General features: G+C 39.0%; 7 protein-coding genes across 7 annotated transcripts; 3 read left to right on the forward strand and 4 right to left on the reverse strand.

The window, feature by feature from the left end:
• Positions 1 to 1,242: 1,242 nt before the first annotated feature.
• On the reverse strand, positions 1,243 to 5,673 carry LOC135687516 (potassium voltage-gated channel subfamily A member 7-like). The gene is made up of 2 exons (XM_065204090.2): positions 5,095 to 5,673; positions 1,243 to 3,926 (listed from the first exon to the last, which is right to left on the reverse strand). The coding sequence occupies exon 2, from the start codon at positions 3,316 to 3,318 to the stop codon at positions 1,570 to 1,572; it is 1,749 nt and encodes a 582-aa protein (XP_065060162.2). The 5' UTR covers positions 3,319 to 3,926; positions 5,095 to 5,673; the 3' UTR covers positions 1,243 to 1,569.
• Positions 5,674 to 15,008: 9,335 nt separating this feature from the next.
• On the forward strand, positions 15,009 to 16,004 carry LOC148957893 (uncharacterized). Its single transcript, XM_089114371.1, has one exon. The coding sequence runs from the start codon at positions 15,009 to 15,011 to the stop codon at positions 16,002 to 16,004; it is 996 nt and encodes a 331-aa protein (XP_088970497.1).
• Positions 16,005 to 17,574: 1,570 nt separating this feature from the next.
• LOC148957894 (uncharacterized) lies at positions 17,575 to 20,201 on the reverse strand. Its single transcript, XM_089114567.1, has one exon. The coding sequence runs from the start codon at positions 19,669 to 19,671 to the stop codon at positions 17,950 to 17,952; it is 1,722 nt and encodes a 573-aa protein (XP_088970693.1). The 5' UTR covers positions 19,672 to 20,201; the 3' UTR covers positions 17,575 to 17,949.
• Positions 20,202 to 20,353: 152 nt separating this feature from the next.
• Positions 20,354 to 21,349, forward strand: LOC148957895 (uncharacterized). The gene has a single exon (XM_089114372.1). It carries the CDS (start codon positions 20,354 to 20,356, stop codon positions 21,347 to 21,349), a length of 996 nt encoding a protein of 331 aa, XP_088970498.1.
• A 2,033-nt stretch (positions 21,350 to 23,382) lies between these two features.
• LOC148957896 (uncharacterized) lies at positions 23,383 to 26,361 on the reverse strand. Its single transcript, XM_089114560.1, has one exon. It carries the CDS (start codon positions 25,731 to 25,733, stop codon positions 24,012 to 24,014), a length of 1,722 nt encoding a protein of 573 aa, XP_088970686.1. The 5' UTR covers positions 25,734 to 26,361; the 3' UTR covers positions 23,383 to 24,011.
• A 3,622-nt stretch (positions 26,362 to 29,983) lies between these two features.
• Positions 29,984 to 36,319, reverse strand: LOC135696177 (uncharacterized). The gene is made up of 2 exons (XM_065215471.2): positions 31,523 to 36,319; positions 29,984 to 31,008 (listed from the first exon to the last, which is right to left on the reverse strand). Exons 1-2 carry the CDS (start codon positions 31,911 to 31,913, stop codon positions 30,470 to 30,472), a joined length of 930 nt encoding a protein of 309 aa, XP_065071543.2. The 5' UTR covers positions 31,914 to 36,319; the 3' UTR covers positions 29,984 to 30,469.
• A 5,508-nt stretch (positions 36,320 to 41,827) lies between these two features.
• Positions 41,828 to 43,473, forward strand: LOC135692894 (uncharacterized). Its single transcript, XM_089114373.1, has 2 exons — positions 41,828 to 43,106; positions 43,328 to 43,473. The coding sequence occupies exons 1-2, from the start codon at positions 41,828 to 41,830 to the stop codon at positions 43,471 to 43,473; spliced, it is 1,425 nt and encodes a 474-aa protein (XP_088970499.1).
• The last annotated feature ends 12,267 nt before the right edge of the window (positions 43,474 to 55,740 follow it).

A 55,740-nucleotide genomic window follows, 5' to 3' on the forward strand; every position in this document is an offset into this window, starting at 1 on the left:
GATTCACAACTGGGTATTTATTTTTCATCCTGTTCTTTTAGAACCTGACGTTTTATTCTCTAAAGAGTGTCAGACGAAAAAGCAATTAGTATGCCGTAAAATGTTTACTTTTCTCAAAGACATTTTCATCTTAATTCGGAAAGATTATAAAAGATGTCAATTAGTAACAGTATTGGAATAGATATTTCCTAGCCACTGCTGATTTGAATAAGCTAATTAAGAGAAACTTTTAATATCATCAAAATATTTGTAGATATGTTGTTCTCTCAAAAAAACGACATCAGGAGGATGTCCAACAATAAAACCAGTGCAGTTCACGCACTTGCTGACCATAATACCCAAGCAGCATTCAATAAAGTAAAACAACTTTCTCAAGATGATGCCATTCTACAATCCAACAAAGAAAACAACAACAACCGCGTTCCTTTCACCTTGACCTACCACCCTAACTGTCCTCACAGCATAAAGAACATTATTTATAACAATTTCCATATTCTTATTAATGACACTGAAACAAAGAACATCTTCAATGCACCACCACTACTGCCTTTCCGCAGAGACAGGAATTGAAAGGACTACCTGGTCAGAACACTCACAACATCACTTAAACCAAACATCGCAGCCTGGTACTTACCCCTGCCAACATCACCACTGTCGTACTTGCACGTTAACCAATCGACCACTATCATCAACCATAACCAATCCTTCCACATCAGACCTCACTTCCCCACTTCTTCTTCCTGTGTGATTTACTGCATCATCTGCATCAAATGTAAATCTCTTCACATCGGCGAAACCTTCATCAAATTAAACAACCGTTTTGAAGAACAGTTGAGAAATGTTGCTAACAAAATCCATCTGACAGAAGAACACCACGGCGATGCAGATAGCAACATATCTACACATTTCAACTCATCCAATTATTCTACTGCCGACATATCCATCCTTGGCTTATAGCATGCACCGCAAGACGTTTAATTTTCAGCCTAAAAACTCTTTATCCTAATGGTCTTAATGAATATTTTAATTTCCTTCAATAATTTCTTTTCATATCTATTTCCTACTCTTTTCTTATTTTCCTCCCATTCCATTATTCTATGTTTGTTCAGTTGCATCGCATCTCGCATTCTTTTCTATATATCGGATCTCGCCTTTATTCGTTTGGTAGCACGAAATTCATTTACAGCTGTATCACGCTTACCAGACTCAATCAATAATTTTTTTTTGAGAAAATAATTTTGTAATGTAAAGAAGATGTTGCAACCTGATCAACCTGATTTAAAGACAGTAAAGTTCCCCAAAATATTTGGAAGAAAATTTAGCATTTAGAATCAAAACATTATATTCTGTGCAAATCATTTTTTGCGACGTATATTTCAAGAGATTTTAACTAAAGGAAAATATGTTACAAGTTAGAAAGATACATTTTACAATAGATGGTCACCGAGGATGTATTAATATTTTGGCAAACACAAGAATAGCATCTTTGCCAAGTTTTTCCCTAGCATTTCAAAAGTATTTTAGCAAATTCAAACTCGGTTTTCTGGATAAATGTATCTAAACATCTCGTTAAAACACGTGCTGTAGTGATACTGACTTCCTTGCTGACACTTCAAGATTTCCTTTAGACACATTAAGGGAGAGTTTCCGATGATCCTCTTTTGTTCTAGAGGATTCATTTGATTTCAAAGAACAAAATATCTTACTTCTGCTACCCTGTGACAATTTTGCAGCATCGAATTCATCTTGATGCAATATTGGCTGCTCATAAACCGCTTGTCTTCTACTCCTTCCTGAGGAGGAACTGCTATATATCTTTGGGAAAAGAACATCCTCTTCTTGATAATCAAAGTTCTTTGGCTCATTCTCTTGTATTCCTGCATATTCATTGTAAGAGTGTTCCATCTTTATGGATGAATTTACGTTTCTAGACTGTAAGACACTTTCGGTGAATGGATGTTCGAGAGATTTCTGACTCATTGAAAGTGGGGATTCAGTTGATGAAAGCTTTCTCAGGTAGTCATATTTCACTCTTCTCATTGCATTGTCTTCTTTAATCGTAAAAGACAGCTTTCTGTTTGCTGATGTTGATTCCTTTACACACGTACTAGGAGATCTGCTTATCACAACTGATGCACGAGACTTTCGTACTGACGAAGTTATCGATTTCCGCCTGTGGTTTTTTATATCGTCTGGCTCTTCCTGTTGTACATCTATTTCATTTCCATTTCTTTCCAAAGTTTGGAGAATTGAAATTTCATAAAGCAATGCAAAATAGGATAGATAAACTGGGATGAAAATGTGAAAGAGTATGACAATGCCAACCAAGATTGTGACTGCGCCGACGAGTTTGCCTAGAGATGTACGGGGTACAATATCCCCATAGCCTACGGTTGTCATTGAAATAATACAAAACCAAATTGTGTCCATAAGACTGGTAGAAGATGAGGGACAGACAGTTCTTTCGACCCAATACAAGACAGATCCACAAGCAAGACAGTTAATGAAAAAGAATATTAGTAGAAGAGATATTTGACCTTTGCAGTAAAATAATGATCTTCCTAAAAGCTTCAAACTGTTGCTGTAGCGAGAAATCTTCAGTATTCTAAAGATTTGTACAAATTTTAAAACTCTTATAGCTGCTTTACATTTAACCAGAATACCGGAAGCCATTATTGCGTATGGCACAATGGAAAGTAAATCGACAAATCCAAGAGGTGAGAAAAGAAATCTTACTCTTGAGTGATTGCCGATAAGTCGCAGAATATACTCCAAAGCAAACCAGCAAACATATGTTGTTTCGCAAACAAAAAATAAGCTGTTCCGATAAATTTCTCCATTAGCGAAGATTCCATCTTCATCCTTTTTCCACATGAATATGTCTTCTGTCTCTAGGCAGTATGTTATAGTTGATATGGTAATCATTATCACTGAAATTGCAGCAAATAGTTTGGAAAACAATGATGACTGCGGATAATCGGTCAATAACCGCAAAAAATTCACCAATCCACATCTTCTATTCTGCACTAGAGAGAAATCTGACTGCTCCTTTATTATTCCAAAAAATCGAAGCTCGTTTTGAAATTCGTCTTCATCAAAGCATTCTGGCTTTGCAATTATACCTCCTGATTGGTAGAAGAATAAAATCGTGTCAAATAAATGGTGACTTCTATCAAAAAAGTACTCATTCTTCTCTCTATTCCAATATGGTTTTCGGAGATTTGTGCTGCCAAGCAAAGTGTTTGGAAAACGCGAAAGTGTTTCTTCATAAGTTTCAAAGTGAACCCCTCGTATATTTAATACAATACGTGGACTCATCCTTAGAAGGAAAGCAGTTGACAGTATGCAGCAGAACACGGTAGTACGGTCATGGTTTTAGTAAGAAGCAAATAGTCCATTATTTGCGATGATATTTATACCTCCGTGGCTGCTTGCTATCAATGTTCATGGATTGTCTCACTGTTCTTATTCTTTTGTTTACCACGCATCAAAATTGTTTGGTTGATAACGAATTTTGCAACCACTTTGCCTTAAATTTGTGCGATATGATGCAATGACCTAAGATTCGACAAAGTTATCAAGAATAGCGTCAACGCTGTATAAACGCAATAATTCGCAGTTCCTACCTGCCATTTTCTTCTATCGTGAGTTTTCTTTGAAAATGATATCCTCTAAGCTTCAATGATTTTTACAAGCAGCCTCAAAATCAAGTATTATTCCCGTTAGTATATGTTTATTTCAATAGCTTTCTCTCTTTACGTTTACTTCATCCTTCAAGTTTAAAAAGTTGCGGTGAAATCTCCTGTTGGTCTAAAGCCGTTGTTTTTGTCCGTAAGTCTTGTTAAGTTGGTTTGTGGCTTCTAAAGTATTCACTGCGCAAGCTGTGGTAATCTGCTTTCCTCTTTTTCTCAATGATTTGCTTTGATCTAAGAAAAAAGATTAATCTTCTATTCTTCAGCATCTTGATGATTGCTTTTAAAAGTCCTTCCAAAATGGACGCCATGTCTTTGTTACGTTTTACTAATATTCATTAAAGTTGACTGACAAGAAAAGCAATGAATTGCCTATGCTTAATAATTCAACGTTTTTATTCCAAATACACATTCTTTTGTTCATAGAACAAGGATAGCATTTTGCTGTAGAAAACACACTTCCAGCATCTTCTTGCGTGGAAACTGACGGTTTTTTCAAAGAAATGTGTTCAACAAGACTGCAATTACAAGAGTCTTCCATTCATCGTTGAAATTCTTTTATTTCACTGTAAAGCACAAGGTTGGCTCTTGCGAGATATTTTCTTTGCATAAACGTACTGATTTATCATAAAATTAGCAACGAACTCATACAATTATGTTTGGAAACAAGAATTAGAAATTCGGAAGCTCTTTAGTCATTTTAAACATATAAAGCTGGAAACTTACCAGAGAGGTCCCCATGCTACTCAGGCAGTCACAGAAAGGCCCCAGTTTTACTCATGTTGTCCCAAAAAAACGAAAGGCCTCTATTTTACTCATACTGTTCCAGAATGTTTAAACGTTTTTCATGCTTCCCCGGAAAGACCCCAGTTTACTCGTTATGTCTCAGATATGTCTCAATTTTACTCGTGCTGTCCCAGAAAAGCCCCAGTTTTACTCATGATGTCCCAGATACGTATCAATTTTACTCATGCTGTCCCAGAAAGGCTCAAACTTTACTGGTGCTGTCCCAGAAAGGTCCCAGTTTTACTCATGCTGCCCTAGAAATGTCTCAATTTTTCTCATGCTGTACCAAAAACGTACTAAATTTTCTTATGCTCTTCTAGAAAACACCCAGTGCTATACATGCTGTCCCAGAAAGGTCCCAATTTTGCTCTTACTGTCCCTGAAAGCTTTTAATTTTACTTATCTGTCCCAGAAAAGTCCCAATTTACAAGGTGTGCAACACAGTATCTTTCGTCAAGATGTCGCTTATTATTCGTATTTTTGTTTTTTCATTAGATTGTTAACAGTTCTTATTTGATGCTGAAGGGTTTATGTTCTGTATAATTATTTATTCATTTATATCCTATTCATATTATATCATATAGAAAAATGTGAAATGCGTATAATAAATATTTACCTTAAAAACTGTCCATCTTTCTTGAAGAAACTTTATCTGCTAGTCATCCTCTGCCTTTCATGATATCTACAGAAGATGCTTCCTTAAAATAATTCACTTTGAATGAGTGGCCTATTACATAAGAGCCTGCGAAATTGTTCGGCTTGCTTTTAAAATACTCACCTGATCAATCTGGCTTCTGTTGTATTCGGTAAGTCTCCCAAGAGGGGAGCGAATGGAAACAACGTGTGGTTTAATCAAGTGTAAAATATCAAGAACAATTTCAAAAATGCTACTGCATGTTAGGTAACACAACAGCTTCTGCCAAATGAATATTTGCTCTAGCTGACCTCCAAAGATTGGGCCGAAAAGTCTAAGTTATCAAAAGCAATTCAAAATGATTTTTATGGAAACATGGCGTTAGAATATTGCACTACCTAAGGGTTAATAGATGTATTAAAAGTTTTACAGTTTTCAAAGGTCAAATTTGGTGCAAACATAGTTAGCAGGGCCTAGAAATAAACTTTGAAACATTACGTTGATTTTCCATCGAAAATTACTCTGATAAACGCTCAACATTATCAAATGTTATTATGATAAAATTAGAATTCCTGTGCTTACCAGTTTTTCACAAACGCATCAAGCCGATGTCCAAACGACTTCCTTTGGCAAGGTGGAAAATTGTTTCTGATTGCGAATCAGAGCAGATTATTTTCAATGTTTTGGTTTTCCTAGCTCTACGCCTAACCTGCTAAATTCGTTGAAATGAGTTACAGACTCGAAAAATCATCTATCAAAATCGAGATATTGCAAACAGGTGATATAAAGCTATAATTTGAGACAGTGGGCACCTCTTTTCAGATTTGCGTGATGCCAAGGACATGAGAAGCAAATTTTTTTTGACTGCTTAAAATACATTCTTGCCATGAGAACTGTGTTTGCTTAAATATTTTACGCTTTTTGTCCTAAATTCTTATAGATTTTTCTCACCTGTCACGTGATTAAGTTACTACAGCCATGGTGACTCACAACCTAGGCTTGGATACATATAGCAACGCGTTTCTTATCCCTATCTTCGCCGATTTCGAAACATTATATATCTAGAATCGTTTGCATATGTACCTAAGCAATTTGTTTTCTTTTCCTTGTTATTTTGGGAACAGTTTTGAAAAATTTACCTTGTTCTAACAATCTTTCAGATCAGAAGCTTTGAGTCGTAGAAGGAGTAGCTAGGCTTCAGTTAGATCAATTACAATTGTTAAAGGAGAACAAACACGCAAAAATAACCTTGGCTTATTCCATGCAGAATTTGTCGCTGACTTCAAATCTGGTAAAATGGTTTTTCTTAGATTCACCATTTTTCTCATATTTCCACTTTTATCCGTCAATTACGTCACAGCCAGGACTCGGGAATTTCCCGAAGCGGAAACAAGGTTATTGCCAGGGGTTGTTGAAATTCTAGTAATATCCTAGCTGCAGGTCTGCTAGGACGCTAATATCCACATAAAATTTATTTTCATGCCATGATACCTTCGAACCAGCATGCTTTCAAACATTGGAAGGACCTCTAAGCTTATGAAAAAGGAGTCTACTTTGTTTAAAAACTGATGCCGTTTTTCCAAATGTTTTATTTTCATAACTGCAATAAAATCGCAAAAGGGGGAGGGGGGGGGTGGATCAAGCAAAAACCAAAAGACAAACGAAATCTAGTTGAGACAGCGGTAAAAGCGATCCTGCAACCTGCTTTGGTCAAGAAATTTGAATTTAAGAAAAAACGTTGGTGGATGGGAGCTGCGAGTGTGACTAAAAAATATTTCACTGAACTTGATTATCATAATCCAACATCCCCCACTCAAGTCAAAATTGTTTGCAAAAAAAGATAATGCGTCAGTAAATATTCCTATGACAGCTAAACGGCATTTTCTTCCACTAAGAAATCAAATTTTTTGATTAAGAGCTAAGAGCATATTTCGTAACTCCAGATTTTTCCGAGGGGCAAATTACTCTTCGAAAAGCTCGTACACCTTTGTGAAAGTCCTATTGTTTTATCTGAAAATCCATGGAAATCCTCTTGTTTTAGAAAAAATATCGTACGCTATTTGCGAGAGTGAACTGCCCCTCTGTTTTTTCAACAGCCTTAAAGGTAACTTGTCGTTTCCCGAAAGCTTTCAGGCCCAGCAAAAATGACACAAGGATTATGAGACGGGCTTAGCGAGATCCAGCACTATGGCCAAGATATAAGCAGCTTCGAAACGATAAACTTCTCAACTCAAAAAAGCTGCTGTTTCTTACTACAGTAACATGGTATATGACAATTCAAATAATCCGAATGGAATGTGGAAAATAATAAACAAAGTATTAGACAAACATTCAAATCATAGTCCTCCTTTGTCAATTATCCTTGAAGTTCAACGTGTTGAGAAGCCTGATGAAATTGCAGAGGCCTTTAACAGGCACTTTATCTCCATAGGCCCTAAACTAGCCGAAAATATTGAAACCAAAGATTGCGATGACCCACTGAAGTACCTACCCAACAAGGGACTGCCGGTTGAAACTGGCTGTGAATTTCAAAGGGTTGATCCTGAACTCATTGAAAACGAGATAAATAAGCTCTAAAGCTGTAGGGCATGATAAGATCCCAGTAAAACTAGTGAAAGACGCTGCTGATATTTTATCTAAGCCATTAGCTGTTATTTTCAATTCCTCTCTTGAAATTCCCCTTATTTTTATTTTTATTTTTCATTCACATTCTTCTTTTGAAATCGAACACCTACACCTATAAACGTCCAATCGGGCATATGACCTAGATAGCTCCTTGTAAGTTCTTTTCATATGTCCGACAGCAAACATACCAAACTTTGAACTATCTACTGTTTGTAGTTTTTCTTTTTTGAAAAAATTATTGTTATTTGTGGTTCAAGTATAAAATAGAAATGTAGTAGTTAATTATTGCTGTGAATGAAATGTTTTTGAGTTTTTTTTTTAATTTTTTGAAAGCGGTGTTTTTCCGAACATATGGAAAGTAGCCAGGGTGACATCAGTCTTTAAGACCGGATCGAAAAGTGATTTGAACAACTACCGGCCAATATCCATACTCTCGGTATTCTCCAAGCTAATGGAGAAAGTCGCACATGATCAAATCTCCACCTTTCTGAGGGAAAAAAGCATGCTCTCCAAATGTCAGTGCGCATTTCGAAAGCTGCACAACACGTTGACCTCATTACTCAATGTTACTGACTCATGGTTCTCAAATGGCGATATTAGCATCTTCCTTGATCTAAAGAAGGCATTTGACACTGTGGATCACAAAATTCTGCTCTCTAAGTTATCAAAGTATGGAATAGGAGGAACCCCTCATCAGTGGCTTAAATCATACCTAACTGATAGGATACAATACTGCCAAATCAATGGTTCCAGTTCGCAACAAAAAAAGGTTCAGTGCGGTATTCCCCAGTGCTCGTGCCTTGGGCCCCTTCTTTTCATCCTATACGTAAATGATTTTGAGCGATGCTTAGAGAAAAGTTCAGCAAATATGTATGCAGACGACACTAGCATAACATGCTCTGCAAAAGACATTGAGGAACTGTGCAATGACTTAAAAACTGAGGGTAAGAACATTGCAGAGTGGATGCGGCAAAATAAGCTTAGTCTGAACACCGATAAAACTGAATATATGGTAATTGGTCATAAAAGATAAACGTGGAATCATATAGAGAAAAAATCCAACGAGCCCACGAAGTAAAATATCTCGGAGTCACTATCGATGAAAACCTATCTTGCAACAAGCAGTACAAGAGGCTCAAGTGTAAACTTAAAAGTGGTCTTTCTTCGTTGAAGAAACTTAAAAACATACTCCCAGAGAGATTTTTGAAATAAAGTACGACTTTCAACCCGCCTTTAGTATTTATCGGGCCCCTCCAGCCCAAAAGTCTTATTTCAGAACCAGATGTAATTAGACCTCCTGAAAACGAATATGTTATTATTTTATTCATATCTCTAGCCGTTTTGTAGTTATTAGCGTTTGTAAATTGGTCATTGAGTTGAATTGTTTTTGACCCGTGTTATCGGAGCATAGTGCTCAAATCTTGATTGGCTGAGATCTTGCACTAAAGCACGTGACCTCTCTCGCCGCTGAGCAAATCACAGCCCTGGAAAGTGTCAACAAACTTTTGTTATCGGAGCGCTTCGGATGGACGTCACAAACATTGTCGGCCTCGGTAAGTTCGCGGCAAGTATCATCGGCTGTCCAAAGGGGCAACGAGAACCTAGCGAAATGGCAAACAGGGCCTAGCAGTGGCATGCTTTTATTGACAGGAGGGAGGCCTACTGCAATTTATTCGGGAGGAAAGACCTAAACAAAACCAGTATACCAGATTGATACAATAGATTCATCAGGATAAACAGCTTCATATCAACATGAATTTGTATTTGTATTTGTATTTGTTGCTACCTAGCATCCGAAGGTAGTTTTTAGGACACTGAGAGACTATGCTTATCGAGCAGTGTCCTGGTCCTTCCTCTCGATGTGACCACACCTCGTGATTCCTACGCCTGGAATTACAGAGAGCTGGTGACTCTCCCCACTCTTGGTGAAAGTTTGGTCATGCCAGAGACTCGAACCACGGACCCTTGGGTCTGTAGTCGGCGCCTCTAACAACTGAGCCATCCTCGCACCAATTATTGGAAATAAAACAGGAAATCCAGGACATGGACATAGAAGTATACAAACTTTCAAGACAGGGCTAAAAACCTACCATTAGTCATGATTCAAACAACTCTTTTCAAAAATTATAAATTTGTTCTTATATAAATAGACAAAAAGGGATTTGAGATTGTATCAACATTTCATCCTTTTCAATATACTTGTGTAAATGTAATTTTTGTATTGAATCATTAAGCTATTACAGGGGCCTTGTCAGCTCCTTTAAGCTGTCAGAATTTCAACCTGCTATATTAATGAATAATAAATACATGTTTGTATTTAAATACTTAGCTACATTGAATAATATATTATAAATATATATACAATCAGGCCAGTGAACTAGCTAGCAAATTTGTATTTTAAATTGCATGTGACAAATGTTCTTATAAAAGTATCATGAAACAATAATCTATTGCAAAATTTCTAGAAAATACCTATATGTTGTTACTAGTTTGAAATAATAGCTGTGGATTTGCAAACTTTATATAGATATGACCAAATTATATATAAAATTTTGATAATTTTAAAAATAGTCTCCTTTGTAAAAATTTTAATACCTAAACAGAACAATGTGTCTAGGTCTTTGTGGTAACTCTTGCAGGGAAAAGAGGGGCAAGTTATCACTCCCCGGGGGATAGATGCATGTAAATCTCCAACCTTTATCTAGCATTTTTTGCAAGATCCTTTCTGCTGATCCATAAAAGAGTTTGTTATCTTTTTTGCCTAGAATAATAATGTTGACAGGGATAAATACTAACCTACCAGTGAAATTTACTTTAGTATCACATTGTAACATAAAATGGTCAAAGAAATCATTACCTTGGACACTAGTGGCATTCAGAGTATAGATATTTAAAAGGATCAAAGAGAAATTTGGGGATGAAAGGGCAACCACTGTTGCTATAACAAATAGCATCTAAGGATATTAATTAGGTAATGTGGTGAACTGGACCTTTCTAGTAAATTCTTAATAATGTTTAATAGGTAGAACACGCCAGACAAGTTGACTAATAATAAAATAATTCCAGAACCTTCTAGAGTTAGCCTTACGTAAGATGCTGTAACTTGCTTATTTAAGATTGTATTCCTCCACACGTGATATTGTACGAGTTTATTCTAGAAATTTCTTGTTGAAGAGTATAAAAGGGTAACGTAGCTTGCTGTAGGTATTCAGTTTTTAGTTGAGGATTCGATGGATACATAAACACGACGTATTGTTTATATCTTTGGAGAATAACTATACGGGCCTAAGCTGGAAAACGTACCTTATCATAGCGTTGAAAGAGACGCACTTTTGTGAATCTATTCAGTGTGTCACAGGGAATAAAAATTTATACCAACGCGGCCTTGGATTCCCCACAGTAATACAAAGATAAATTTAAATTATTCAGGCCATGCTTATATGAATCAATTCTAGAATAGCAAAGGTATATTTAACAAATATAAACAATATTCTGCCTTTAAAACATTAGAATAGGATATGACACATCTGTTTCCAAAACCAAGGGTGTAAATTCCATGTGTGAGAAGGAAGAACCGCAGGATAGGCTGTCCGCCGGATTCTGTGAATCTTGCAATGAGATTTTAAAATGAAAGGTATACAGGAACAAAGCAATACGACGACGAGAATCCAATGTCACGAAATAAATTTTCAAAATCAATTAAATTTAAGAGTATACTAATATTTCGCCCCGGCATACAGGGCTTCATCAGAGTAAATGAAACGAACGAGTGAATGGATTTGAAATGTGAGATGGTGGTGCTGGTGTAATATGCGTTTTGGTACCCTATGCAAAAGTGTAACATTGTAACGATGTGATTTCATCGTAGTGCGATATTATGACACGTTATAAATAACAAATTGAACACAATGCTTTTTAAGTTTAAAATTTCACATTTTTCAATCAAAAAAACTTTGGAGTCGCCATTAATGTTTTACTTTCTTGTATAAACTTAACAAGGGAAATCACAGCACTGCTTCTTGTTAGTACCCCTTGTTAGAAATAGTTTGATTGTTCCTTACGTTCTGAATAATATGAACAAGAACATTTGTGTTCCCAGACCGGTTCGCATGCTAAATCCCACCATTCGTTTCGGTTCCCTGTTTTTTAAAAGCTTGGGTACGTTTTTGTTTAAGAAAAATTGCCATGCGTTTGTGTACCGGGACCATTTTGCATGCTAAATTCCACCATTCGTTTTGGTACCCTATTATTTAAGTGCTTTGGTACGTTTTTGTATAAACAAAATTGCCATGCGTTTGTGTGCCCGGACCGAAATGCATAAGGTTACCGAAACGCATATGACACCGGATTGGTGGATGTTGAATGGTGTGAATGCAGCGCAGTGGAGAAAAATTGGGATGATGGAAGTGGGGGAGGGAAAGGTGGTGGGTGATGTAAGGGGATGTGGGTGGTGCTATGGAGATTGATGCAATGAGATGATAATGATGACTATAAACATGAAAAAAAATAGTAATAATAACAATAATTGTGATGGAACTGAGAATAATGGAATGTTGATGATAGTAATGGTGGTGATGATGATTATAATGGTAGGGAAAACATGGTGTGGGTTGTGAGGGCGGCGTGATAGGTGATAAGTTGTTTTGTAAAGTTAACGGTCGGTGGTTCTGTTCATGCCGTTGGGGGTAAGGGTGTTCGCCAGGCCAATGAGATATTGCTCCTTAGCTCGACAAGCACTCTCTCGTTTGTCATTAAGTCTAAGTAGTGGTGTGATGGCAAGGTCGTGGATGGTGTGTGCTGGGCTGCAGAAATGTTCTGCAACACCAGACTTGTCTTCTTTTTTGTTGATAATGTCTCGTCGGTGTTCGTTAAATCTGTCTTTAAGTCGTCTGCTAGTTTGTCCGATGTATTGGCAGTTTTTGTTTCCGTTATGTAGACAGCGTTTGCATTGTAATGCGTATATGACGTTGGTGGAGTTGCAGTCCAGTCGTTGTTTTATGTCGTAGGTTTTGTCAGTGTTAGAAAAATTAAATGTTGTAGTCCCGTCTGTGATATGTTGGCTTGTTAAACAGTTACGTCGCGAGTAGCATTTGTATGAACCTATGGGATCGCTGGGTGTGGCATTTTTAATTTTGGCACGAACCAGTAAATCCCGGAGGTTTTTCGGTCAGCGGTAACTAAGTATGGGTGCGTCGGGAAAGGCTTCTTTACATGTGTTAGAGTTTTGTAGTATGTCAAGGTTTTGTTTGAGTATGGTGGATAGCTGTGGCAAAGCTGGGAGGTTTTTAACAACAAATGGCGTGCGATGATCAGTGCGTGGTTTGGTGGTCTTGAGGCAGTCTTGTCTGGTTTTCTTAGCAGCAGATCCGTCGTAGTCGTAGGGCAAGACTGTATGGAATGGATTGTTTGGTGTGTTTGGGGTGTGCGGAGGTGCTGATGAGATATTGGTGTGTATCCGTGGGTTTAACATAGAGATCTGTAGAGAGGGTATTATCATTATTGATGGAAATAGTGACGTCAAGAAAATGTATGGATTTTTTGGATTGTCTGTGGTGAATTTGATGGTGGGATGGGTGTTGTTGAGTGTATCGATGAAGTCGGTGAGTTTGTCTTGTCCGTGTGTCCAAATCATAAAAATGTCGTCGATGAAACGCCACCACACAAGAGGCTTGTGCCGGGCTTTGTCAAGGGCATTGGTTTCAAGGACTCCCATAAAGATATTGGCGTAGGGTGATGCCATTAGTGATGGCTGATGTTAGTAATGCGGGTTGAGGATGGCCATTAGCTGAGACAATGGGTCTACCAGGGGGGTTGCTGTGGTCTTTGTGGATTTTGGGTAGAATGTAGAATCTGGAGCATGTTGGTTGTTTGGGTGTTAGGTAGGTAAATGTTTCTTCGTTAATGTGATTGTCGTTTTTCATCGGTCGTAAGTAATTGGTCACTTTTCTCGTAACTTTGTTGGTTGTATCTTTGTCTTGTTTTATGTAAAAAGTCTTGTCGCTCAGTTGTCTGTTGCATTCGTTTATGTAAAACTGCGTGTCCATGACTACGACTCCTGACCCTTTGTCGGTGGGTTTGATGACGATGTCAGTGCGTCTGGTGAGGTTTTTCAGTACGTTCTGTTCCGTGTTAGAGAGGTTATCTGTTATTTTAGTCGGCTGTATGTTTTTAATGTAGTCGTCGATTTTGTTGATGAATGTGTCTAAAGCCGGATATAAGCCTCGTGGGGAGTCCAGTTGCTTTTCTTTTTGTATACAGTGGTCGTATTGTTGTCAAAAGAGTTTCCATGTTCTATGTCTTTATTCTTGTCTTTGTCGTTGTTGTGGAAGTAATGTTTTAGTCGTAGTCTGCGTTTGAATTCAGTCAGATCTGCGTTGAGTTCGTTCCAGTCTATGTTTTTTGGGGTGGGGCAAAAGTTGAGTCCTCTTGACAGTAATGTAAGTTCGTCATTGGTAAGGGGGGAAGTCGAGAGATTTAGAACAGTGTTGGTTTCAAGTGGTTGTGTCTTATGATTTGAACGTGTTTTTCTCTTGGCTCGTCTCGTGAATGATGATGATGATGGTGATGATGATGATGATGATGATGATGATGATGATGATGATGATGATGATGATGATGATGATGATGATGATGATGATGATGATGATGATGATGATGATGATGATGACGATGATGATGATGATGATGATGACGATGATGATGATGATGATGATGATGTTGACGATGATGATGATGATGATGATGGTGATGATGACGATGATAATGATGATGATGGTGATGGTGATGGTGATGGTGATGGTGATGATGATGATGATGATGATGATGATGATGATGATGATGATGATGATGATGATGACGATGATGATGATGATGATGATGATGATGACGATGATGATGATGGTGATGATGATAATGATGGTGATGATGGTGATTATGATGGTGATGATGATGATGATGATGATGATGATGATGACGATGATGATGATGGTGATGATGATGATGATGATGATGATGATGATGATGATGGTGATGATGACGATGATGATGATGGTGATGATGATGATGATGATGATGATGATGATGATGGTGATGATGATGATGATGATGATGATGATGATGATGATGATGATGATGATGGTGATGATGATGATGATGATGACCATTTCCCAAAATTCACGTTCCTTGGTTCCTTTTTCACCCTTGGGATTCCTTGGTTCCTATAAGTTTCAGGCAGAAACTCTGTCAGTTTGTTGGGGGAGAGTAAGAGTACGATGGCAGTGAGAGCAAGAGGAGCGAAAGCGAAGTGTTGGACATTTGTCTACAAGTGTTTTCCAGATGATGTTATGGAGAGACTGGAACAGCGAAGCGAAGACTTCGAGTATCTTATAGCGTCGAAGGTGAACAACGAAGGAGAAGCACAATCCCTCCGTGGATATATCATTTTCAAATGTCAAAAAAGAATGAACAGCGTTGAAACAATACTCAATATTGAGGGGAGACCAGAGCGACTGGAAATAGAAATAGCTAGAGGCTCGTCGAGGAAGCACAAGGCTCAGTGCAAGTGTGGGCAAGGATTCTTTGAAATTGGAGAGAACAAATTCAAAGAAAGAGAGAAAAGTCAATTGGAAATGATGAGAGAAAGACGTATGCAAGAAGCCACCGAAGATGCCATGCTGGAAGAATTTGGGGACACCTGGATACATAGTCAGTCCTCAGTTGACAAAAGTATCAAGCGGCAGCAAAATGAGGAATCTAAGGAACGGATTTTGGACAAGTTTCAAAATGCACTTCTACGACCATGGCAAGAAGAGGTTTTGCGTCTGCTTCGCTGCCAGGGGCCACGTAGAATAACGTTCGTTGTTGACGAAACAGGAAATACCGGCAAGACCTTTCTTGCAAAGTACATTCTGGCAACAAAAAGTTCCTTGTATTTCACCTCTACAACATTGAAAGACACTGCTTATGCCTGGAACGGAGAGCGATACATCGTGTTTGATGTCAGCAGGGAAAAATCGGCAAAGATAAACTATTCAACATTAGAGACTATTAAAAATGGCATTGTCTTTAGTAGCAAATATAAGTCGTCAACTAAAATTTTCCCTATTCCAATTATTGTATGTATGATGAACACTAGACCCTACGGTAAAATGATGTCCAATGATAGGTATCACATTGTCGTCTTAGATAAGTCCCCTGACCCCCTTGAACACCACATTTCCTTTAAAATTGAAGACTTTAGGTATGCCCAGGAGCGTCTATCTGAATAAAAAACTTTGAAGTAAAATTGTGAATTTTTGTCGTTCTCTCCTTTACAAGAATCATAAACGCCAGTGGAATGCTTACACGCCAGTAGCTTCAATTCTTAAAGCAAATATTACAATGCAGAGACTAGCCCGAGGAAGATTTGTAACCAGATAATATATTCAACCTTTTAAATTGCTTCAGTGGATAGGTTTCAGACAAAGGTTCGTCTTCCAGCCTTGAAATGAAACGGTCTTATAACCTCATTGTCATTTCATTGATAGATACAAAACCTTTCTTTTGGCTGGGCTTGCATTCATAAGTTTGCAAGGATATCCAAGGCTTCTGACCTCGTTCCCATGTTGATGGGCTGGTGGTCTCGATATCGTTGTAACAACTGTTAATATAGAATGTACATATATCATTGGGCTGGGCTTCCATCCATAAGTTTGCAAGGAAATCCAAGGCTTCTGACCTCGTTCTCATGTTGATGGGCCGGTGTTCTCGATATCGTTGTAACAACTGTTAATATAGAATGTAGATATATCATTGGGCTGGGCTTCTATCCATAAGTTTGCAAGGAAATCCAAGGCTTCTGACCTCGTTCCCATGTTGATGGGCTGGTGGTCTCGATATCGTTGTCACAACTGTTAATATAGAATGTACATATATCATTGGGCTGGGCTTTCATCCATAAGTTTGCAAGGAAATCCAAGGCTTCTGACCTCGTTCTCATGTTGATGGGCCGGTGTTCTCGATATCGTTGTAACAACTGTTAATATAGAATGTAGATCTATCATTGGGCTGGGCTTCCATCCATAAGTTTGCAAGGAAATCCAAGGCTTCTGACCTCGTTCCCATCTTGATGGGCTGGTGGTCTCGATGTCATTATCAAAGGCCACTGCCTTGTCAAACTTTATAAGGAAAAGCCCAGCCCAACATTTTATAATGTATAGTATAGCACATCCATCCGAGATTAGAAGCCAACATCATTGCGAGGACGGAAGACCACTCATTGCCTTGTCAAACTTTATAGGAAAAAGCCCAGCCCAACATTTTATAATGTATAGTATGGCACACCCATCCGAGATTAGAAGCCAACATCATTGCGAGGACGGAAGACCACTCATTGCCTTGTCAAACTTTATAGGAAAAAGCCCAGCCCAACATTTTATAATGTATAGTATAGCACATCCATCCGAGATTAGAAGCCAACATCATTGCGAGGACGGAAGACCACTCATTGCCTTGTTAAACTTTATAGGAAAAAGCCCAGCCCAACATTTTATAATGTATAGTATGGCACATCCATCCGAGATTAGAAGCCAACATCATTGCGAGGACGGAAGACCACTCATTGCCTTGTCAAACTTTATAGGAAAAAGCCCAGCCCAACATTTTATAATGTATAGTATGGAACACCCATCCGAGATTAGAAGCCAACATCATTACGAGGACGGAAGACCACTCATTGCCTTGTTAAACTTTATAGGAAAAAGCCCAGCCCAACATTTTATAATGTATAGTATGGCACACCCATCCGAGATTAGAAGCCAACATCATTACGAGGACGGAAGACCACTCATTGCCTTGTTAAACTTTATAGGAAAAAGCCCAGCCCAACATTTTATAATGTATAGTATGGCACACCCATCCGAGATTAGAAGCCAACATCATTACGAGGACGGAAGACCACTCATTGCCTTGTTAAACTTTATAAGAAAAAGCCCAGCCCAACATTTTATAATGTATAGTATGGCACACCCATCCGAGATTACAAGCAAAGATCACTACGAGATTATAAGGCCAGAACGTCTACAAAACTGTAGGAATAAGAGCTAGTCAAAAATCAACTTATATCATTGTTAGGCGTCTGGCACATGCGTATATACGAATCGAACAGAAAAACAACTTTGTAAAAGAAATATTCAAACATTCTTCTCATCATGTATTATGATTCCTAAACGATTTCTACGACATAACTTTTCCACACAGCTTTTCATACATACAACGAAATTGATTACTTCTAGCGTGTCTTAACAAAGAGTTACGTGCTCTTCCCTCTGCGAAGCACAAGCTCGGGTCCGAAAGTATTTTGCCCCATTTGCCATAACCATGTTTGTTTATTCCCTTTATCAAATTCAAGTCCTCCTTCTCAGTGAATGGTGTTATACGCTTTTGAATTGACGTCATCTGGCAGTCGCTGTCTGTCTTTGCTACAGGTTTGGTACTGCTCTGTGTAATGAAAATGTCCGAGTCCGACTCAGAGTCTTCTGCACCCGTCGAAACATTGACGAGTTTTTTCAAAGAGCTGTCTAGTTGTTCTCCAGTTTCTCCCCTCAGCTTCTTAATGCAGTGATTCCCCTTTTCGGCAACGACTCTCGAACGCTTTTTGCGATAATGAATCCTTGCAACATTTGAAGTATGTTTTTGATCTTGCGAGATCAGCTCTTGTTCTTCAAGGGATAGAACATCAGCACTCTCTGTTTCGATTATTTGTCGGTAACGTGTTGGGTGCACATACTTGCCAATAGCTTCATAGACAAGCAAACACATAGCTTGACTCAGCTTCGTAAATTGGGTTCCATTGCGCGTAAGTAACAGATATTCGCATTTTGGAAGAAACCTCGGCCTAACGTGTCTCACATAGTCGTCCAAAACATGCATGCAGACGTCATCTATGACCATGGAATCAAAGCCATACTTGTCAGCTGTTTTGAATTTCTTCTGGTCGACGTATCCGCCATTTTTTGCTGCACTACGTAGCATGCCAATTGTCAGGAATTGGTATGTCATTGGCCGAGAACCCTTGACACGTAAGAAGAGAAATGTCGTTATAAATCTCGTTGAAAAAGTTAGATCAGACGCTGAAACTTCTGCTGAATGCTCTCGACATTTGGCCACTATTTTCTTGTATCGTCCCATGTGAAACGGTATGACCTTTTGTAAGTCTTTTAGTGATGCCCAATGTCCTTTTCTCTCCAAGGTATCAACATCCAATTCTACAGTCCACTGTACACGCATCTTACGAGCAATACATCTTCTGGCGCGCTTCAAAAATACCTCTGCAACACTAAAGTTTGATAAGATGGAAGCTGACACTCCTTTAAACTTTCTATACTCCATTGTTTCCAACAAAGCATTGATGTAACTAACGCTCCCAGCAAATCCAATAGATTTCTCATCCTCCAAATGTTGTAAAAAAGCTGACAAGCATGCCATTGAAGCCAAATAGTAGTCAATTTTAGGCCCCTCTATCCCTTCGAGCATAAGATCGTCCTGAGAGTACTGAATAAACTTGAGGACACGAGAGCAAATCTGATTTGCGTGTGCCTTCGTGCGAGCACCACCGGTAGAGCTGCACATCCATTTGGCAAACGTTTCACTAAAAATGACGTCATCTGGAATGATATTCGAACTGCCATCCTTTGACTCGTTGGTCTTCTCGTCACATGTGTTTTGTGGCGCAGCTTTATCATCCATAATATCTTTTGGGTATTCGTCAAAATAGAAGAACCAAGGATGCGAATTTGTAACGTGCTTTCTGCAACCTCTTTGACTGCGGAAGCCTTCATGCTCGCAATCACCAATAGGGCACTGAAATATTCCGTGCACGTTAGCTATTAACATCAGCCTTTTCTTCAGCTTTGCAGCTCCTGGGACGTCTTTCCAACGTACTACCATCGAAGACATCTTCTAGTTTTGTGGCCAAGCTGAAAACTTGCAGCGCCTTATATAGGTTGAAACTTCTCAAGAGACATGTGAATTTCGTCTTGCTGTTTTCCGGAGAAACGTGACTAAACTCAAATGAGCAAAAGAAAATCGGCCCAAAAGTACTTAGCGCACGCAGAACGAAGGAACTTGAGAACGTATATTCAAATTTATGTTAGAATGTATAGGAAAAGCGAGCGACCAAAGGTCCGTAATTCCCATAACGGCACGTTAGCAGCATATCCTAAAATTGACGAGACGTTCCTAACACAAAGGAACAAAGGAACAGTTCCCATGGTCCAAAAGACCTATCTTAGTACCTTTGTTCTTTTATGGGGATCTATGGAACATTAACCAAATGCCAGCAATTTTCACATATGAATTTTTAAGATGCTTAAGGGCACTCTTTTCGGGAAAAAAACATCAGATGGTTGCATGAGTATGAGAGACATCTGAAAATAGCATAATGGGACTTGATAGAATTCACTCTTTTGAATAAACTAAAATATAAAACTTCAATGAAGTATCTCCAAATTTGGCTAATACTGATGACCATTTCCCAAAATTCACGTTCCTTGGTTCCTTTTTCACCCTTGGGATTCCTTGGTTCCTATAAGTTTCAGGCAGAAACTCTGTCAGTTTGTTGGGGGAGAGTAAGAGTACGATGGCAGTGAGAGCAAGAGGAGCGAAAGCGAAGTGTTGGACATTTGTCTACAAGTGTTTTCCAGATGATGTTATGGAGAGACTGGAACAGCGAAGCGAAGACTTCGAGTATCTTATAGCGTCGAAGGTGAACAACGAAGGAGAAGCACAATCCCTCCGTGGATATATCATTTTCAAATGTCAAAAAAGAATGAACAGCGTTGAAACAATACTCAATATTGAGGGGAGACCAGAGCGACTGGAAATAGAAATAGCTAGAGGCTCGGCGAGGAAGCACAAGGCTCAGTGCAAGTGTGGGCAAGGATTCTTTGAAATTGGAGAGAACAAATTCAAAGAAAGAGAGAAAAGTCAATTGGAAATGATGAGAGAAAGACGTATGCAAGAAGCCACCGAAGATGCCATGCTGGAAGAATTTGGGGACACCTGGATACATAGTCAGTCCTCAGTTGACAAAAGTATCAAGCGGCAGCAAAATGAGGAATCTAAGGAACGGATTTTGGACAAGTTTCAAAATGCACTTCTACGACCATGGCAAGAAGAGGTTTTGCGTCTGCTTCGCTGCCAGGGGCCACGTAGAATAACGTTCGTTGTTGACGAAACAGGAAATACCGGCAAGACCTTTCTTGCAAAGTACATTCTGGCAACAAAAAGTTCCTTGTATTTCACCTCTACAACATTGAAAGACACTGCTTATGCCTGGAATGGAGAGCGATACATCGTGTTTGATGTCAGCAGGGAAAAATCGGCAAAGATAAACTATTCAACATTAGAGACTATTAAAAATGGCATTGTCTTTAGTAGCAAATATAAGTCGTCAACTAAAATTTTCCCTATTCCAATTATTATATGTATGATGAACACTAGACCCTACGGTAAAATGATGTCCAATGATAGGTATCACATTGTCGTCTTAGATAAGTCCCCTGACCCCCTTGAACACCACATTTCATTTAAAATTGAAGACTTTAGGTATGCCCAGGAGCGTGTATCTGAATAAAAAACTTTGAAGTAAAATTGTGAATTTTTGTCGTTCTCTCCTTTAAAAGAATCATAAACGCCAGTGGAATGCTTACACGCCAGTAGCTTCAATTCTTAAAGCAAATATTACAATGCAGAGACTAGCCCGAGGAAGATTTGTAACCAGATAATATATTCAACCTTTTAAATTGCTTCAGTGGATAGGTTTCAGACAAAGGTTCGTCTTCCAGCCTTGAAATGAAACGGTCTTATAACCTCATTGTCATTTCATTGATAGATACAAAACCTTTCTTTTGGCTGGGCTTGCATTCATAAGTTTGCAAGGATATCCAAGGCTTTTGGCCTCGTTCCCATGTTGATGGGCCGGTGTTCTCGATATCGTTGTAACAACTGTTAATATAGAATGTAGATATATCATTGGGCTGGGCTTCTATCCATAAGTTTGCAAGGAAATCCAAGGCTTCTGACCTCGTTCCCATGTTGATGGGCTGGTGGTCTCGATATCGTTGTAACAACTGTTAATATAGAATGTAGATATATCATTGGGCTGGGCTTCTATCCATAAGTTTGCAAGGAAATCCAAGGCTTCTGACCTCGTTCCCATGTTGATGGGCTGGTGGTCTCGATATCGTTGTAACAACTGTTAATATAGAATGTACATATATCATTGGGCTGGGCTTCCATCCATAAGTTTGCAAGGAAATCCAAGGCTTCTGACCTCGTTCTCATGTTGATGGGCCGGTGTTCTCGATATCGTTGTAACAACTGTTAATATAGAATGTAGATATATCATTGGGCTGGGCTTCTATCCATAAGTTTGCAAGGAAATCCAAGGCTTCTGACCTCGTTCCCATCTTGATGGGCTGGTGGTCTCGATATCGTTGTAACAACTGTTAATATAGAATGTAGATATATCATTGGGCTGGGCTTCCATCCATAAGTTTGCAAGGAAATCCAAGGCTTCTGACCTCGTTCTCATGTTGATGGGCCGGTGTTCTCGATATCGTTGTAACAACTGTTAATATAGAATGTAGATATATCATTGGGCTGGGCTTCTATCCATAAGTTTGCAAGGAAATCCAAGGCTTCTGACCTCGTTCCCATGTTGATGGGCTGGTGGTCTCGATATCGTTGTAACAACTGTTAATATAGAATGTAGATATATCATTGGGCTGGGCTTCCATCCATAAGTTTGCAAGGAAATCCAAGGCTTCTGACCTCGTTCCCATCTTGATGGGCTGGTGGTCTCGATGTCATTATCAAAGGCCACTGCCTTGTCAAACTTTATAAGGAAAAGCCCAGCCCAACATTTTATAATGTATAGTATAGCACACCCATCCGAGAATAGAAGCCAACATCATTGCGAGGACGGAAGACCACTCATTGCCTTGTTAAACTTTATAGGAAAAAACCCAGCCCAACATTTTATAATGTATAGTATGGCACATCCATTCGAGATTAGAAGCCAACATCATTGCGAGGACGGAAGACCACTCACTGCCTTGTTAAACTTTATAGGAAAAAGCCCAGCCCAACATTTTATAATGTATAGTATAGCACATCCATCCGAGATTAGAAGCCAACATCATTGCGAGGACGGAAGACCACTCATTGCCTTGTCAAACTTTATAGGAAAAAACCCAGCCCAACATTTTATAATGTATAGTATGGCACACCCATTCGAGATTAGAAGCCAACATCATCGCGAGGACGGAAGACCACTCACTGCCTTGTTAAACTTTATAGGAAAAAGCCCAGCCCAACATTTTATAATGTATAGTATAGCACATCCATCCGAGATTAGAAGCCAACATCATTGCGAGGACGGAAGACCACTCATTGCCTTGTTAAACTTTATAGGAAAAAGCCCAGCCCAACATTTTATAATGTATAGTATGGCACATCCATCCGAGATTAGAAGCCAACATCATTGCGAGGACGGAAGACCACTCATTGCCTTGTCAAACTTTATAGGAAAAAGCCCAGCCCAACATTTTATAATGTATAGTATAGCACATCCATCCGAGATTAGAAGCCAACATCATTGCGAGGACGGAAGACCACTCATTGCCTTGTTAAACTTTATAGGAAAAAGCCCAGCCCAACATTTTATAATGTATAGTATGGCACACCCATCCGAGATTAGAAGCCAACATCATTACGAGGACGGAAGACCACTCATTGCCTTGTTAAACTTTATAGGAAAAAGCCCAGCCCAACATTTTATAATGTATAGTATGGCACACCCATCCGAGATTAGAAGCCAACATCATTACGAGGACGGAAGACCACTCATTGCCTTGTTAAACTTTATAAGAAAAAGCCCAGCCCAACATTTTATAATGTATAGTATGGCACACCCATCCGAGATTAGAAGCCAACATCATTACGAGGACGGAAGACCACTCATTGCCTTGTTAAACTTTATAAGAAAAAGCCCAGCCCAACATTTTATAATGTATAGTATGGCACACCCATCCGAGATTACAAGCAAAGATCACTACGAGATTATAAGGCCAGAACGTCTACAAAACTGTAGGAATAAGAGCTAGTCAAAAATCAACTTATATCATTGTTAGGCGTCTGGCACATGCGTATATACGAATCGAACAGAAAAACAACTTTGTAAAAGAAATATTCAAACATTCTTCTCATCATGTATTATGATTCCTAAACGATTTCTACGACATAACTTTTCCACACAGCTTTTCATACATACAACGAAATTGATTACTTCTAGCGTGTCTTAACAAAGAGTTACGTGCTCTTCCCTCTGCGAAGCACAAGCTCGGGTCCGAAAGTATTTTGCCCCATTTGCCATAACCATGTTTGTTTATTCCCTTTATCAAATTCAAGTCCTCCTTCTCAGTGAATGGTGTTATACGCTTTTGAATTGACGTCATCTGGCAGTCGCTGTCTGTCTTTGCTACAGGTTTGGTACTGCTCTGTGTAATGAAAATGTCCGAGTCCGACTCAGAGTCTTCTGCACCCGTCGAAACATTGACGAGTTTTTTCAAAGAGCTGTCTAGTTGTTCTCCAGTTTCTCCCCTCAGCTTCTTAATGCAGTGATTCCCCTTTTCGGCAACGACTCTCGAACGCTTTTTGCGATAATGAATCCTTGCAACATTTGAAGTATGTTTTTGATCTTGCGAGATCAGCTCTTGTTCTTCAAGGGATAGAACATCAGCACTCTCTGTTTCGATTATTTGTCGGTAACGTGTTGGGTGCACATACTTGCCAATAGCTTCATAGACAAGCAAACACATAGCTTGACTCAGCTTCGTAAATTGGGTTCCATTGCGCGTAAGTAACAGATATTCGCATTTTGGAAGAAACCTCGGCCTAACGTGTCTCACATAGTCGTCCAAAACATGCATGCAGACGTCATCTATGACCATGGAATCAAAGCCATACTTGTCAGCTGTTTTGAATTTCTTCTGGTCGACGTATCCGCCATTTTTTGCTGCACTACGTAGCATGCCAATTGTCAGGAATTGGTATGTCATTGGCCGAGAACCCTTGACACGTAAGAAGAGAAATGTCGTTATAAATCTCGTTGAAAAAGTTAGATCAGACGCTGAAACTTCTGCTGAATGCTCTCGACATTTGGCCACTATTTTCTTGTATCGTCCCATGTGAAACGGTATGACCTTTTGTAAGTCTTTTAGTGATGCCCAATGTCCTTTTCTCTCCAAGGTATCAACATCCAATTCTACAGTCCACTGTACACGCATCTTACGAGCAATACATCTTCTGGCGCGCTTCAAAAATACTTCTGCAACACTAAAATTTGATAAGATGGAAGCTGACACTCCTTTAAACTTTCTATACTCCATTGTTTCCAACAAAGCATTGATGTAACTAACGCTCCCAGCAAATCCAATAGATTTCTCATCCTCCAAATGTTGTAAAAAAGCTGACAAGCATGCCATTGAAGCCAAATAGTAGTCAATTTTAGGCCCCTCTATCCCTTCGAGCATAAGATCGTCCTGAGAGTGCTGAATAAACTTGAGGACACGAGAGCAAATCTGATTTGCGTGTGCCTTCGTGCGAGCACCACCGGTAGAGCTGCACATCCATTTGGCAAATTTTTCACTGAAAATGACGTCATCTGGAATGATATTCGAACTACCATCCTTTGACTCGTTGGTCTTCTCGTCACATGTGTTTTGTGGCGCAACTTTATCATCCATAATATCTTTCGGGTATTCGTCAAAATAGAAGAACCAAGGATGCGAATTTGTAACGTGCTTTCTGCAACCTCTTTGACTGCGGAAGCCTTCATGCTCGCAATCACCAATAGGGCACTGAAATATTCCGTGCACATTAGCTATTAACATCAGCCTTTTCTTCAGCTTTGCAGCTCCTGGGACGTCTTTCCAACGTACTACCATCGAAGACATCTTCTAGTTTTGTGGCCAAGCTGAAAACTTGCAGCGCTATATATAGGTTGAAACTTCTCAAGAGACATGTGAATTTCGTCTTGCTGTTTTCCGGAGAAACGTGACTAAACTCAAATGAGCAAAAGAAAATCGGCCCAAAAGTACTTAGCGCACGCAGAACGAAGGAACTTGAGAACGTATATTCAAATTTATGTTAGAATGTATAGGAAAAGCGAGCGACCAAAGGTCCGTAATTCCCATAACGGCACGTTAGCAGCATATCCTAAAATTGACGAGACGTTCCTAACACAAAGGAACAAAGGAACAGTTCCCATGGTCCAAAAGACCTATCTTAGTACCTTTGTTCTTTTATGGGGATCTATGGAACATTAACCAAATGCCAGCAATTTTCACATATGAATTTTTAAGATGCTTAAGGGCACTCTTTTCGGGAAAAAAACATCAGATGGTTGCATGAGTATGAGAGACATCTGAAAATAGCATAATGGGACTTGATAGAATTCACTCTTTTGAATAAACTAAAATATAAAACTTCAATGAAGTATCTCCAAATTTGGCTAATACTGATGATGATGATGACGATGATGATGATGATGATGATGATGATGATGACGATGGTGATGATGGTGATGGTGATGATGGTGATGATGACGATGATGATGATGGTGATGATGATGATAATGATGATGATGATGATGATGATGATGGTGATGATGATGATGATGGTGATGGTGATGATGGTGATGATCAAGATTGATGGCACAAGTTGTTAAGATACAATCATTCATAACAATAAAGATTACATCACAGGAAACAACATAAGATATTTATAAGATCAGTTGATGGACACATGGAAAAAGCTCATGAAGGAGCTATCAGATAGCAGTTACCGTGGAGCATTTAGAAAGGGGGGGTATAAAAAAGTGGGGTGGGGGCTAAATACATATAAAAAAGGCTTTACTGGCAGTTTATTACCTAAAATTTAGCATTTCTACAAAAAGTGGGGGAGATTACATGCTCCCTGCTACGCGGTGCCTGGATAAGGATGGATAGTGACTTACGGGAAAGCTTTCTTTTTGTGAATGGGGTTCTTCTTCTAATGCGGTAAGACATCAATTATTTTTCACCTCCCTGGAAATCCCTGAGATGAGACGACGTTTAGAAATGCCTTCGGTCAGAAATCCGATTTTGAAAAGCTTGCTGCGTTGCCAAGATGAGAATTTGTGTCCAGGTTGAAGTTTCCATCTTTGATTTGTCGAATTACTAGTCCATGTTGGCTGGAAGCCTCCGCTGAACATCAATCGCAATGAAAGAAAATAAATATAACGACAACCGAGAATCCGACATGAATCGCCTCTTCCGAGCCTCTATCAAATCGTGCGAATTTTAGTGCGAACGTATAACAATAGCGCCTAATGTTGAAACATAAGCCCTTTCACACGTCACAAAGTGCTTTTTCCAAAAAGAGTTTTGTCGTATTTTTACGGTGATTCTCAACTTTGAGCGTCTATATCTGGAAAACGCGTTAAGCTTTTCGAAAAAAAATTCACGATAGCTTCTTTCTCTCGACTAACTACCTACTAACTAATTTCATCAAAAAGCTCAGAAAATTTTTTTGGGCTGGAGTGGCTCTTCAATATCACGATACAGTTAACGCCTTGACCCATTGAAACGATCGCGAAAACAATAATATCAATATTACATTGATAATGAATAACTTGCAGGGGCGGATTTAGGATTTTTGGTGACTATAGCTCAAATCTTTTGGGATCGGGACCATGCCCTCTTTGCTTGTGGGACACGCCCATTATATGGGCAAATGATATAACCATGTGTGTTTTTAGTTGTTTCGTATTAATAAATATTCCTTCGAACATCCTTTTTCTATTTCCAGGGATGCCAGAGAAGGGGGTGTGGGGGTACAACCGCCCCTGTTGCCCTTTGGCAGAAGAGGCAAGGGTTGTTTTTAATTCCCTTGAAACTGGCCAATTGTAATAATCAGAGAGATTCATATAAAATTCTGAACTTCTCAAAACATGTAAAATAGTTCTATATGCCGAAAGCTTGCCAATGTTGAAGATACCTACAGAACATCGAAATAAAATTGCAGTTACGTATGAATTTGTAGAAGCTGAGAATTATCTTTCAAAAGCCCTTTCACTCAAGTCTGCCCCCCCTCTCGCCGCTTGGTCGTTCCGCCGTCCCTGTCTATTCCCTAGTAGGTCCTTGCCTTTGAAGCTACATTACAGGGGACCGAGGATGTGAAAACGAGCTATAGTCCACTGTTGCTTTACAGGGGACAGAGAGCGGAGAAGTAACGTGGATACTCATATTCTATTGGTTAAAAGGCCATTTTCAAACCTGACTATAGCTTCACTATAGCTCGCGCCAAAGATTATAGTACGGGTTTCATTGTCTTCGATGCCTTTTCTAGAGCAAATCCCCAGACCGACTATAGCTCGGAATATCCACTGTAGCTCAATTCTGGTTGGCTACTGTCAACAAAGAACGAAACTTCTGATTTGTCCAAGTTTTAACATTAGACCATTCTGCGCTCAGTGTTTTATATCTTATCTGGAGAGGCATTGTGATGACACATTGCCAGCATTGCATGTTTGTTAATCGCATTTGATAACCTAAACTGCTGCTTTCAAATGTTGATAGTAAACACTTGTGGGCATAAATACATTTTTAGGGACTGCAAGGAAACTTTGTATTTCGAAAATCAAATACTGAGAATTTGACTATAGCTCGAGCTACAGTTGCTATAGTCTGGATCCGCTCCTGACTTGCAGTTCCGTTTAGGAGATCATAGGCATTTCAGCGAGTTAGGCCGATTAGGCGATACAAGTCAGATACACCTCAATCTGAAATGAAATTATATTGCTACGATACCTGATCTCATTTGAAAAGTGCCAATAGCAATGTTTTTAATAGAAATTCCATATCAGTTGTCACTTCCACTCTGTTCTTTGTTCATAATATCGTCTCTATTGCGCCTTGGCACGACAGTCTGCCCAAGCAGCAGCGCTGGTTGGTGGCACAAACTCAGACGGCTGAAATTTTCAATTTGTTTCGAAATCAGTGCAATAAAACTCCGATTCAGAGTCCCAAACCATTGAAATTATATGTCAGTCAGAAGTAAATTATATGTCAATAATGCAAAATTAGATCCTTTAAAGGCCGTTTTCCACTAGGCGAATTTATTCGCGCGAAGCGAATTTTTCGCGGCGAAAAAAAACGATCGAACGCGTTTTTGTTTTCCACAGAAACTCCAGCGAGTTTTGGTTTTTTGGTGCGAAAAGCTTTTCAAAGATGGCCGCTGTAAATCTCAGGTATCTACTGCTACTGAAAGCTCGATTATTGATAAAAATTTTGCTGCTAAGAAGACGTGAGAGAAGGTTGCAAAAGTACAAGAAAAGGTTTTGGATAAGGAAGATCTATGAAGAACGGGAGCGGAAGGGCGAGTATCATCTTTTGATCAAAGAACTGAGACTACACGATGCTGAATATTTTTTCAAGTGTTTTAGAATGACTCCTACACTGTTTGAAGAGCTCCTGAGTTGGTTTGGCCCGTTTCTTCAGAAAAACGATACGAAAATGAGGAAAGCTATCCAACGAAGTGAAAGATTGTCTGTTTGTTTAAGATACCTGGTGACGGGTGATGCCCAAGTAACGATATCAGCAAGCTTCCGTATGAGTCCCACAGTTGTTGGGAGAATAATCAGTGAGACTTGTGAAGTTGTATGGAAAGTACTCAGCGCAAAAGGCTTCATCAAAAACCCATCAACAGAACTGGAATGGAAATCTATAGCCGAAGAATTTTCAAGATTTTGGAATTTTCCGAATTGCTTGGGAGCCCTTGATGGGAAACATGTGGTCATGCAAGCACCAGCAAAATCAGGATCTTCCTTTTTTAATTACAAAAAAACTTTTAGCATTGCCCTTTTGGCAATTTGCGATGCAAGATATAAGTTCACTCTGGTGGATATAGGAGATAGTGGTCGCCAGAGTGATGGAAGTGTGTATAATTGTAGTAATTTAGGTTATGCTATTGAAAATCATCTATTGCAAATCCCTGGACCTGCAAAGCTGCCCAACTCAGAAAAACGACTTCCATGTGTATTTGTTGCAGACGATGCATTTGGACTCAAAACACATATGATGAAGCCCTTCCCATCACATAATTTGCCACTTGATCAACGTGTCTTTAATTATCGGTTATCAAGGGCAAGGAGGGTGATTGAAAACACTTTCAGGATTGCTGCCAGTAGATTTCGAGTATTGAGAAGACCAATCATTGCCAATGTAAGCAAAGTAATACTTATCACAAAAGCTATTGTTGCACTGCACAATCTACTGATGTTTAAAAATTCATCAACAAACAATCAATATTGCCCAAGAAACTTTGTTGACCATGATGGACCATCAGGGTTTGAGGCTGGTGAATGGAGACAAAACAGAGCTGATTTTGGTAGCCTTTGACCAATTTCTCAAAGTGGTTCGAATAACTACTCTAAAGATGCAGCTTCTGTAAGACATGGATATAAAAACTACTTTACCAACGAGGGCGCAGTTGAATGGCAAAATGAATTGGTTAGTCGAACTGCAAATCCACATGAGTGGTTTCAGGACAGACAATAAAACAATGAAGCAAGTAAGAACAGAACTACAAATGTGTATAGACATCGAAATAAAAATGTTACATAACCATAATAAGTTAACCTTACATAATATTATTCATGTTCAAACTCAAGTTCAAACAACAGTTGGCTGACTTTGATCATAGCTAATCGTTTCTTTTTAACTGAAAAAGATGATATTATTGGAATGATGCTTTTGCAATACAGAGAAACTTCATCCTCATTATCAGTAGTGACAACTGACTTGATTGCATTATTTGTGGATTCCAATTCTTTCAGGATTGCATTATCAAATCTTTCTTGACGATTCTTATACCCTTGACTACCACAAGAGGATGGTGTGTCACTTGCCTTCCTTTTTGTACCACTCAGAACAACTGGCCTTACTGATATCTGAGGGGCTAATGGGCCGTCCAAAACATCTTCAGATTGCAAAGCTGTTTCAGCTTGAATAATGTTGCTTTCTGTGGGCCTGTTTGCTGTTTTTTCATGCAGAAATCTCATTTGTTCAAAGTACTTGCATTTAGGCAATGAACTTGCAGCAGCACCAGACCTAGTCATCCGGTTCCTCTTGTCCAAACATTTTTTCAGGTTGTCCTTTAGATTTTTTAGATGCCTCTGAAGAAATTCCACTACAAAAAAGAAATCAAATAATATTATTTATAAAATTCTAAAAGATATCATCAAACTAAGAATTTTGTCCAGCACAGAAAGTCTCTTAGAATTATTAGATTATTATTATGAGAGTTATCAGTTTGAGGGACAAAAAGAAAACCACAAGCTGTGAAAATCTCTCTCGTGTAAATTATTTTCTCGAACTGTATAAATTTTATTCCTTTTACGATTGGAGTGGTGTCGCTCATCATGTCTGGGCGCAAATTTGTTTGATTAGCAAGGAACATAGGTAAACTTGATATCTCCTTTTAAAATAGCTTTTTGTGAGTATTTGTCATATCTGCAACGCTATTGGAACGATGGGCGACACCACTCCAATCACTTTTGTAGCTTATTATTGTAATATTTGTTTCTCTATGTTAAGTGTAGGTCTTAGGGTTGGAATGCATTTCCTTGCTCCCTAGGCTTTTGTATTGTAATTGATTGTCGTTGTAAATTTTATGAGAATATAAAAAAAAGGTATGAACTCACCGTCCTTGTTGAATAACTGGCCTATTTTTGACCATGCGTTTTGCTTCATGGGCCTAATTTTGTATCCTTCGGAAGCAATATCCCACAAACATCTGTACTTGCGGACTTCTTCCAAAAATAATTCTTTGTCGAATTCAGCTGCAAGTAGTTCTTCGCCATTGTACTGGTCTAGGCCTTGTAGGTTGTTCTCGGGGGTGGTGGTGACAACAGAGACGATCGTCTCTGTCTTCTCAAAACCTGTCTCATCAACGGAGCCTGGCGTGGCAGCATTGTCTTCGTGGTTGTAGAGTTCCTGTTCACTGTTGGTATTTGCTAAACTGGCAAGGTCAGCCACAGTTATGTCTCCATTTGCCATCATTTGTTGTAAGAGATTCAGTGTCATTGCAGCCATGTTTTCTTTCTGCTGCTGTTGTTTTGGCGCGACTTTTGGTCATGGATGTCACATGACAGGCTTCCAGCAATTTAATTGGCTTGCGCCTTTCTTCGCCGCGAAAAAGTTGAATCCATTCGAACTCACTTTTTCGCTGCTGCGAACAGTCACCGCGAATGAGCTCCTGCGCGAGAATTTAAATACGCATGCGTATGCTTGAAAAAAGTCGCTTCGCGCGAATAAATTCGCCTAGTGGAAAACGGCCTTAACACGCACAAAATAAACATTTGTCCGCAGCATTTTCTTAAAGGTTTCTATAGAGAAACACAATACGTGCTGAGATGGTGTCACTTGTGACGTCAAAGATGAAGCCCCACTTCCAGATGAAGCCCGATTTTCGTCTCGAGTCTCAAGTTGTAACGCCTGTATTTCAAAAACGGTAACTGTGATTCTAAAACTTTTTTCGACCCCGGAATCTGCTTGTGACAAACTACCGTTTTAGACCAACAAATTTTTGCGTGTCAGTTCTCCTTTAAGTTCTGTGCAATAACCTGATGTGCCAACAGGTATGGAAGGGACAAGAATATTTTTACAGTTAACACAGGGTTATCATTCATTTTGATGAAAATAGCAAAAAAGTCATGCAAATTGTCATAGAACCACGAAACTTGGTAGAGATACACTCCTTGATACACTGAAAAAGATATGTTGCAGAACCTTTCGAAAAATGCCTTCAAAATGCTACTTTTCGACTAGGTAAACATTTGAAATGAAAAGGTAGTGACCGGGTTGAGGATGTTCCGACACGCTCGAAAAGCTATGCAATAGGTTTTATTACAATACTCGAAAAAAAACTCTTTAATTAATTTTAAAGCAAAATAGTCCACAACAGATTCAATCAGTCCACAGCCTACAGAGAGCCGTAAATGTACAGAAATAGGGATGACTGGCCACCTTTTTCTACCAGAAATCAGCAGACACCAGCTATTTTTGTATTTTTTACATTGGTAACTGCCAAATATTTAAAGGTCGCTTTTAGGACACTAAGTATAGATTAACTCGCTATAAATTCTGACTCGTACATCTTAGTGCAACGGGTCTCAATGTATGTCGTGGATTACAACTCGGCCCCTCCACTGCACATATCATATTGTTTCAAACTCGAATGTTGTGTTTGAAATTTCTAACAAGGACTATAATTTCAAAACAAAACACATATACATGTATGCATATATTTGAAAACAGATCTTCTATGTGAAGTCAAAGAGATCGTACAAGAAAAGAAGAACTCAGGTGACGAGTAACCATTTATATATCTAAAGAACATTCAATTTGAAGAACTCTCGAACGGTTCAAACACTTAATTGATTTATTGTGTTTAGTATTAGTGTAACTGCTTGATCTGCCTTATTCTTCGGAATTTAGAATCGTTATCAATATCTTTATACAGTCCTCTTACGATTTATGATTATATTGGAATCTATTTGAATCTTTGGAAAATATCGAACTCTTTCGGGTATTCTATTCTGCTAGCTAGGTGTGCGTTTCTAGTCGCCTAGCCCGAAATTTGAATCTTATGCAGAAAATTATCTATATGGTCCACCGAGCCGGATTTGTTGTTTATTTGAGAGTATTTGTGGATGAATTATTCGCTTTTCGCTTTGATTGTTGTTGTTTGAGGTTGTTAACGGTTTTGATATAATTCTACCGCTCTGGTATTTCTTTGAAATTAAAACATGTCTGTAGACGGGGAAAGCGCCAGTCCATCCCATGGAATCTCCCCTCCAGCCACCCTTCTCGCCAAAAAGAAAAGAATTAGAGCAGGATATCGTTCGTACACGACAAAATGGAGCTCAGATTGTAAAACTCTTTTGGACGAAGGACCTTTCTCGATTCTAAAAGCCGATCAATTGAAAACTCTTTTGAATGAACGTTTAAGAATCCTTACAAAGGTTAACGAAGAAATTTTCGAACTCTTAGATGAGGAGGCGATCGAAGGGGATGTTCTAGAATGTGAGAAAAACAAGCCCACATTCAATCAATTATTTGTGAACTTGAAAGTAGGCAGGCTTACGAAGTACGAACAACAAGGGCAAGTTTCGAAGAATCACCAGCTAATGTTTTTTCTACTCCCTCATCAGACATTGCCAATTTGCCAAAACTCCATCTTTCACTAGCGGGAAAAACAAGATTACATGCAGTTTTTTGTAATGGACAAGATTTATCTGCTAAATTCCACGTAGTAACCGATAAGAGGCAAAGAAAGGTTATTCTTCGAAAACAAGGACGTTGTTACGTTTGCTTAAAGGCATTGAGTCATGGTAAATAGGCCTTCTCTACAGGGGGTCATTTGGTTTCGGCGTGATCGCTGCTGTTTCATGTGATATTGGCATCCGTTGTTGACAACTTGCTATTGATGGAAACTGTTTTGTCAACCAGTACGAGGTGAGTTCATGTGACCAGTTTAAGGTCAACCAATAGCATCGCAGTCATGAAAATCGTGACTCAGCGGATATTGGCACTTAATCCTTTGATCCATTTTAACATGACTCGATGCTTTTAAAAAAAGGGGATATTTCCAGAGATTGCACGAGGAACATAAACTGTTTTACTTGCAAACAACGCCATCATGCCAGCATTTGTCAAATAGATAATTTCACAACTGGAGTTTCGCGGAGCCAACCAACCGCGTCAACTAATCCCGTACAGTTGCAGGGGAATCATCATCTTTTAACACCTCTTGCTAGCCGTGCTTCGCGTCACAATTTGTCTCAGCAGACCACCTGCAACAAAACAATGACAATGCACATTGACACTAAAACGTCTGTGTTGTTACAAACAGCAAAGGCCTACATTTTAGCGGCTCAAGGCCCCCATGAACCAACCGTTGCTCGTCTAATCTTGGACTCGGGAAGTAAGGGTTCGTATATTTCTGAGCGTTTAAGAAGCTCTCTTTCTCCACCTACCTTTGGGAAAGAAACATTAAACATAGAGGTTTTTGGGGATAATGAAGGCACAGTGCGCACATGCAATGTCGTACAGTTTTGCGTGCGCAGTCCGTACAACAACATTTGTATTCATGTCAACGCGTATGTTGTTCCAATTGTGTGTGCACTAATAAAAAATCAAGCTATCAATTTTGCCACAAGCAACTTTCCACACCTGACGGGCCTTTGGCTTGCTGACTTTCCCGCCGAAAAGGAAGATGAACTGAATTGCGAAATTTTGATTCTAGCAGATGTCTACTCAGGAGTGGCGGCATGGGGGGACAAGGGGGGGGGGCCCGAGCCCCTAGATTTTTGCTAGCCCCCCCGTCGGCAGCCAATCAATTTTTGCTTTCTCAATACCGTCGGCACTTGATGGATGTCACCCGGTTTACATGTTATTTGAATGACATAAATAATCGAGGAGAAAACTGCACTGGCTGGTTTATGGTTTTCTCAATGGCTTTTCTTCGGCAATTTTACTATCATAGTGGCATTATATCCTGTCGCTTCCGTGAAAGCTGTGACTTAATTTCATGGTGCTCCTTCGCATGACCCACAATACCATCGTGCTCCTCTCGGTTGAAATCCCTGTTGCTGCTCATGCGAATGCCGATTCATGCGAAACGTGCAGAGATGCTTGATTTGGATCATGTTTTGGACCGTTTCAATGAAATTTACCCTAAAAACAGCAAAATCACGCTGTCATAAATAAAGTCTTTAATGAATTTTCTTCTTTAGGGATTCTCTTTTCGTTTCAAGACATTATTATTGCCAATGAAAACATTTCGATCATGAGCACATTTTGCGTAATAAATTTTTCAAAAAGCACTTTTTGTCCTTTTTCATCAACTATTTTTCAATAGCATTGTTCACCGCATAGCTTGCGACAAACAAATGGTTTAGAGAAAACCATCGATTAACTTCTTCCAACATAGATAGGAAGAAATATTCAACAATAGGCAATATTTGCGCATTAAGTTTCTTACAAGGCAGAAATTGCCGAGAAAATCTCGTGGACTCCGAAACAGGTTGGAAAGTAGGGGCGGGGAGGGGGCAAGGGAGAATTTTGCACCAACAACAAACGACTTTTGAAAAATGCTCTATTGCTTGCTCTATATGCTTGCCTCCTCCTTGAAAAATGCTCTATATCGGTGCCCCTTCATTGGAGGTGCTGCTCAGGGGCATCGCGACTAGGGGGTTGTCACACCCACCCCAATAGTATCTCAATAGGAAATTTCAGGTAAAATCCGCTCGGTGGAAGAAACGCTTTAGGTATTTCAGAGACCTTCCTGTCATAAAATCAATAAAGGATCAAGCAATCTTAGGTAAAATTGTGCCTCGTGTCCATTTCTCCTAAAGTTTCTCAGTAGAAGCGTCAACTGCAATTCACTATGAGCTCCAGATTCTTCTTAACATTCATAAGGCATACTAAGATGGAGAGAGGGATCTAAATTTGAAAGTAACTGACAACCTGGTATTTTTCAAGACCACGGCGAAATTGTTGTTTTTATATGCTGTAAAAAAGTTTTGCAAAAAGACAATAATTTTCGATAGGATTAGGAGGATTGCTTAAGTGAAATCTGCTTAAAAGAGTGCATTTCCCAGGGAACTAGAAGCATCACAATTCGAAAATTTCCTGCCCCTTCGGCGGCAACCATGGTGCCGCCTCAGGTAGTAACTATATATTTTGCCCGTCTCGATATAGAGATTTGACAAGACTATTAGGAAAGTCGGTTATTATCATACAGAGTTAGATTGACAAAATGTATTGCAGAGGTTTGTGACACCAGCTAAAAAGATTCAGGCAATGATTTTTTAATCAGGTAAATTTGCATTCCACACCCCCCCCCCCCCAACGACGGCCCTGCCTGCTATATGGGGCAAATCGATTTTTTTTTCTCTCGGCAATTTGACACATCCAGCGTCGGCAGTTACGGAGAATATAAGCTTCGGCACCTTGAAGGTTTGTCTCTAGCGCCACCCCTGTGTCTACTGGCACTTTATGTCTGTACATTCGATAAGGGAGGAGAAGAGGCCTATCGCTCTGGAATCAAGCCTTGGCTGGGTGCTGTCTGGCCCAGTAGGAGACTGCCCCTCCCCAGACTCAACTCAAGTAAATTTTGCCGACACACACGTTTTGAAATTGGCATCTGACGTCATGAATGAAGAGCGAGGAATCGAGAAACAAGTTTCCAAGTTTATGGATCTTGAATCCATAGGAAATTTAAATGAAGAAACAAGTTTGTACGAAACATTTCAAGATGAAATACATTTCAAGGATGGAAAATATGAAGTACGGTTGCCATGGAAACAAGAACACCCATTGCTGCCAGACAATCATGCGATCTACTCAAGGCGTCTACAAAGTACAATGGCAAGGCTGAAAGCAGACCCAATGCTGATTGAAGAGTATGATCAGGTCATAAAAGACCAGGAGAAAAGCGTTATTATTGAACGCATTGACCCAAACCAAGAGGCAAATGTAGGCAATGTGACGTAACTTCCACATCATCCAGCTATCAGGAGGGATAAGGAGATCGTCTATGACGCCTCAGCGAAGGACCGAAATGGAACGTCATTGAACAGTTGTCTTTACACAGGACCTTGTCTGCTAATAACAGTTGCAGAAATCATTGCAAGGTTTAGACTTTTTCCTGTTGCAGTGACGGCAGACATCGAAAAAGCCTTTTTGATGATATCGGTTGACCCAACTGATCGAGATGCTTTGAGATTCTTATGGTTTGACGATATCAGATCTGCGTCACCAAGTTGTATTTGGGGTTATAAGCAGTCCATTTCTCTTAAATTTCACCCTCAGAAAGCACATCGAACGTTACGCAAAGACACATCCTGAATTGTCAAATAAGCTCATCCATGGTTTGTATGAAGATGACGTCAACAGCGAAGAATACAACGTTAATGAAGCAATCGAATTCCAGAAATGTTCAACTCGAATGATGAAAGAAGGAGAATTTAATTTCAGAAAAGGGGCCTCAAATTCAACAGAACATATGAACGAAATCTATCCATATGAGGTAAAATCCGATAACTCAAAACAGTCTTGCAGTGAGTGGAGATGATGAGTCTTTTGCAAAGACCACATTAACCGTAAATCAGCAGACTACAAGCAAACAATTGAAAGTGCTTGGTTTCGTAAGGGACAATGACAAAGATGTTTTTACCTTCAGCATCAAAGTACTGCTTGAAACAGCTTCTTAAAGACTAGCTATTAAACGAACTATTCTCAGTTTGATCGTCAAAATGTACGATCCATTGGGTTTAATTTCTCCTGTCATAACTCCTCTTAAAGTCTTTCTTCAAGCTCTCTTCAAGGAAAGCCTTGCGTGGGATGAGCAGCTCACCAACGACTTAGCAGATCGATGGAAAGGTTTGATATCCAACTTACGACGACTACCAGAAATATCAATTCCACGCTATTTCTTTGGAGCAATTCGAGATAAGCCCCAAGAAATCCAGCTTTATGGGTGTTGTGATAGTTCGGAACAAGCGTATGCAGCCGCAATTTATGCAAGAATGACGGTCAATGGACAAACAATTGCCAGTCTGGTGATGTCCAAATCTAGGGTTGCACCTCTATCAAAAATAACGATTCCGCATCTCGAGCTTATGTCAGCCGTTATACTTGCACGCTTGATAAACACTGTTGTAAGCGCTTTGAACCCAATTTCCAGCGTGAAGATTGCAAGATGGTGGACAGATTCCATAACCTCGATGCACTGGATCAAGGGCACTGACAGAGAATGGAAATTATTTGTAGAAAAATGGGTACAAGAAATTCGCAATCATTTTTCATTTTCTCATTTTAAAAATCTTTATACACGAATTCCCTATCAGCTATGATACAAATATAAATAAACTACTTCTATTATAATTACTTCTTTAATATATTTAAAATAAAGATGTTGCTGTTCTTCCTAGGGATACTGTTTTAATTTTGGGAATTTATTAACTTTTTAGAAATCCCTTCAAGTTTCTTTTAAATATGGAAATTTTGGGGCTCGTTCTGACGTTTCTTGGAATCTCATTCCATGTTTTGGCCCCAGAGTGAAAGAAACTTCCCTTTGAGAATTCCAAATTTTGCCTTGGGATGTCAATATCAAGCTGATTCCTTTTCGAATACCTGGATATCTCTGATCTAGTAATAAATTTGCCTTTAAGGCTGTCAGGGCAAAGACCGTTCATGATTTTGTACCCGTCCTTAAAGTTAGCATTTTCAATTAATGTTTGAGCCCTGTCTTGAAGACGCTGAAGATATTCAAGCTTTGTAGCGGACAGACTTCCCCATAATTCATCACCGTATCTTAGATGGCTCTCGAAAAGTGCCCTGTAAACCGTATGTTTTTAAGTTTCCTCAACGGGGACAGGGGCGGATCCAGCGAAAATACTGAGTGGAGCAAAACGTGAGGGGGTTCGGGGAGCCCCCGAAAAAAATTTATGACCACGCCCTTTATATTCTCTGAAAACGACTTTAATTTCATGCGAATCTCAGATAAAATTTCTAACTGGCACAAACTTTTAAATAAAGCTAGTAGCAATTTAGAGGTTATTAAAATTTTGTTAAAATAACTGCTTGAAACTGTACTTTAGTTGACGGAATTCTTTCTCAACCGAAACATGCAACTAACTCGGAATTTTAAAAAAATAAACTAAACTGAATCTTTTATCTTTTCACGGCAGTAAAATTTCATGACGTATAAATGACAAGTCACGAAAGAATGGAATTTCACACTAAACGTTTTTGTTGTATTAGCCGATTACTAAAGCGACATGTGCCCTTTAATCAAATTGATGCCTTTGAAAGTTTCCTTTGCGGTGGTTTTTCGCGGAAATAGCAGTTTGTTCGTCGGTAGAAGTGTCATTCTTATCAGTTTCAAAAACTCGTCTATGTAATCGTAATACTAAAAAATGCTAATGGTCCGAATTCAATCAACACATGCTGCATTTGTGAATAGATTTCTCTTAGATGAAGGAAGACAAACGCCAGTTTGAAAGACAATTTATGGAGTATTGAAATCGATTATATCATATCAGTCATTAGCGACCCACCCAAATTAGCAACGTTTGATACAAATTCCTTTCTCTTCGTATATTCAAAGAAAATCATAATATTAAAATTACATAAAACTCCTGAGTTCAGAGCAGAGCTCCGTGCTTGAGACAAACACTCTTGATCGAGGGGCAAATCAACAATTGAAACGCTAGGTAATCTGTTAAATAACATGACTTGCTTACAGGCCTAAATGAACCCCTATCTCATTGGGTTTATAAACGTTCACAACGATATCATCAAAAAGAGGGCTCCTTTAAACGACATACATTATTAACATTAGTAAACATACCTGTTTTGCCGTCTCTCTTTCAAAAAACTCAAATCCTTGTCGTCAGTTTTTTTTCGAAGCGCCGTTACACACAGAACGTTACGAAAGCTCAAATTCGAGAGAGTGCGCTCCAACTTGCTCCCGATAACGGATTCAAACCAATCGCAGAGCTGGATTTTGCTCCAGTTGCTCAGTAGTTTGATTGGCTAACCAGCACTTCCTGCAGCAAATTTTCATCAACTGGAGCGAAATCCAGTGGTCTGATTGGTTTATTTGACCATCACGTATTTCATATGGAGCAAAATTGTGAACATCTCCTCCACAGTCAACACATTAGCAACTCAGACGACAAAATGTAGTCTCGACAAAAAGCATCGCTCAAAATCATTTACGTATGGCTATGCTGCAGTAGCGCCACAATCAAGCAACTATCATACATCTGCAAACAACACTACACAGAGGCGAAATCAAAGAAATGCTAGAAATGTTGTCCCAGGTGAGCAATCCTACGTTGAAGCTGTACTTGAAAGATTTCCAAATGCAACCGCTTTCACTGCTGACCCTCGGGAATGGCAAAGTAACAAAGAATTTCAAACCAATGATGACCCTAGAGGACCTCGCAAAACAAAGGTTGCAATTGTTGGTGACTCGATGCTGCGAGGGATAAGGAGACAAGATATTAACAGAGAAGTGAAACGAAAAAACACCTATGTCAAGACGTTTCCTGGTGCTACGGTGGGACATATGAAATGGCATGTCATACCATCACCGGACATGAACCCTGACCAATTAATACTTATGTGTGAAACAAACAATCTCCAAAATGACAACCCAAACCAAGTTGCAAAAGAGATCATTGAGCTGGCCATCAACACAAAAAAGTTGCTGTATCGAGCATTGTACGGAGAACAGACAGTTTGGGTTTGGATGAGAAGAGAATGAATGTCAAACAATATTAGAACAGGAACTACCAAAGCATGACATCGATTTTATTATCAATGGCAATATAGAAGACGAAAACTTAGATCGTTGGGGACTTCACTTAAATTATACCGGTAAAAACCTCCTCACAGGTAATTTTATAACCTTTTTATCAAAACCCTGACTAAATAGTTTAGAAGTTTTCAAAGAAGATCGTAGCAGCGCTATTAGACAAACTCTCGAAAGCAAGCCCTTATCCTCTGTAAATAGTTTAGCAGGGTCTGATTCTTCCAATTCAACTTCCAGCAAAGTTTCATCAGCAGAAAATTCATCAGGACCGAGTAACGAGTCTGACTGTAACGATATCGATGAGGTTTTTAGTCTAAGGGCTGAATGTGCCGGGAACTTGCTCATAGGTTTTTCAAACATAAACAGTCTTAGAAATAAAATCACTGATCTCAGAATGATCGCTGAAAGATGTCTACCTGATGTATTACTCATAAAAGAAACAAAGTTAAACTCAGATTTTAAAACGGAATCGTTTCTCATTAATAATTACAAAAGTCCAACACGCCTGGATAGGTCTTAATTTGAAGGAGGTCTAATGTAATACTCAAGGAAAGGCATTATCTGCAATAGGGTGCCCAATTTTGAAGTCTCGTCTCTTGAACTATTGTGTTCTGAACTCATGGTTGCAAAAAAGAAATGGATAATTTATAGTATTTACCGCCCACCAAATGCTAATATAGAAACATTTTTCTCAGATCTGTCCACGTCTTTAAATCGTGCACTGGATCGGTACGACAACATAATTGTAATGGGCGATATCAATATTGATACTAATAATGAAAAAGATCCCGGTTTCGTCAAATTAGCTTCTTTTTGTGATGTGTTCGGTCTATCCAATTTAATGACGTCGAAAACTTGCTTCACTAAGAATCACAGCTCATCAATTGATGTTATTCTGACAAATCGACCAAGGTCCTTCCAGAAAACCTCTGTTTTCGAAACAGGTCTAAGTGACTATCATAGTCTTGTTGCTACCACTATGAAAGCAACTGTTCCTAGGTTAAAACCGAAACAAATAAAGTATCGCAGCTACAAAAAGTTTGTCCAAGAGAATTTCTTGAGCGATGTAAAGCACGCCCAATTTGAATGCGACGGGACTAGCCCGGATAAATCCTACGACCATCTGACAAACACTTTCCGGAAAATAGTGGACAAACACGCTCCAATCAAGAAGTTTCTAAGGGGAAACAATGCACCCTTTATGAACCCGGAGCTGAAAAAAGCGATGTACACACGTGCTAGGCTTAAACGAAGATTAAATAAACACCCTTCAAAGCAAAATGAAGTAGCTTTCAAGAAGCAGCGAAATCATTGTGTTGCTCTCCGTAAAAAGGCCATAAAGAATCACTTCAAGAGAGTTACAAGCAATGGCCTCATGTCCAATAAAGCTTTCTGGGATCGGGTAAAACCTTTTCTCTCAAATAAGGGTGTTCTAGCTGGTACCGATATTTCCCTGATTAAAGATGGCAAAATAGTCACTGATGACCATGATTTAGGTGAGATTTTTAATGATTACTACATAAATATTGTCGAGAATACTTCTGGTAAGAAGCCTTCCAGTATCGCCAATGCGAATTCGATTGGCGATGATCGCGAAATTTTAAGGTTAATTCTTGACAAATACAAGGATCATCCAAGCATTCTAGCTATAGTTCAAGACCCTGAGCAAACTTTTCAATCGTTTTCTTTCAATGAGGTTACTGCTAGTGAGGTATGGCTCCAACTGAAAATGCTCGATGGCAGTAAGTCAACAGGTGTTGACCCAATTCCACCGAAACTTGTTTCTCTCGCTAGCGATGATTTGACTGTGCCTCTTACTAAAGCCATCAATTGCAGCATTCGAAATTTCATATTTCCCCAGAATGCAAAAACTGCTGCAGTTTGCCCCTTAGACAAAGGTGAGCCCGTTCGTACTGTGGAGAGAAATTATCGTCCAGTCAGTATACTCAACACTTTTTCCAAAATCTTTGAAAAAATTCTAAAGGAACAGCTCAGTCCTTTCTTGATAAGACTCTTTCAATTTTTATTGCATCTTATAGAACAGCTTACAGTACACAGCATGTTTTGATTAAACTTGTAGAAGAATGGAAATCTAAGCTTGACAACAATTTTATTGTAGGGTCCGTTTTGATGGACCTGTCAAAAGCTTTTGATTGCGTCCCGCATGATTTGATTATAGCTAAACTTCATGCATATGGTTTTGAAGAAAATGCCCTGGTTGTTGTCTATTCCTATCTTAAACACGGGAGCAGAGTGTCCGAATAAATAACGTCTACAGTTCCTTCCAAGAAATTGTATCAGGAGTCCCACAGGGATCCGTTCTAGGTCCAATTCTTTTCAATTTCTCCATAAATGACCTCTTCTCTTTTATAAAGCAAGCAACCATGTACAATTATGCTGATGGCAACACGCTTGCTTTCTTTTCCAAATCCTTGCCAGATCTCGTCAGGGTTTTGGAAAATGAAGCCAACAGCGCTTTGTCATGGCTCAAACGAAGTGAAATGATTGCAAACCCGAACAAATTCCACGCACTTTTTGTTAAAAAGGACCAGACAAATACTTCTGGCATAAATCTTAACTTTCAAGGACATTCTATCAAATCTGAAGAGACTGTCAAACTCCTAGGTGTAACACTAAATTTCAAACTGAACTTTGACCCACATATATCAAACCTTTGTAAAAAAGCTGCGGCACAACTGAACGTTCTTAAGCGACTCAAGTCATTTATTGGTTACGCTGAAAAAGAAGTTCTGGTTCAAAGTTTCGTATACTCGAATTTTAACTATTGTCCTTTAGTTTGGTATTTTTCATCTTCAAAATCACTTCAGAAAATTGAAAGGATACAGGAACGCGCGCTAAGATTTTTGTACAATGATCATAAAAGTTCCTATGATGATCTTCTTACTAGGTCAAAAAAGTGTACAATGCAAGTTGCTCGTCAGAGAACCCTCTGTATCGAAATATTCAAGACAATTAGAAATTTGAATCCACCTTTTATGCATAGCATTTTTAGTTCAAGAACATTAAAACATCCTTCTCGGAATCCTAATAACTTAAATCATTTTCAACCAAACCAAGTAACTTTCGGTTCCAAGAGCCTTAAAGCCATAGGACCTCAGATCTGGAACTGTCTGCCAAATGAACTAAAATCAGCTGACAATCTTAACAGCTTCAAACGTATAATAAAGCGATGGGTTGGTCCTAGCTGCAAATGCAATGTTTGTAAATATAATGATATCAATATCCTCTAATATTTGACCATTCATATCCAAGTTGCTTCATATATTTAGCTTATGTATGTACGTATTTATTTCCTTAGTTATATCCTCTTCTTTTGTTATGCAGTAGATTCGATTTAGATTAGTTGTATCGAATTAAAATAAGGTTACAAAAAAAACGTATAGGATGGAAAGGAGGGACCCAAGGCACGAACCCTTGGGAAGACCGCACTGAACCTTCTTTCGTTGTGAATTGGAACCATTGATTTGGCAGTATTGTATCCTATCAGTTAGGTATGATGTAAACCACTTAGCCAAAAGCTACATGCTTTGTCCCGAATCTCCAACTACATGGATGATAGAAAAGTAAAACAGACCACGCACGTCTTCATTTTATCACAAATTAGCTACTGCCCTTTAATTTGGATGTTTTGTGATCGACAGATGAACAACAGAATAAACAGAATTCATGAAAAGTCTTTGCTTCTTGCCTATGATGACTATGAATCAAGCCTTCAATCTCTTCTTGAAAAAGACAGCTCGACGTCTATCCATGACAGAAATCTGCAATTGCTTCTTACAGAAATATATAAAACTTTACATAATCTCAACCCAAGTTTCATGAAAGAAATCTTTACTGAAAGAAATACATGCTATAATCTAAGAAACATATCCCGAATATCGCTATCAAAACCAAAATCAAATTGTTATGGTATAGAAAGTACAACCTTTATGGGATCCAAGCTCTGGCAAGAGCTTACAAATGACATTAGAAACATCTTCTAGCCTCGCAATATTTAAGAAAAAGATTACAACTTGGAAAGATAAAAAATGCAACTGCAGGCTATGCAAACCTTACGTTGCGCAGATTGGATTCTTGAAATAGTCATCGAATAATTGTATATTTTTATCTAATGAGTCATTCTTTGCATTTTGTACATTTCCTATATCATTTTATCCATTCATTGTAATTAATTTAAGATTTGTAAATGTAGTATAAATAGTAGGCTTTATTTTGCTGTTATATTAGCTAAAAAATTTTGCTTCACCTACTGTAAATAATTCTATAATAATAACAATAATAATAATAATGAGGGGTTCCTCCTATCCCATACTTTGATAACTTAGAGAGCAGAATTTTGTGATCCACAGTGTCAAATGCCTTCTTTAGATCAAGGAAGATGCTAATATTTATTTTTCGTTTATCGGCATTTGAGAACCATGAGTCAGTAACATTGAGTAATGGGGTCAACGTGTTGTGCAGCTTTCGAAATGCGCACTGACATTTGGAGAGCATGCTTTTTTCCCTCAGAAAGGTGGAGACTTGATCATGTGCGATTTTCTCGATTAGCTTGGAGAATACCGAGAGTATGGATATTGGCCGGTAGTTGTTCTAATCACTTTTCGATCCGGTCTTAAAGACTGATGGTACCCTGGCTACTTTCCATATGTTCGGAAAAACGCCGCTTTCAAAAAATTAAAAAAAAAACTCAAAAACATTTCATTCACAGCAATAATTAACTACTACATTTCTATTTTATACTTGAACCACAAATAACAATAATTTTTTCAAAAAAGAAAAACTACAAACAGTAGATAGTTCAAAGTTTGGTATGTTTGCTGTCGGACATATGAAAAGAACTTACAAGGAGCTATCTAGGTCATATGCCCGATTGGACGTTTATAGGTGTAGGTGTTCGATTTCAAAAGAAGAATGTGAATGAAAAATAAAAATAAAAATAAGGGGAATTTCAAGAAAGGAATTGAAAATAGCTGCTAATGGCTCAGATAAAATATCAGCAGCGTCTTTCACTAGTTTTAATGGGATCTTATTATGCCCTACAGCTTTAGAGCTTATTTATCTCGTTTTCAATGAGTTCAGGATCAACCCTTTGAAATTCACAACTAGTTTCAACCGGCAGTCCCTTGCTGGGTAGGTACTTCAGTGGGTCATCGCAATATTTGGTTTCAATATTTTCGGCTAGTTTAGGGCCTATGGAGATAAAGTGCCTGTTAAAGGCCTCTGCAATTTCATCAGGCTTCTCAACACGTTGACCTTCATGGATAATTGACAAAGGAGGACTATGATTTGAATGTTTGTCTAATACCTTGTTTATTATTTTCCACATTCCATTCGGATTATTTGAATTGTCATATACCATGTTACTGTAGTAAGAAACAGCAGCTTTTTTGAGTTGAGAAGTTACTCTGTTTCGAAGCTGCTTATATCTTGGCCATAGCGCTGGATCTCTCTTAGCCCGTCTCTTATTACGGTCTCTTTCGCACCTCAAATTCTTGATGCTTGGAGAAATCCATGGTACATGTGCATGCCCCGTCTTAGCGGTCCTTTTTTCAACGGGGCATGCACATCCAAAACAGTGAGAAAGAGATCGTAGAAATTGCTAGCTATCTTATAAGGGTCATCCGATCTACATGACATAGCCATCTCCCAGTCAATACTACGCAAGTCATTAAGGAGTCACGGTCATAATTTTTCAAACTGCGTAACTCTTTCCTAAATTTCACGTCATTGACATGAACTCTAGCGTTTAATTTTCTAATACCGTATGTCATATAGTGGTCTGTAATACCGATTTTTACGACCGATACATTACAGAGGTTGTCGGGTCTGTTTGAAGAAAGGTGATCTATTGATGATTTAGTGACTCTAGTTTCACCTGTAGAGCTGATGGTCGTGGATACCCTTGTAAAATTCTTAATGAGTTGCTCAAACTGATAGCCCGAGTAAATCAATTTTAGTTTTCTCGTGTTACTGTCTTTTGGTTTTTTTGTAGTCACAATTGGCATCTCCTATTAAGATCATTTCTTTGCCCTCTGTATCTAATCTTTTTATGGGCCTAGAAAGAGCATCAAAAGTAGGACTTAAGCCTGCGGTACCAACACAAGACTAGAAAACTCCTAGCTTGTTTTGGGGTGATCTCGATCCCAACAATTTCAAGGTTAGGGTCCACTATATCATCCCTTCGATGTTGGGAAAGGGTGTTTTTGACATAAATAGCTACGCCACCCCCTGAAATGTCCCTGTCATATCTGTGTATTTCAAAGCTTTCAATAGAGACTTCCTGGTCATGAATGTCTCTATGCAATCTAGCTTCGTTAAGACCGAGTATATCTAGTTGATATCCATTCGATAGTCGCTCTACTTCTATTCTATGCTTTTGTAGAGACACTATGTTAAGCTGTGATATCTTTAAACCCTTTCTTTGCTTGTTGCTTATGTTTGGCGTTTTATTAATAATTCCCATATGCCCCTAGCAATATCTTACGTATTTACTAAAATTTGATGCAAGCATTTTGACCCCACCATCATTTACATGGAGTTCATCAGAAGAGATATTTCCATACCTTAAATAACTATTATCAATAAAGTCCAGTCCGCTGAGGAGTAGCTTCTCTTCCAAGATCTTGTTAGTTGCTAGTACTTTGGAATTTAGTTCGAGGTCATTAGTCCTTTTTAAAATACTGGAGAAGGCGACCTGCATCTTTGGAAATCTTGATTTAATCACGCGAAGCGTTGACACAATTTCATCTGCTAATTCGTCTGGGTTCGTTTGTTTTCTGATGTTACATGTGCCAGCATTGACTATGGTAACATTGGTATCATTTAAATGTGGACGTTTCTCATGTGAGCAATTCTGGCCCCTGGCTTTGCCTCCACGCGCACTGAATGACGGTCTTTCGAAAGTTTTTCACCACTAATTTTCCTCAGTTGAGAATCTTCAATGATCTTAACTTTCATCATCTCGGGTTGGTTTGTTTGGTCTTTGTTTGCTGTAGGCTCTGGGGGCAACTGTGTTGTCATAAAGTGAACCTTCATTATTATTATTATTATGAGTAATATGCTGAACCTTGCTTTGGTTGCCCTGTGCAACAATTGTTTTGTTATGCTTTGTTATATTAATAAGGGTGTTATGGAATTTTAGTGGAGTTGTGTTTTGGGATTCGAATATGAAAGTAAACGAAGTGTCTTCTATATGAATTGGCCTACGGAATTAAGAGAATATAACATTGGCGACGAGGATAAAACCATAATAACATAGCATATGTTATGAAGGATGGCTTTCAGTCTAAATCTACACCCACTTCCTGAATTTGATCCAGATATTGAAGTTGGTGCTAGTCTTTCTACGAGATGGCGACAATGGCTTCGTGATTTCGACACATATATTCTTGCCAGTGGTATAAGAGATCTTGGACGCAAACGAGCCATTTTACTTCATCAAGCAGGTTCCCGAGTTCGCGAAATTTTCAGCCAGATTCCTGATACAGGCGCTGCCGCTGATTATGAACTGGCTCGTGATAAACTCACTGCATATTTCGAGCCTCAAACAAACCGTCGGTATGAAGTGTACAAGTTTCGCCAAACTCGCCAGGAACAAGGGGAGACCTTAGATCATTTTCACACACGGCTCCGACATCTTTCTGTCAATTGTACCTTTACGGATACCGACTTCGAAATCGAGGAACAAATAATTGTTGGAGGCATTTCTAACAAAATTAGAAGAAAAGCGTTACGTGACCCAGACTATTCGCTAAAAGATATGTTACTTGATGGCAGAAGGGATGAAATGAGCGAATTCCAAGCGAAGGAAATTGAGTCAAAAGAAGACATGCAACAATACACTCATCGGTTTACGGCTTCAAACAAGGCAGGTAAACAAAAATTGACTGTACCCCCGAAATGTGGAAGCTGTGGTGGTGCACGACACCCAAAGGATCAATGCCCAGCGTATGGCAAAACATGCCATAAATGTGCAAAATCGAATCATTTTGCAGCTGTATGTCGGAGTGCAGCTCAGGACAAGAGACCGAAATCCGGTAGGCCAAACAAACCTCAACGTTTCTCAGTCAAGCCATTGAATTATTCGACACAGTCTAGCGACGATGAATACGTTTACACAATACAACAGAAATCCACAGGGTGTCCTACAACAACAATTTCTATTGCGGGAAAGCCAATATCAATAATGATTGATACCGGCGCCTCCATCAACGTGTTGGACAACACAGCCTTTCAACAATTAGAGGGAATTGAATTACGTCCAACCAAGGTCAAGGCATTTGCCTTCAGTTCAAAACAGCCCGTCTGTTTCAAAGGAAAATTTGAAGCTCTTGTCGAAACAAAGCAAAAATATTGTGTCTCAACATTCTACGTTGTGAGCAGCAAAGATTCAGGATGTCTGCTATCCATGGCTACCGCACAGGAGTTAGGACTTATCAGCTTGAATCTAAGTGCAATTAAGCCCGTTGATGTAACAGATGAGAAACTTTCAACTTTGCTGGATAAATATCGTGATGTATTCAAAGGTTTAGGAAAACTCAGAGACACTGAAGTGCAGCTCAACATTAATCAAGAGGTTATACCAAAGGCTCAACCCCCAAGGAGAATCCCATTTCACATTCGTCAGAAAGTACAGGACGCTGTGAAGGAGCTTCAAAGACAGGATATCATAGAGCCAGTACCTGAAAATCAGCCAACACCATGGGTCTCACCCATCGTTGCTGTTCCGAAGAAAGATGGTTCAGTGCGAATTTGTGTGGACATGAGGATGGCTAACCAAGCCATAGACAGGGTTAGATATCCTATACCCACAGTGAATGATATAAGCCTAGAGCTTAATGGTTCGAAGTACTTCACAAAGCTGGACCTTTCACAAGCGTATCACCAACTACCTCTTGCAGAGGAATCGAGGTATATCACAACATTTTCCACACATTGCGGTTTATATCGTTACAAAAGATTAGCATATGGAATTAATGCTAGCGCTGAAATCTTCCAACACTCGCTTCAGCAAAATCTTCAGGGCATCAAGGGTGTGCAGAACATAGCAGATGACATAATTATTTTCGGTGTCAACAAGGAAGAGCATGACATCGCCCTTGAGAAATGTTTGCGACGTCTACAAGAAAAGGGATTCACGTTAAATGCGAACAAATGCAAATTCTTGCAACCCACATTAGACTTCTTTGGACAGATATTCTCCGAAAAAGGGACTCGCCCAGATCCAAAAAGAATTCAGGATTTGCAAAACGCTTCAATTCCCAAAAATGCAAGTGAAGTGAGAAGTTTGTTGGGAATGGCTAATTATAGCTCCAAATACATCCCAAATTATTCAACAATTACAGCTCCATTGAGAGATCTTATCAAGAAGAACTCGATCTTTTCGTGGAAAAAGGAACATCACAATGCGTTTGAACAGGTAAAACGAGCGCTTACCTCTTCACCAGTTATGGGATACTTTGATATAAACAAATCTACTAGTCTGACAGTTGATGCCAGTCCTGTAGGCATTTCAGCCATCTTATCGCAAAGCTCAAAAGAAAAAAAGGACCATCAAGTAATTGCATATGCTAGTAGGTCCTTAACAGATGTGGAAAGTCGTTATTCCCAGACGGAAAAGGAAGCTTTGAGCATAGTATGGGGCATTGAACATTTCCATTTGTTTTTATATGGTCAACCTTTCACACTTGTCACAGACCATAAGCCTCTAGAGATCATATACGGATCGCCAAGCTCTAAGACATCAGCCAGGATAGAAAGATGGGTTTTACGCTTGCAGCCATATCAGTTTACAATTAAATATAAACCTGGCAAAGAGAACGCTGCGGACTACCTATCTCGCCATCCATCTGCTAAAACATCAAAAGAAACAGAGTTCACTGAGGAATACATAAAGTTCGTAACTTCTAATGCAGTTCCTAAGACAATGAGTCTGCATGAGATTGGTAAAGAAACCAATAGCGACAAAGAACTCCAGAAACTTCGCGCCGCTATTCGCTCAGGTGCGTGGGAATCGGTCGATTTGTCATATCGAGCAATCAAAGAAGAACTTTCGATCGGTGCTCAGAATATTATTCTTAGAGGCTCAAGAATAGTCATTCCTCTATCTTTACGCCAAAAGGCAATTGACATCGCGCATGAAAGTCATCAGGGACTGTCCAAAACAAAAGCTATGATCAGAGAGAAAGTGTGGTTCCCAAAAATAGATGACTTAGTTAAAGCAACGATTGATTCTTGCCTTGCTTGTCAAGCAACAGGTAAAGAAAACAGACCAGAGCCATTGCAATTGAGTGAATTACCAACAAAACCATGGGAGAAACTACACATAGACTATTATGGACCACTGCCAACAGGTGACTATCTGGTAGTCATTATTGATCGTTACTCGCGTTTCCCAGAAGTAGAAGTTGTTTCCTCTACAAAAGCTTCAACACTTATACCTAAACTAGATCGTATCTTTGCTGTGCATGGAATTCCCGACAAGATACAGACGGATAATGGCCCTCCTTTCAATGGAGATGAATTCAAGCGTTATTTACACATATTGGGAATAAAACATGACCGAAGTACTCCAAAATGGCCACAAGCAAACGGAGAGGTCGAACGTTTCAACCAGCCGCTAGGCAAAGTTATTCAAGCAGCGATCGTGGAAGGAAAACCGTGGAAGCAAGAATTACAAAGGTTTCTTCTACAATATCGCACAACACCGCACTCTACTACGAAAGTTCCACCGTGCGAACTTTTGTTCAACAGACAAATTCGTGGAAAGTTCCCAATACTGAAACGGAAAAGTATTATAAACAAGCACAAGATCGCTCGAGAAAATGAAGAGAAGTCACAGAAATATCAGAAGATGTATATTGACAAGAAGAGACACGCGAAAGAAAGTGATATAGCAATAGGAGATACGGTACTCGTGAAACAACAGTATAAGAACAAGTTCTCATCAAGATTTGATAAAGCCCCATACAAAGTTATCCAACGTAAAGGGACGATGATTACCGCAGAGAACAAAACAAGACGTATCACAAGAAATGTGTCACATTTCAAGAAATTCCCTGCTAGAGTAGATCAGCATGAAGAGTTCGACAGTGATATAGAACAAGAGTTGAACAAAGAAGGAAATCAAGCAGAACGCGAACACAGACTTGGAAATAGCGCACGCCGTCAATCAACAAGAGTAAGGAGTCAACCGGTGAGATATGGTGATCCGATACCATCAAGATTTATTCGCTGATTTTTAAAAAGGGGAAGTGATGTCATAAAGTGAACCTTCATTATTATTATTATTATGAGTAATATGCTGAACCTTGCTTTGGTTGCCCTGTGCAACAATTGTTTTGTTATGCTTTGTTATATTAATAAGGGTGTTATGGAATTTTAGTGGAGTTGTGTTTTGGGATTCGAATATGAAAGTAAACGAAGTGTCTTCTATATGAATTGGCCTACGGAATTAAGAGAATATAACATGTGTTTTGTTGTTATTTCGTTTTGCCACTTTTTTATTTCTGTTCGTCGCAGGTGGATTATTCTTCGTGTTGTTGTTTGCTTTAGCTTTGATGCTGTTTTTGTGTCTTTTTGCATTTTTATTAACTTTACAATTGGGCGAACATTCAGCTTCATCATTCCAATGGAGCGTTGATGTACTTTTGTCTCCCTTTGATGATTTGATTCACAGAATCCGGCGGACAGCCTATCCTGCGGTTCGTCCTTCTTACACGTTGGATTTGATCCCTGTCCTTGTAAGGCCCGCGACCAAATAATGCACAATCCAAGTCCCGAAATTGTGACTCGACCATTTCCTTGATCTCTTCGATGAATTCGTAAGAGTCTTTCTTTTCGAACTTTAAGTGATGTTTTATCATCAAAATTGCAGCTTCATTATCATTATTGGTATACTGTGAAGGGGGATTTCCTGAAGACCTGCCTTTATTCCTCAAATGCTTAAGCATGTGTTTTTTTAATAACATCAGCCTGAAATAAAATAAAACCTTTGAGGCGATCTGAAATTTTCCATTTGCACGGCAAGAAAGCAGCAGCGCGGTAGTAAAGAAATGACGAGGTCGAGATATTTGGAAACATTTCTGAACAGACTAAAAAACAACAAGGATGCTTTATCATATACTCGTATTTATCATATATTCAAATTAACATATAATCGCAAATTAACATATACAAACATTCCTTCATCTCCCAGCTAAATATGCAGCCGACGTCGGCCTGAAAATCAATGTCGCCAAAACCAAATGCATGACAACCGATAAAATCAACAGAAATCTTCATCTTACCATCTATAACAATCAAATCTCTCAAGTAACTGAATTTATCTACCTAGGCCATAAACTCTCCTCACAAAATGACGGACTGGCCGCCGTCCAGCATCGCATTGGCCAAGGATGGGCAGCCTTTAACAAGAATAAAGCAGCGCTAACATCGAAAAGGATATCATATCATCTAAAATCGAAGATCTTTAACACCTATGTGATGCCGGTTTCAAAAGGGCAATAGAGTTCTAAAGTGATGACGTCACAAAAATCTATTTTTAGAATTTTTGAATTTTGACTCCATAACCTGAAAGGTCATCATGAAATACCTCTAAATGTGCAAAATCAGGCAAGTGTATTACGAAATGGCAGAGATATGGCCACATGTTTACTGGTTCTCTCCCCATCAAACCTCTGTATTGTGGTCTCTGTTCATAACTTCATGAACAGAGCCAAATAACAGTGATTCGTTAGCAAACTTCAAATCTTTCATTAGCCATATCTCAACCGATTTCAGACATATCTGGCCAATGTTGCATATTTGGAAGTATTTCATGGTGATCTTTTACGCTATGTGGTTAAAATTCAAAAATTCTAAAAATAGGTTTTTGATGACGTCACACTTTAGAACTCTATTGCCTAAATTATGCACATGTGCAACAGTCAAATGTTTTGAATAGTATGAGCTTGTTCATCTGATGTTGATCGTATTCGAATTTACAATTTTTGACCGAATTGACCATAAGGTGTATCGCTTGCCGTAAGTTTGTAGACGCATGGTTGAGTATCTAATTGACACCTTTTTGATGAGTTGAGTATGGTGATCATCCTGAAACCCAGGATCAACTTGATTGCAACTCAAGGAAGAAGAATGCGAAGATTGCTACAAGAAACCTACATGGTCGCCCCTACATGGAAAGTGTTGCTGCCAGTCACACACAAAGACAGCTTGAATCAATATTTTCAGAAGAAGATTACTTTTTGAAGTGATTTGATTTCAGCTCGAATTAATGACATTCATTTTGAAAGATTTTTCGCATTGCTTCACACCTCTATTTTTGGGTCTTGCTGAAGTTTCAAGAAGCTTCGATTTTATTGGTGGATTAGAAAAATTTCTAATTTGCATAACAATGAGAGAGTTAAAGTAGCACTAAGAATAGTGCTATAACAAAATACTAGAAAGCAAAGTTTCTGGTTGTATTCAATGCCAACACACAGTGCCCGAAATAGGGTTCCGAGGGTGCCGAGGGTTCCGAACGTTCCAGTACTGAAGCCTAATAAAATGATATTCAGGTTCCAGTAGTTAAGTCCTTTAGTTTTACCCACACTCAACAGACACTGAGAAATAAGGGTTCCGAGGGTTCCGAAGTATTTCGCTATTTGCGGTCCTCAGTAGAACCATACACCGTTACAGAAGGGAGCCAAATTAATCAAGGTTTTGACGATACTATTTTAAGTTGTTCTTCCTTTCATAATGTATAACTCTTACGCGACTCATTTCAGTATATAAAATAACTTTGAAATTATTTATTACGGGCGACAGAGAAGAAAGATAATTACGAATTCAAAAATACCACGTCACTTCAATTATTGTCCATTGATATGGTTGCTATGTGGTAAAGGAACTCGGGATAAGGTAGAGTAAGTTAACGAGAGGGTATTGAGACTAGCCTATTCTGACTATTTTCGTACAAAATAATACTTTCTAACTGAAAAGAAACTAGCTACCTACCCTGGGTGCCAGAACCTAAGAGAGTCAAAGGATGGAGAACGGGGGAAGGAAATGCGAAGGAGAATGGAAGAGGAAAGGGGAGAAACGAGGCTCTGGATCCATCGTTCAACAACCTCCTTTCAAATTCTACTTCTAAACCAATCGGCATCCAGTATACCGTTCGCGGTATACTCGGCGCTGGTTGGCTATGTATCTTTGTTTAAAATCATTATCAAGGAGCATCGATCAAATCATGTGATCTCTGACTTTTATCATGGAAGACGAATTGAGTACGGCAACGAACGAAGGATAAAAAAGTCGAAGTTTCTACTTTTTGCAGCAGATAAAGCTCACTGTATCCCGAAATGGTATGGTCTGCTTTCAAAATAATTTTTTTCCAAACATCTATTCCTATGTGCGAATAAAGAAAAGGTAACTGTAGCAGGCTGGTCGACGGGCTCCTAGGAGTTCTTGCGGTGAAAAGTCGATAGAAATGTAGCAAATATGAAACACCGCAATACGCCGAGAATAAACAAC

Source organism: Rhopilema esculentum, chromosome 20 (assembly GCF_057945365.1).
Source record: "Rhopilema esculentum isolate cy_ngs chromosome 20, ASM5794536v1, whole genome shotgun sequence".
Lineage (NCBI taxonomy): Eukaryota > Metazoa > Cnidaria > Scyphozoa > Rhizostomeae > Rhizostomatidae > Rhopilema > Rhopilema esculentum.

What these genes read in the sequence shown, in the direction of transcription:
- LOC135687516 (XM_065204090.2), bottom strand. Translation starts at nt 3,318, where the DNA reads ATGAGTCCACGTATTGTATTAAATATACGAGGGGTTCACTTTGAAACT.
- LOC148957893 (XM_089114371.1), top strand. Translation starts at nt 15,009, where the DNA reads ATGGCAGTGAGAGCAAGAGGAGCGAAAGCGAAGTGTTGGACATTTGTC.
- LOC148957894 (XM_089114567.1), bottom strand. Translation starts at nt 19,671, where the DNA reads ATGTCTTCGATGGTAGTACGTTGGAAAGACGTCCCAGGAGCTGCAAAG.
- LOC148957895 (XM_089114372.1), top strand. Translation starts at nt 20,354, where the DNA reads ATGGCAGTGAGAGCAAGAGGAGCGAAAGCGAAGTGTTGGACATTTGTC.
- LOC148957896 (XM_089114560.1), bottom strand. Translation starts at nt 25,733, where the DNA reads ATGTCTTCGATGGTAGTACGTTGGAAAGACGTCCCAGGAGCTGCAAAG.
- LOC135696177 (XM_065215471.2), bottom strand. Translation starts at nt 31,913, where the DNA reads ATGGCTGCAATGACACTGAATCTCTTACAACAAATGATGGCAAATGGA. An exon ending in CCAGTTATTCAACAAGGACG is followed by an intron (nt 31,009 to 31,522) that starts GTGAGTTCATAC and finishes TCTTTTTTGTAG; the next exon opens with TGGAATTTCTTCAGAGGCAT.
- LOC135692894 (XM_089114373.1), top strand. Translation starts at nt 41,828, where the DNA reads ATGGTTGCAAAAAAGAAATGGATAATTTATAGTATTTACCGCCCACCA. An exon ending in AGTTTGCCCCTTAGACAAAG is followed by an intron (nt 43,107 to 43,327) that starts GTGAGCCCGTTC and finishes ATTTTATTGTAG; the next exon opens with GGTCCGTTTTGATGGACCTG.